Source organism: Cavia porcellus, unplaced genomic scaffold (genome assembly GCF_034190915.1).
Source record: "Cavia porcellus strain 051 isolate PalLab524CR breed Dunkin Hartley unplaced genomic scaffold, mCavPor4.1 scaffold_1, whole genome shotgun sequence".
Lineage (NCBI taxonomy): Eukaryota > Metazoa > Chordata > Mammalia > Rodentia > Caviidae > Cavia > Cavia porcellus.
The window spans coordinates 202,041,141-202,111,162 of NW_026947484.1; the positions used below are offsets into that span (position 1 = coordinate 202,041,141).

The following is a 70,022-nucleotide window of genomic DNA, read 5'->3' on the forward strand; positions in this document are numbered from 1 at the left end:
GCAGCTGCTCATCTCCCTCATTCATCAAACCAGATGGCCACTCACATTCATTCAACAATCTCCAAGTGAGAACCTATCACAGGCAACCTGCTGCACTTATATGTGTTTCGGATTCCATGGGGAATAAGAGCCACCTGTCTGTCCTCCACTCAGGTACCCGATTCCCCTACCCAACTTCCCACTACCCACCATCACTGAGTCATCTGATCGTCGATTCTCCAAGCACCAACTCGGCTGCGACACTCAGTATTGCAGCCGAGTTGGTGCTAAGGACACAGTCATGATGAAGACACAACACCCATCCCTAGGAACCCACAAGCCATGAAGAAGCCAAGGAACTAAGTAGGGATGATGAGAGGGTGTGAAGTGACTGAGGTGTAAGCAGTGATGATGGGTTAGGGGGCAGGATAAAGGGACACATGCCATCAGAGTTCGAGAGCCTGAGGCATCCAGAGACAAGAGAGGCTGCAGACGTGCAGCCTTCTTTGCATGGGGAACAGGGAAATCTCAGGGTGAGCTGGAGGGACGGCGTCTCGAGCAGATGACCAGCTGTTGGCCGAGTGTGGAACCAGGCCGCGGCAGGCTGGGAGAGTGTGGTGACCTACCGACAAACAAAAGCAGCAGCAGGCCCACAGCCAAGGGGATGGCGACGGCGTAGGCTCGGGGCAGGAAGTACTTGTGGATGATGTGTTCGCTGTCGATGAACGGCTGAGACAGAGGGCAGAGCTCTGGTAAACACTCTTGCGAGCTCCCAGGCCCAAACGTCGCGCCCCCTCTGTCTAAGGCACCGACACCATCAGCGCCAATGTTTGCTTTGCTTTTTTTGAGGCAGGTCTCGCCAGGTGGTTCAAGCTAGCCTTGAACTGATTAAGGTAGCCTAGGCTGCGTGCGCCACCACACGGTAACTGTTTACACAGTGTTGCGGGTCGGCTTCAAGATCCAGAGCTGGGGGAAAGGCGAGGCTTGGGAGGAGACACATACCAAGAGAATCACCCAGACGGTGTAGTAGGTGAAGATGATCAGGCTAACGGCCAGGAGACCGAGTCCCACCACCTGGTCTGTCCCTGTGGCCTAGAGAAAAGGGAGGGCTCGGCTGACGAAGTGCCTACATTTCGTGCACCAAAGGAAGGGGCATCGCTGGCAGTTTACGCCCTCAATTTCCCATTCATTCACAGCTACACAGCCGGCACCAATGCGTAGGCTGGGAGAGTGCGGGCCTTGGCGTTTTTATCCGTATATGGGCCGGCAGGAGAGCAATCTCAGCTCGGATTGCCCAAGCCCCAGCTCCTGAGCAGAGCCCCCAGCCCCCACCCCCGTGAATCCCTAACTCCGGCTGCAACCCGCGCCAGCCTCACCATTTCCCCAGCACCAGCTACCCAAGCAGTAAGCCACACTCGCTTCCGGATCCGGGCCCCTCTGACTCCAGACCGCGAGGCACACCGGGAGTCGTAGTGCGCAGGCTAGCCAAGGTTACGTCTTCCGAGACCCGCAGGCGCCGCGTCGCTTTGTATGCCGGGAAATGTAGTTTCTCAAGGGCACCGTGAGGTCAGTTCCAAAAATTTCTCTAGGAGATGGAACTTAGCTAGAACCCAGACTTGCCTGGATTTCTTGGTCACAGTCCTAGCTCTCCCTCCCCGCAAAAGGTGTGTCTTTAAACATAGTTCCAAAGCAAGGGCAAGGTTTGGGGGTTAGAAGTCCCATTTTTCCAACAGGACAAGTGAGGCTCAGAAATCACAGAGCCAGTGGTAAAAAACGACCTTGGAACCTGCTGTCTTAGTTTTTGGTCCCGAGGCCCCAGTTGATCTGTTGGAGGAACTGTTCATTGCCTGGCTTGATGTGGCAGAAGAGGCTGGCCTTAGTCAGTAGGGATGGGGTGGATGTCTACTGGCAGAGAGGGGGCACCTCTTTACCATCACCTAGCTTTCCTGGAGACTTGGTGTCCCCTGCCTCGCCTCATCGCCTGCCTCTGGGGTGTCACAAGTTTCCCCGCTGTCGGCATGGGAAGCCCCTTCAGGCCCTTTCCTCTGCAAACAAGGGAAGGTTGTGCCATGTGATCCTTGATGCCTGGTACTCTCACATCAAGTGGGGCTAGCTGCTTCTCATATTGTGAGCGCTCACCGGTGCCGCTCTCTTCCCCAAGACCTGCTTTCCAGCCGGAGGCAGAAGCTCCCAGTTCTGGGCTCTACTATCCCTTGTCTCCATTGAGGTATTTTAGTGATCAATTGCTGAATGGGAATTGAACTTTTAGACTGAATTACGACCCCAGCCTTTTAAAATTTTGAGACAGAGCCTTGCTAGGTTGATGTAATCCTTTTGTCTCAACCTACCAGAGCACTAGGATCAAGGTGTCCCACTACCATGAATTTTAATTAGTTGACTTTGGTGACCAGGCCCATTTGACTGGAGTTCACTGAGGGCAGGCTCTGTGGTCTCTACTGCAATCTCAGCACCCAGAATGAGGTTGACATAGTAGTTTTGAATCAAACTAAGATTTGTAGACTTTTAAGATCCTGCAGTGCTAGCATCCAGTGTTTTGGAAACTCCAGACCTCTGGAGGCCATGTGGTGGCCCTGGGCCTGGACTCTACCTGGGGGTTAGGGAGAGATGAGGTGTGAGTGTGGCAACACTCCTCTCAGGTCTTCCAAGCCCCTGGTGACTGTGGAGGCTGCCACTTAAAGCTGGCAGGACCAATCCTTGTGGTCTACAGCTCAATTCTTCCTCTACCCCCCATCCCACCTTCCCCAGGGCGGCACAGAGGAAAATACTGGTGACCAGCCCCTGGGGTTAACAGGGCTACAGCTGGGGGTGAGCCCTGCAAGAAGTGGGAATGCTGCTTCTTCCTGATTCTTTCCAGTCTGGCCCTAACCACTGATGCTTCCAGACACCCATCTCTGAGCTCACTAAAGGCCTGGGATGACTCTCTTTAGGCTTGGGCCTCAGCTCCTGAAGGGACCATGCTGAGCCTGGAGGTAAGACCTGCGATGAGTGTTAGGGAGACAGGGTTTCAGCTGGGCACCCCTGTGGGTCAGGCTGCACACCGATCTCAAGCCAACTGCAGACTCACTGCAACTAAGGTCATCGGGCCATCACAGTTACTCATCCTTGGGGGTCAGAGCTGCCACTTAGGAGGCGTGAGACCGGCAAAGAACTGCCCTCCTGGGCCTCAGTTTCCCTCCAGGAATCTGGAGGAATAAAGGTGGTGGTGTTCGTGACCACACCCTGTACTTGGAGACGCCTGGCCACCTCCATCTTCCCTGCTCTGTAATGACACGTTGCACAGTGGGATTTGGTGTTGACTCAAGGAAGGTCAATGCGATAAAGCAATGACATAAAAAAAAAATGGCACAAATAAACAAAAATTGCAACATTTAATTTCTCCCCACACCAAGACACTGACATGAGGCTGATTTCCCCTTACAATGTTATTCTTAGGAGAAGCCGGGACAGATACAAATACAGCCCATGGGACGGGGTGTGATGGCAACGTTCCGTTAGAAAGGGAGTGATTAAAAGAAAAACAATGACCCTCCGCCATCATCTCCCTGTGGACAGGAAAACAGGGGTATTTGCCATCCTGGCAGATTATGCCACGTGATCTGTTATGGGGTAACCAGGAAAAACAAATCTAAAAATACTGTATACCTCTATTTTAAATCTAGTAAAAACGTTAAAACTGTCTTTCAAGGAGATTCCAAACTGGCATTGCATAGACCAATTCCTTTCCAAAAATATCTCTAATATATCCTCTCTATATATAGAATTTGAAGTTCAGGTGTGGGGGCACCTGGGAGAAATTCACTGAGCTCAAGGGAATTCCCAAGTTGAAAACTGGGTTCCCACAGGGGGTCAAGGCCACCGCTTCAGGCCCTGGTTCCTGCCAGCAGTCATCTGGTGACGGCCAGATTCTCGGCCTGGCTACCCTGGCCCAGGGCCTGGCGTGGGAGGATGTGGCAGGCTGCTATCTTCTGGGTCAAGCCCAGACTTGGACTGGTGGACTAGGGCTCCTGGTTTGGGGGGTCTGCCTAGCAACGCCAAAGTCAAATGCTTTGTGCCTAAACCCCCAGAACTTCAATTTATGCCCCAGTTACACTCCAACCACACCTTCCACTGGGGAGGTGGTGAGGTCACAGTCCCAGTAAGCAAAGCCAGTGCTCCCCATCTTCTAGAGGTCGCCTCATCTGGAGAGAGAACGGCCAGCTTCCCCCTAAAGTGCCAGGATTCTGCCAGGCAGGAAGGGATGCTCTGAGCTGACCAGAACCAGTCCAGCCAGAGCCCACATGCTGTCCTGCCTCACAGGCACTTTCCAACATTCATTTCTAAAAGTTATTAGGTGATTAAAAGGATGACAACAACAAAAGCCCCACAAATGCTCTGGTCCCAACACCAGGGACTTCTGAAACCCAGAAGCCCACTCTTGGCGGCTGGGGCAGGGCAAAATCGGGAACTCTCCCGACTTGGGGAGGGCACCCACACCAGCGTCCCAGCCCACCCGGGTCCCCAGCACTGCTGGGGCACAGCTGACAGAGAACAGAGGTGCCTCCTCCTCACCCAGGAGGAGGAAATATTGAACTGTGAACTAAAAAAAAAAAAAAAAGGCAAAAAGAAAGAACCTAGAAAGCTAAGTAAACACCAGCCCGCTGGGTTTATACAACATGGGGGCAACTTAAAAGGGTTGGGGGTTTTGTTTGGGCCTGGCTGCAGCCAGACCCTCCTTCAAGCAAGTTCCGAAGACTGGGGCCAAAGTGCAGAGAGCAGAGGCTTTGGGGGGAGCAGGGCCAAAATGCTCCCTGCTTGGAAAACATCTTAGGGACCCCCCCTCTGCACAGCAGTGGGGGTGCTTCTCGCCAGAGGAGGGCTGAGGCTTGTCTGGCAGGAAGCCAGCTTCAGGCCAGTTCAGCCACAGCATGCCAGCCTCACCAGCCTTGGCCTTGGCAGGGGCACAAATCTGAGGGCATGGAGAGGGCTTCGCCTTCTTCCTGTGGAGAGCCAGCTGCTCAGGGGCCAGCCCTGGCAGCGGGCATGGCAACGCTAGGCGCTCTCCCAGCACGGTGAGGCCTGAGCTGGGTGAGGCAGGGGGGCAGAGGCAGCCGAGTCCCGAGTCAGTCCCAAGTCCCAGAGGGCTGCAGACCTGGGTCTGCGTCTGCACAGCAGGCAGCGCCCAGGAGGCTTGGAGGGATTAGGAGTGGGGTTGTGCTGGGGACAACATGTGCAAAGTGCAGGCTGCCAGGGCAGCAGGACATTCGTCGGGGGATGCAGGGAGGCTCAATCTGGAGTGAGTTGGGTCTGAGGTCTGACTCCCAGGAGGAGCCCGCCTGCGGGTCCCCTAGGACACAAGAAGGGACGGCTGGAACACTAAGCAGGGTCACAGGTGGAGGCTTCTGAGGGTGGTCTGGCCCCCAAAGGGCCAGGGGCGATGGAGCAAGGCCCTGTCGGTGCCAGGCTGAAGCTGGTTCGACCGAGGTGCATGGTCACAGGACAAGAGTGACAGCCCTGCAGGCACAGGCGGCCCACACACTGAGCCACCTCTTGAGTCCTTGGTGAGGGGGAGGGGCTGTCTCACAGGACCCTCCTTCCCTCTTGCTCTCAGCATGGGCCCGCCCACCCAGCACATTAGTGGTTCAGAATATTCACAGTGGTGGGGCCCTGGCAGCCGGAGGATCCCGGGAGGATGGGGACCATGGAATGATGCTCTGGGAACAGGTGGCTAGTGTGTGGAGCAGGTGCAGACGAGACGCAGTGCAGACCAGAGGGAGCTGGTTCCTTGCAGAAGGGCGCAGGTCTGGTGCCCCAGAGGACAGGCCCCATTCTAGCCTGATACTCGCTCTTCAATGGCTTTCAATCACGACGGGCTCATAGACCCCGGAGGAGACCCTGTGGAGGGGAGAGACAGGGACAGTCACCCTTGATGCACACTCGGCCAGGCCCTCAGGCCCCTGGGACTATTGCACAGGCAGGCACTTGCAACAGCCTCTTTAGTCTGGGAGCTAAAACTAAGGCTCTGAGATCTTAAGTCATTGCCTGGAGTGACAGAGATGTTTAAGTGACAGAGCCTGTGGGGTCCAGAGAGCTGGCACAGGCAGTGCCTATGTCCTGCAGAGGGCAACAGCTTACACACCTGGGTGTGCTGTTGACACCTCACAATAACCCTGGCAGGGAAGGACTGTGCCCGGCCTCCACTGATGGATGAAGTAACTGAGGCCCAGTGGGACTGTGAGCTTCCCAAGAGGGCAGCGGAGAGCCAAGGAGCCCACTCAGTTCTTCTTCTGCTGAGGCCCAGCCCTCCTCTGGAAGCAGTGGAGGCAATTCATGCTTTGTGAGCTATGCTGCCATGGTCTTGCTGCCAACCAGACTGGCTTCCTGTCCACGCAGCTGCCCCAGTTTCCTTAGCTTTTTGGGGATCAGGGAGGGTTTTTTGTTTTACAGACTTCAGTAAGCCCCATTTGCCCATTGCCTGGGAGATGACAGCTGTAATTTCACGCCTGGGCCAGGAGAGGGCAGCAGAGCAGCACAGGAGGGCAGGTCCTGGGCACAATGCTGCCCAGCAGTGTCCCCTCTGCCTGGGCCTTTTTCCCACAATGGCATGGGGAAAACCCTTCGCTGGCCATGCACCGGCAGCTCCTCCACTCGCCCATTTCATTAACCCAGGCCTGAAGCTTCTGAGGGGACTCTGCACACATGGGCCTCCTCCGCGTACTGTTCACAGCTGTGTCCTGGCATAGGCTCAGCATCCAGGGTGTAGGAGGTTCTCTCTAAATACTTATTTGGTCCCCAGTTTAGGGGCTTGCAGATCCAAGAGGGAGAAAGAAAGTGGGGCCCACAACAAACAGCATTAAGTCCCTGTGCTATGCTGAGCTCTGGGTCGGGTACCTCCCATGGGGACCCTGGGAAGCCACCCAAATGGGCAGACAGGACTCAGAGGCGTGACTGGCCCAGGGTCAGGCAGTGCAGATGAGCCAGCTCAGCTCTCACTGCCCGTCCCAAGGTGCCTGGCCCCTACCTGTTGGCCAGCTGGATGCCGCTCAGCGTAGTGGAGCCATCTCGGCTCACGAACAGCCGAAGGTTGCTGTCTGTGGGGATAGAGAGGACGAAGGTGGGCGATGGGGGAACAGCCCTGGAACAGGCGGGCATGGCTCCAGGAGTCACAGGGTGGGGGGATGGCTTACCCTCAGTGTTGCTGCCATCCGTGAAGTCCTGGCTCTGCACAATCTTCTCCACAATGTCATCCGCGTCGATCCGAGTGTCATCTACCCAGGTCGGGTGGCTCTCCACAGAGTCCTTCTTCCGTCTGCATGGGGCAGAGTCAGTCACCATGGTCACAAAGGCAACAAGACAGTAACAACCCAAACCTACAGCACTTGGAATATTCTGAGCACGGATGCAGGTGCTGTTTACCCGGTGGACAGAGCAGGGCACAGGGACCCGGGAGGTTAAGGAAGCTGCTCAGGGCCGCACAGCCACACACAGGGACCTAAGGCTCAAATCACATGTTTACAGACACAAAACTAGAACATCAGGCTTGGGGCTGTGGCCTGTACGATGGCCCTAACCCACATGCGTACCTACTGTCACTGTCCGGACCGAGGGACCCGCTGGGAGACAGGGACTCACCGAAAAGAGCGGTCGGACAGGTGCAGAGGCCGAGGGGGTCTCGGTGGCTTCTCAGGGGGCCGGTGCTCACGCTCGCCAATCTCAGGGCCCTCTACTGCTGGGCCCAGGCCACCGGAGGCGCTGCTGCTGGTGGATGTGTTTCGACGGTGTGTGAGGTCGGACAGGCTGGAGGAGCATGAGTGCTCCGTGCTGTAGCCTGAGGGGCAGGCAGTGGCAGGCAGCGTCAGATTTGGGCATCTCGGGCTGCGGGGGGGCTACAGGTGCAGGGCCAGGCCACTCACCAGAGACCTTGGACTGCTGGCTGGCATAGCTGGAGCTGCGGGAGTGGCCAGAGTGTGGCACTTCCTCGGGGCTGGACAGGTTCTGGTCGGGCTCCTCCAGCAGCCCTGGGGAAGGGGACACAGGTTACCAGTGGGCCCACCCTCCTGCCAGCTTCCTGCAGAGTGCTCTGTGTCCCCATTTGACAGATTAGAAAACTAACTGAGCAGCAGCCAACGGTTCCCAGCCACAGATCACCCTGAGGCCGAGTCAGTCATTCTGGACACCGATGGGGACCTCCTGATAGAGCACCTGTCACCGGCCAGAGAAGAGGAAGAGCACTCCATGGAACACGAGCTACATTCACTCAAGATAGTGAGGGGCATAGGGAGGGACACTGGGGCTGGGCCCCTCTAGGGATGGAAAAAACCTGCCAGTGGTGGTGGCGCACGGCTATAATCTCAGCAAGCAGGAGGTAGAAGCAGGAGGCTCGCTGTTGAGTCTGAGGTCAGCCTATACTAGAAAGCTAGATACTGCCTCAAAAACGAAACAAAAACAAAAATAAAAACAAACACCAAATCTTAGACTCTCAGAATGTGGGAGGCAGACAGCGAGCCCCACTTAAGGCAGCAGGGACAGGGCCTTCGGGATAGAAGAGCACAGGCAAAAGCCCTAAGGGTGTACTGAGCTGAGTCTGTGGAGGGGGAGTGAACAGGAAGGAGAATGGGGTGCAGGAGGGGAGCAGGCCCGCTTCCCAGGGCTGGGATAGCAGCCTCCAGGCACTCTGAGTAGGGGACACTGGGGAAGCAGGTGGGACCCTGGCTCCTCTCAGCCAGGAAGGAAGGACTCGGCAAGCTCGTCTCCAGCAAGCACTGGACACTTTGAGTCTCCAACAGGTCCTCTGCAGGGCAAATGGGCACTCAGCTCCCATCCTACCCGGGAGAGGCACTGCAAGGGTAGCTGCTGCACTGGGGTGGCCTCTTCCCCAGATCTCCCTTTCCTGCAGCTGGACAGCAGCAGTGCTGGGCTTCTGCCCCTGCCTGCAGCCTCCAGCACAATAGGCAAAACCCCAAGCTTCTGCCTGGCTGGCTCTGCAGGACAGGCAGGCCCAGAGTTGGGCCCCGAGGTCACAAGTCCTTCACAGCTCTCAGGCCCGAGGGCCAGAATGCCCAGCAAGCATCTGTTGAGTTGCCCCAGACTTGTGTCCTCTTTAATTGCTTGTTTTTTCTTTTATAACAGGGTCTTGCTATGTAGTCCACACTGGTGTAGGACTTTTGGTGATCCTCCTGCCTCAACCTCCCAAGTGTTAGGATGCACAGATCAGCTCTGCTCCTCTGCTCACAGGTCAGCTTGGGGCCTTCTGCCTCCCAGCTGAGCCCACATGTGGGTGGGTGGGGCCGAGACTCACACCTCTGGAGCCCAGCTGCAACCCTGCAAGTGACAGATCTCACCTGAGGGCCAGGGAACACTTGGGGGTGGGCCAGGGTATCCTCTATGGGCAGCACCACCCAATGCCTCACTGCTGCCTCTGGGGATTTGAGCTCCTTCTGGATCTCCATCACATTAGCACTAACAAGAATGTACTAATAGCCAGGCCTCAGGGAGGAGGATCTCCCGAGTTCAGGCCAGCATGAATTACATAGTGGGGTGAACTACATAGAGACTGTAAGTGGTAAGAGGTAACTGCCAGCCAGATAGGCATATAGTCCCAGTGGGCTGTGACCTTAGCTCAGGTAGCATCTGAAGGAAACCAGGGATTACCAGTTAGCTATTACCAGCAATCCCCTTTTCCAGAGGACACTGAGACTGTAGAGATGCAATGGCCACTCCAGGTCACTGCAATTGGGTGGGCAAGACCCCACGCTACAGCTGGGAGCAGGTTCCTCTCCAGGCCTGTGGTCACCTACAGTTCCCTAACCCTAACCCTAACCCTAACACCAGCTTTTCTCGTCAGGCTAGTCTGTGACCCTGGGGCAATGGAGGCGAGGCCAGAAGCATTCAATGCCAGCCACCAGCTCCCCTCCTAAGCACCTGTCCAGGACATTGCTGCGGTGACAGTATGGGCCTTGGCAGGGATAGGCAGGCAGGTGGGCAGTGGTACCTGAGCCCAGTATGGTGGGCCGGGCCTTGGGGGGCCGGGACCCTGTGAGGGAGTTGGTGCTGCCACCACCACCACTGCTGGTCCCGCCGCCTTTACAAGTCAGCTGCAGAGAAGTGTCCTGGCCGGGGATGGAGATGGACTTGGCAGTGGATGGTGGCCTGTGGGGGAAAGAGGTGTGACTGGAGTGTCCCATGTTAGATAGGGAGCCCCATAGCTTGGAAGAAAGAAGAGGCCCTGTCCCCCCACCATGGTGCCAAGGACCAAACTCCCAACCCCCCAGGTGGGTGGCACTCACGTCTTGAAGCAGGGGTCTCCGGAGAGCAGGAACATCCCAATGGTGATCTGGGGAAGAGGGGGGACTCAGCGCCTCCTGGCTCCTGTCTCAGAGGGGCCAGGACCTCAGGGGCCCCCCACCACCCATTCTTGGCTACGAGTGCAGCTGCCTGACTCTAGGAGTCATTCCCTCAAAGAGAGGAAAGGGAGCTCCAGGCCTGCCTGCTGCAGCACTGAGGAATCATGGTGGGATGCAGGCTGGCCAGGGAGGGTGAGCCATTATCGCCTGCTACTTCGCATCCTGACTGAGCACCTCTGTAACGCTGCCCAGGGGGCACAGTGCCAACCCCGGTGGGAATGGGAGCTCATGGAGCCCTACATGGGGTGGGGACACACAGGGACCTCTGCAGGGAAGCTTTGAGGACTAAAGCGAATCATGGAGCCAACCTGGAATTCAGTGGCCACTTGGGCAGATTGTGGCAACAGCCAAAACCGGTGAAGTCTGGGCCCCCAAACCTAGGATGAGCTGGTGTGATACTAGGAAAGGGGCACTCTGAGGAGCCCTGACCCAAGTGGGGACCACTAAGCTGAGAGTTTCATGGATTATCACAGCAGCCTCCTGAGTAGGAGTAGATGACTCCCCAGGTTACAGATGAGGGAGCCAAGACTCAAGAAGGGGACCTGACCGACCATCTACTGCATCCCTGTGGGCAGGCTGTGGGTCAGAACCTGAACACAGGGCCTCCTGAGCTCCAATCCCATGCTCTGCAACCATGAGGGAAGCTAAAAAGTCTGGCTGCTGCCTGGACCCTGGACCTTTCTGGGGGCCTCTGGAAGCTGAGCCCACCACTTCATGCCTAGGCTCCACACTGAGTCAGCTGACTACCCCTGGGTCAGCGCTTGGCAGTGACATTAACACACACGCATTTGTTGGAAAGATGACGCTGAACTGGAGGACCATGCCCAGACATCTCTGTTCCTAAGAGGCCAAAGAGAAACTGTCTGAGGCGGGAAGCAGCACCAGCCATCAGCAACCTGTGTGCAGCCGACGGGGTGGGGGTGGAGGGCCCTAGGCCCTCAGCCACAGTGATCATGAGTCCAGGACATCAGTTCTCCCAGCAATACCCACCAGGAGCCAGGAGGTCCCTGGGCACACAGGGCAATGTGTCGGAGCCGAGCTGTGGAGCCCAATGGCAGTGGGGTCGTGTGTCAGCCTACCCACCTCCAGGGCAAATAACTGAACTTTTATGTGCTCCCCCACGAGACCTGGGCACACCTGGGCAACTGCCATGGTTGTGAGACAGGCCACAAAAGCACTCAGCACAGGCTGATCTCGCTGGGGGGCTTGCCAAACCCCTGCACACTGCTGGAGCCCACCTTCCCTCACTCGTGGGCCCACATCTTCCAGTACTTCCGGCTGCTTGGCCAGGTGGGAAGTGGTATTTTTTAGCAACACCCTGAGGGATTCGGATGAGAATTCCGAGGTAGACGTGGGGTGGGGAGGCCGCGAGTTGCCCAGTACCTTGAGGATGGAGTTGTCCTGTCGAGTATTCTTTGTGTCATACCCCTCAAGCAGGCAGCAGCGCACCGTGGAGCCTGAGCCTGCAAACTCAGCCAGGTTCAGGTCGGCAAAGCCCAGCTGTGAGGGGAAGAGGCTTGTTGGGAGCTGCAGGAGTGTGGGTGAGAGCCAGGAGATGCCAAAGGGTTAACTGGGCTGGGGTGGTGAATGGAGGGCAGGCAGAGCCCCTGGGCCCGCCCTATGGCCCTGACTGGCTGTTGCATAACTGGTCCCAAGGATAAGACTCTGGGTCGGTGGCACCAAAGTGGCAAAGATACAGCTTGCAACCCTGAGGGGCACAAAGCACCTTTTGTGCTGCGTCCCAGTGTGCACCAGGGCCATGCTCCAGAGATGAAAGGGCATTGTTGTCTGTGACACAGTCGCATTGTTTCCTGGGAAACAAGGCTGTGCTGTGGGGAGCTGCCAGAACATTGGGGAGGGGAGGAGGGAAGGCCCGTGAGAACCTGGTAGCAGGGTGGGCTGATGGGACATGGAGGGCCCAGAAGGGAGGAGCCCTGCAGAGTAAGCGGGATCCCCAGCGGAGTCCCCTGGTAGGGCCTGGGGTGAGAGGCAGAGCCCAGAGTCTGACTGAAGCTTGGGGACTCAGGCTGCTCCTCGGCTGCCTGGGCAGGGAGTGGGCTGGAAGGAGGCCAGGCCTGCCTGACTGGAGAGAAAAGTCAGGGTGAGGCGAGGGAGATGGACTTGGAGACACCAGGGACAATCATGGGTATTTACCGAGCACCAGCTGCATACAAGTAGGGTTAAGGGGCACAGGCTCCAGATTCTGGGAGCTGGGTGTGGGTCCCAGCCGGCATAGCCCAGGATGAGATGAATGGGGCCGGGGGCACCATTCACAGACCAGGGGGAGCTGAGTGGGGCCTGGGAAAGTCTTGCCGGCAATTCTTCTGCATTTTACAGATGAGGATACAGAGTTTGGGGAGGAAAGTGACCTGATCAAGCACATACAGCTTGACCTGCAGACAGGGTGCGAACTGGCACTGACCAGAACCAGGACCTGACACCTCCCTGGGCCTCAGTCTCCTCCCCTGTGTGACAGGGTGAAGAGCCTGTGGCAGAGGCGTGGTCACAGAGGACGGCACCTGCCGGACAGTCCAGGCAGCACGCTGGAGGTTTCTCCCTGCTGGGGTGGCTGTCCTCACCCACATGAACCAATACACATCTCTGCTCTGACAGGCGCCCCTCCCCAGCTGGCTTTAGCCACTCTGCCCTCTGCTTCTGTCTGGTGTTTTTGGGCGGGTGGGAGAGCTGTGCTGTGGAGCCCAAGGCCTCGTGCATGCCAGGCAAGCTTCTCACATAGAGCTCCGGGCCAGGGCATGCTCTGTAGGATTTGCTCTGGTCAGCTGAGTGGCCACAGCACTTTCCTCAGGCCTTCCAGACTGGGACACTGCTGGGCGCCTCCAGGAGCCTGGGGGGGGAGGTCAAGAGTCGCCCAGAGAAAGGGGCTCAGAGAGGGGGCAGGGCCTCTTCTCCCCAATCTTCCCCACACAAAGGCCTCCTCACTGGTCAGGGCTGAAACCTGGCACCAGCACGATGTCCAACAGCAGGGACTGGGGAAGTCAGCTGTCACCAGCCATGCAAGGGGATGCTGCTGCCACAGGAAAGCACACAGAAATCTGCAGTGACGCTCATGACAGCCCAGGCAAGTAAAAGGCCCAGCTGCCCAAGGTGCGCCTTCGGAAACCACAGCGCTTGCAGCACCTTTGATCACGGCTGCCCACGGAGAAGACTTTTTCCCTTAAAGGGTCTAGGGTTGGGAGTGCAGCTCAGTGACAGAGCCTAGTATGTGAGGGGTCCTGGGTGTAAGCCCTAGCGCCACCCAAAAAAGTCTGCAATGATCCTAACCAGCAGCAACAGTGCAGCCTAGAGAAGGGAGGAGAGGGACAGTGACAGCCTGATCATTATCAACTGTCACAGGGCACTGCACAGAGGAAACGAGGAAACGCTGCAGGCAGACCAAGAGCTGACTGCTGATAAGGACATTCCACAAACGACCCATCTGAGGGAAGGCTCTGTGTTCCCGTCTAGGCCGAGAGGGGCTGGATGTCCTGTGCCACCCAGTCCCCTGCTGCCCTTCACGCAGCTCCTTACCTTAGAATAAGCCTTTCCACCTTTCAGCTCCTGCACAGGGAGGGAAACACAAGCAGCAGAGTCACTAGGAAGCTCCACACCCCTGTGGATCTCCCCAGCTCTCCCTAACTCTGAGCAGGGGGACAGCAAAAAGAGCAGAGCAACTCCTCACATTTTCCCCTGGAGGTCCTAAAACCCCCCAGGCCACCAGCACCACACCCACCCTCCAGCCTTCCCCCTCACAGCACCCTGGCCCAGGTCCAGGAACTGGCCTCACCTTGCGCACAGACACACGGAAAACACAGGGGTCCAGCAGGCCCGTGGCTGGGTTGGCGCTCATCTTACACACAAAGGTGAACCTCTTCCGCCAGCGGACACAGTTCTCCTGCACCTCCTCCCTGCAGAGGGATGGGCGTGAGTCGGGGGGCAAATGGGGAGCAGACACAGGGCCAATCCCTAGTGGCCCTGCTGCCAGTGGGAGGGAGGCAGCTCTCATTTTTCACTCTGCCTCACAAAGGGGCTGTGTTTTCACAAGGTGCTAGTGTAACTGTTGTGGAAACATAAAAAAACCACTGCTAGGTAGTAATGCAGCGTAACGCAGGTCCTCAAGCCAGCTCTGCCATGCCAGAGACCCTTCGCCACCACTAACAGTGGCAGTGACCACTGTGACCCTAATAGCTGCTGCTGCACGATGCTTCCCATGTGCCAGGCAGTGTTCAAAGAGCTGAAAAGCCAGTGGCCACGGGACCCCACGTGAAGGACCAAAGATAGGTGGTTGCATCCATGCCAAAGCCCTCCAGCCACTGTCCAGGCAGCCTTTTTTGTCACCCACTCCCGAAACAGCAGGAGCTCTGGGGGCTGTGTCACTTTCCTGAGGCCAACACCTGGCAGGGGCTGAACAAGGCCTGAACCAGCTCTAGGCCCTGAGCACACAACCATGAACCCAGCCTACTAACCAGGTAACACCTTGTGCCAGGATGGACTGGGAGCCCCTCCTGACTGCCGTGGGGGCTTAGCAGGACTTGGGGACAGAGATGGTGCATGGTGAGAGCTCTGCACTCTGTAGCAGCCCCCTATGCTCCCAGCCCCTGGCACAGCTGGTGCTCAGGAAGGGTGGGGCGATGAGAGACAGTACCTCAGCTCATCCCACCTAACTGGATGACCAAGCGGACAGAAGGCTAAGGAAGTGACCCCTCTACACCCTGGGTTACCCACAGGACACGGGACAACTGCCAGACTGATTCTGAGTCAGGCAGCTCCTGAATAGAGAGCCCAGGAGAGCCTGTTGGGGGAACCCATGGGAGCATGGGGCCAGCAGTACCTTCCTCTGTCCCTGAGAACCGCACTACAAAGGTTAAACAGTTACCACACATGACTCAGCTCTTCCACCCCGAGCTTTACACTCAACGGAAAGGAAATCTTTCTGTCCACACAAAACTGGAGTGTAAATGCACAGCTGAGTTATCTACAACTGCCAAACAGTGAAAGCCAAGCTGGACATTGGTGCCTGTAATTCCATCACCGAAGGCTGAGACAGGAGGGTCACAAGTTCAAGTTTCACCAGGACAATGCTTTGAGACTGTCTCACATTTGCAGGGGGGACCACAAAAAAAACAGGGTTGGGGATGTAGCTTAGTGATGGTGCTCTTCTGAGTTCAATCTCCAGCATTTAAAACATACACACACACACACACACACACACACACACACACACACACACGCACGCACACACACACGCGCACACACACACACACCAACAACAGCAACCCAAATGTCAACCAACTGGAAAATGCACACCACGTGGTCTCTTCCTATGATGGAATAAAGGGGAAAATGCATACCATACTATCATGTGGGTTAACCCTAAAAACATTAATGCTAAGGGAAGGAGGGCAGAGGACTACATGGCACCTGGTTTCATTTACAGGGAAATCTGCAGAGGCAAAGTGCACTAGAGGCTGCCTGGGAAGGGGACTGGTAGGTATGAGTTTCTTAGTGGGATAAGGGAAATGCTCTGCAAATGACTTTTGTTATGGCCCACAGGCTGGGCAGGCAGGGGTGTAATTCAGCACAGAGCACTTACCTAGCGCATGTGAGGCCCCAGATCTATCCCAGCACCATTAAAACAAAATATTAAAAATTAGAAACAATCTTTGTATTACATATTTTAAATTTGTGAATCACGTGGTCTATGAATTACACCTCAATAAATGTCTCCCCCTAGTAATGTCACGGTAGGGCAGATAAATGGAAACAGAGAACACAGGGCAGAGCAGGTGGACACCGAGGAGAGATGGGCAGGTAGGGGCTGCTGTTTCAGGTGCAATGGCTCTTAAGGCAGTGACACCTGAGTGAGGCTTGGAGTGAAGCGAGGATGGAGTGAACACCAAATGCCAAGATGCTCATGTGGTGAAAATATGGCAAATGGCCAAAAAGCATGGGGTCCAGGGGCTGAAAAGGCCAGCAGATGAAGCCATGGTCCATGTGGGGAAGGGGCTGGGTTCTGCTCCCATCAAGTCTTATTCAGGCTGTTTTGAGACAGGGTCTCACTCTGCAGTGCAGGCAGGCTCTAAACTCACTATGTGGCCCAGGTTGGCCTCCAAAGTGCTTTGATCCTACTGCCTCAGCCTCCCGAGTGCTGACAGTACAGGTGTGCGCCACCACACCTAGTCTCAGGTCTCATTCTGAGAACAGTGGTCTGGTCCCCGTAGACTGTGGCTTAGGCAGCAACAGAGCACAAACATGCAGCAGCCAGCTGCAAAGCCAGAGAAGAGAGGCCTCTCAGCAGGCAGAGGCCAAGCTTGCAAGCGGAGGCTGGGGAGCAGTGCACTCCACCTCTCCCCAACCTGGTCTGGGGTCTAGCACCTGCTGGGGATAGGGAATGGGGCCTGGGAAGGTTGGGGTGCCCAGATACTCCCCTAAGGAATGTGCCTGGGAACAAAAGCTGTTAGTGAACCCGATCACAGGCTCTTCCGTTGCCTCTGAGAGCCTGCTGCCTGTGTGGGAACAACCCCCCAGGAAGCCAGAGGCCCATCGGTAGTTCCTGTGGTCCTGCCACGCCAGCATGCAGAGAGCCACATGCGGCTCTCCCACACTCAGGTGACAGGCGTGTTCCTCCTCCTGCAGGAAGGTGAGCAGGGCAAGACCAGGGATCACGGGATCTGCTCGGGGCCTCCCTCCTGTTTGCACAGCAGTCTATCAGATGTCACCACTCCCACAGGAAAAGGCTTCGAGGGTAAAACCAACACCACACAGTGCCACTACCATGCCTGGACCTACAACACTGGCAGATGGCTGTATTCTTGGCTCTCTTTATGGATGACGAAAGTCAGCCAGCTTGGAAATGCTGCACAGTTCACCCAAGTGTCAGAGCTGTGGGCAGCAGAGCTGTATTGGCCCCGGGCCCTTCGGTGTCCAGGGTCCTGGGTCACCTCCAGGACTGCAGGGCTCCCTCATTGGATCCAGGGCCCATCAGTACACACCCTCAGATGGCTAGATGGGGCCCCAAGCACAAGGTGGGGCAATGAGGTAGGGTGAGGGGTGCTCATAAACAAAAGCAGGAGAGGGAGGCCAAGGCAGGAGGATCGCCCTGAGTTTGAGGCCAGTCTGAAACACAAAGTGAGATTCTTTCAAAAACCAAATACAACAATAAAGAGTAAGGAAGGCAAGTGCCAAGCAGAGAGCTGTGGGCCCTGGAGCAGGTAAGGCCAGGTCATGTTTGAGGAAATCTCGGCCTTGATTCATTCAAAATCTTTGATGTCAGACACAATTGATGGCCCTACACACTAAGCAGTAAACCAAGGAAGAAGGGCTGGGGATACAGCTTAGCAGCACAGCGCCTGCCTGGCAAGCGTGAGGTCCTGAGTTCGATTCCCAGTTCCCCCTTGGAAACTGTAAAAAAGGAAAGTCCAGGCGTGGAGAGGCTACTGGCTAGCAGTTGGTAGGAGACAGAAGTAAGCAAGGTGAGTCTAGAGGAGATAAGTGCTATGAGTAAAATGAACTGAGTGAGGAAGTAAGCGCTGTGTGGACAAGGGGGACATGCAGGAAAGATGACCAAGGAAGGTCTTCATGGCAAGGTGACAATTGAAACAAAGAGCTGAAGGGGGTGACTAGGAGCCACATAAGATACCTGGAGAAGTGCAATCCAGGTATAAGGAGCAGCAAGTGCAAAGACCTGCACCAGGAATGCACCTGACCTGGGTGCAGAGGAGTGAAGTGGTCAGTGTGGCTGGAGCAGGGACAGTGAGGAGCAGAGTGGGCAGAAAAGGGACCACAAAGCCTTAACCTCAAGCTTACAAGGGAGCCAGGTGGAAAAGCTGGGAACTGTGAGCATCTGCATATGTGTAAGGGGCCCCAGGGCAGCTGGGCAAAACCAGGAACCAATCAAATGTGCTACAGAGAAATAACTGTCCAATAGCATGGAGCAGACAACTGCTAGAAGGAAGGGGATGGAGGCAGGGAGATCTGTGCTCCCCAGCAGGGAATGACAACCCCCTTACCTGTGGGACAAGCAAGACGCAAAAGGAACTTATTCTTTCTTCTTCCCAGTACTGGAAATTGAACTCAGGACCCTGCATTTGTTGAGCACACACTTGGCCACCGAGCTACATCCCGGGCCCAGAAAGGGCTTTATTCACTTTTTTTTGGGGGGGGGGGAGAATTGAACTCACAACCTCGAGCTTGGCAGGCAGGTGCTTATGCCACTGAGCTAAATCCCCGGGGCTTCATTCTTATAAAAATTTTAAAAAAGGTTTTTTTTTTTTTTTTTTTTTTGACACAGGTCTCATTACATAGCCCAGGATGGCCTCAAACTCATGGCAATCCTATTGCCTCAGCCTCTCCAGTGCTGGGATTTCAGGCACACACCACACACTGGGCCTTATTTACTTTCTTAAACTGGCAAATGCAGCTGTCCATGTACAGAGGAAAGGGGAGATGCTCATGTCACACTGTGCAGACTGGGCCTGCCAGGGGCCAAGGGCCCACATGTAGCAGCAACATCAATCTCTCCAGTGACCCCTGACATAGTGAGCAGCTTTCCTTTCCTGAATTAGCGAAAACTAAACGGAAGAAAAGGCATCAATTAAACATTTATTAGGAAAATAGGACCACTCGCTCTGCAGGACAGGCAGAATGGCACGAGTGAAGTGCTGGCTTTAATCCTTAGCACCAAGAAGAAAAAGTCCAATAACAAAGCCAAGGCCACTGTTTTAACCTAGGGACGTGCTGGTTCCCTGGATAAGTGGCTCATTCGCACTGGAAGAAGGGGACACTAGCCAGAGGGAAGGGGACAGGGGATAGCTGCAGGTCCGACCATGGTGCAGATGTGGGGTGCCAGGGCCACTTTCTTGGTTCTTGTCTAAGAGTTATCCCCATAAAATTTAAATTGAAAAAGAAAAATTTGGGATGACAATGCGCGATGTACCACTGTTGACTGATGTGTTCTGAAATTCTTTTCTCTTTGAAATAAAATGGATTTGAGACAAAAAAGAAAAGAACTGTTTATGAACAGAGGGAAGCTGCACCACAGCTGCCTAACCTGGGCCTGGCCCACACCTACCCGCCAAAGCACGTCCTGTTGGGTGCCCATGATCTGCTGGCAGGGCAGGGTGCCTGCCTGCATGGCGTGGCTGGGCGGCCCTCCCAGCCCAGTTTCAGGGTGTGCTTTCAGCTCCCCACTGCCTGCCAGGGACAGGTAATTACAGAGACGGGTTTCGTTTTTAGCTTTAAGATGTACAATTAGACGTGCAAATCCCAGCAAGGCAGGGCAAGCCCTCCACCCACTGCAGCCACTGTGGTTATCACAGAGGCCCGATTCAGCTATTTCTGAGTTGTCCTAAAATAGAGCTGAGCACCCCACCAGACTAGTGTCCTCAGAATTCCCCAGAGCTCTTCTGGGCCCCGGGCGACTAGCCTAGCCACCCTACCTGACCCGCCGGCCCCTTCCCAGGCCTCCAGGCCAGGCAGTGTAGAGACCAGGACCTGAATACTGAGCTGGGCCTCCACAATGCACCAGCAGATGTAGGGTCCCTGTCAGCTTGGAGTGGGGCACCGAGTGAGTTCACCTTCTGGAGGAGTTCCCAGCCTTCTGGGGGAGGCAGGCATTACCCAGGACATGACTGTCAGCTGCTGGGGTCTCAGGGGAGAAGGGCTACAAGGGTCCTGAAGTGGAGCATGGACAGTGAGTCTTAGGCAGTGGTGTCAGAGCCAGACCCCAAATCTGAAGCTGGGGTGAAGATTCATTCTGGAGAATGATGCCCTGGGCAGCGGGAAGACCCAGAAGAAGGGCGTGGCACTCTCTCAGGGCAGCAGAAAGAAGGCTGGGGGTGGGGTGAGACTGCCAAGCAACAGGGAGGTGAGCCTCAGCTGGCCCTGAAAAGGGGCTCTATTGCCTGCCCACAGGCTGTAGGAGCACCCCACGGTGCAGAGGCGGTGATTCTATGGTTTCCTTTCTTCACTGCTCACCCCAAGGGGATGCAACGCCTTCTGCCAACAAGGTCTGTGTGGCTGCCTCTTCCTAGCATTCACCTCACCATGCCTCAGGACACCAGGCCCAGCAGCTGGCTATCATCAGGAACCCATGCAGACAGGGACATCTCTGTCACCTCTCTCTCCTAGGCCAGGATGGAGCTGGCAGAGGGCTGTGCTCTGTGTTCTCGCTTTGGAACATGATCCTCTTAGGTACACCTTTAATCAGTACCAAAATGATTCTAGGGCTTAAACTTGCTCAGCCAGACAGCTGCTCTGCCCACAGCCTGGCTACAGGCCTGTGAGGTGTGTAGCACTCATCTTTGTTTTCCAGACAAGGAAACTGAGGCACACTGAGGGTGGACCAGACCCAAAGTGATGCACACCACCATGGATCACAGCCTGATATCACAGCCATCACAGCCACCTCTTCATCCTGATCTTCAGTTAGCTGCCCTCAAAAGCAGGAAGCTAAGTAGTGCTCCCTCTCCCAGCAAGGAAGGTTCCTAAAGAGACCTGGATGCTGTGAAGGTGACCGGCCAGGCTGAAGTGAGATGCTAACCCCAGCTTCTCAGACCTTGACATTTGAGGCTCACAGCAGGAGATGCCCAGAGTCTGCCCTCCACCATTCCTGGAGGTCAGCTTCTTGCCTAGCACTGACCAGGCCTCACAGTGTCACTCTCTGGCAAGCAACGAGATCCCAGAGCTATGGCAGCCCCAGGTTCCTGCCAAGAGACCAGTGGGCCTGTGGGCATCTTCTCCCCAGAGCTAGGCTAAGGTGCACACAGGTGGCAGTCATCACAGAAGCAGAGGGCCAGGCAAAGGGAACCCTGGGGATCCTTGGGGTGACCTAGCTCGTGGTAAAGGCTCCAAGGGGACCCCACAGCCACTCTCAGACCTCACATTCCAGCTGAGGGCACCCACTGGTGCCTCTGCTTAGCACCCTGTGCTCAGCACAGGGTCTGGTCCTGGAAGGAACAGGTGCTGAACTCACAAAGTGGGGGTACAAGGCCTGGCAGAACAGGGGTTCCCAGACTTGAGTGAACACAGATGCAGCCACCAGCTTGTCACACATGAGGATGCCCAGGATGCCCTGCCAGAAGTATGACTGTCAGACAGAGCTCCTGCACTTGCGCTGCCCACACACTGTGGGATATTTAGCAGTACCCTGCCAAGGACAAGCTCAGGGATGACAGCCTAAAAACCCGTCCAGACTTTGCTCAATCACCATAGGTGACTAATTGCTGCAGACCCTGCAAGTACTGTGAAACCCAGGTGACCTGGAACAGGGAGCAGGGTACCCGACAGAGCTGTATCTCCCTGGGGGACTCAGGACTTGCCAGCCCAGTCGCACTCAAGGTTCTTGAGAGGGCTGGTCCCTGAGCAGCCCCTGTAAGAAGAGGTCTCCAGAGCAAGCTCGATCACACAAGTCTCTGCCCACTGCCTAGCCCTACTCACGGGGTCATGCCCGTGCCTAGCCGGGTCCCAGGAGCCAATTCCTGGAGGAGCAAGAGGCTGTAGTGATGCAATCTAGGTTCCTGGCTGATGAAAGCCAGCCCAGGCTGGGAGAGCGAGAGTCTAATAAGGAAACAATTTAAATCCACAACATCTGCCAGGGTTTCCCTGAAGAGACGTGAGTGTAGCTGCCTGGGGAGGGGCCCACCCCGCCCACCCCGCCCACCCGAGGACCAGCCAAGGCATCTAGCCAGGGGCTGTGGGGTGGAAGAGCCAACGTGGCAGCCCAGCAGCACAGGACACTGCCAGGAGTTCAGGGCCACATGCAGGGAAGCAACTCTTCCAGTGCTGGCAAGCCAACCCCTCCTCCCGCTCTGAGCCGAGAAGTTCCTAGAAGCCAAAGCACTTGCTGGTGCCTGACAACAGAGTGCTGGAGGAGCACCCTCGAGTCCCCAGCTGCTGCACCTGCTCTCTTGCCAGTGAGCCTGAGGATGGCTCAGGAGCACAGGTGGGCTGGAAGCACAGCTAACATGAGCAGGGGATCCAAGCCAGCACAAGAGATGGCCACATGGGATTCAGAAATTGAGCACAAAGGATCAGAGGGTGGTGGGCTGCTCAGGCCTCCTAGGGAAGCAGCGGAGTTAGGAGGAAGGGTTCAGACACACCTGACTTCTGAATGCTGCGGACCTTCAAAAAACCCAGCCCAGACAGGTGCCAGCTGCTACCCTGCTCTGCCTTGTCTCCTGAGCCCTGGATTCTCAACTGACCCAGGGATCACTCCTGCTGGCTCTTACAGCCCATTGGACAGCAGGTTTAAGAATCCAAAGTAAACTGCTGGTCTGACCAAGTGCTGGTCCAACCTTTCATACCTGGGCAAAAGTGCCCGCACTTCCTTGTGTAGCCCAGCCTGGCTGTTTCCTGAGTGCCCTCCCGTGTGCGCTAGCGTGCTTCCTGGGCACCAACTTTCTGCTTCTACTCCTCAGATCAGGACACTGACACCCAAGGAATCCAAGTCATTGTATACCACATAAACGGCAGTGCTGAGACGTGGTCTGCATCCTGGGCTCCATTCTGCAGGATTCCTGGGAAGCTTCCAAAGCAGGGGAGCCACTCTCGGGACCCTGACAGCACAAGTATCCATCAGGCCTGGCTCAGGGCCCTGTGTTTTGTGGGCTGACCCTTCACTGTGAATATTCGTGCTAAGGAAAGATGGGTTTGGGGGCCAGGTCATGCACGTGTGACTTGAGCCAATTCCATCAAGAGCTGCAGGTGATGGGAACAAGGTGGGCCAATCCAGGTTAGAGAAGAAAGTGGTAGCCGCTTCCCAGCAGGGAGGCCCTGAACAACTGCCTGAGATCAGCCTCCGCCCTCCTGGGCCCCTCCTTCATGTCAGCAAGCGTCAGGCATTGGTCCAAGAGCTGTCCCTGGCTGACATTCTGGAACCCATAGCCCAGGCAGGGAAGTCACCTGACCAAAATCTCTTGGCTGGGAGTACTCTATGATCTGAACTCAAGACTGCCCCAGAGTGCCAGGCTGGACCCCCTTGCCAAGTCTGGGGTAAGCCAGAGGCTCCAAAAATTCAAAGAGCATGTCACGCTAAGTTTCAGTAGCAACTTCCCCTCCCAGGCAGGACTCATGATGATAGCAAATGGAGCTGCAGGGCTAGCTGTGCTCAGGGACTTCCGTTCCTGCACCTGTCAGACTCAGCAGGCCGTTCAGAGTCATGGGGACACAGAGACTGGGGCCCAGGGCCTCCGTCACACCCTGCCTCTGTCTTGTCCTGCTGCTCCAGGGCCTGGTACAACCAGGGCAGGCACCTGTGCTGAACAGGGGAAGGGTCTGCAGCCTTTCAGAAGTAACTGCAGAGAGGCACCTCAAGCTCCTCTCAGAAGCATATAGTCCAGGAAGCAGGCCCAGTCCCTTGACTGAGTCCCTTCCCCTTCCTGCCTGAGGACCATGCAGTGTCATTTCCCTAGAGCCTGAACTGAGCTGGGACATCAGAGAGGTGGGCTGGCAGGTGGCCCAGGCACATGTGGCCACTCCTGGTGGATTCACATCTAGAGGGTGTTTAATTCACCAGAAGAAGCACAGGAGGGGTGGGGAGGGAGCCCCATTCCCAGGGCCAATTCCTCCAATGACTGGACTCAGGTTACAGGGATACCTTTCATCCAAGCTCATTCAGGGGCACCCTAGCACGAGCGGGCTTCCTCTTCCTGGTCTTGCTTTCTGAGACAGGCCTCTGCTGTTTCTCGCTGCTTCCCCTCCCCGAGGATGGTGCCTAGTACACGGTGGGTGCTCAGAGGGATCTTATGACCAAATGAGAGCCCCTCATACCCCTGAGTCCTCAGGGCTCCTGCTAAGTCTTCCTAAGCTACCTCCAGGTAGGGACTTCCCTGGCTGGCTGAGCCTTGTTCTCCACAGAGCCCAAAGGTCAGGGTCAGGGATCACTATCTTCCCTGGATCTGCCGCCTAGGTGTGCCCACTGATCCACGCAGTACTTCCCTTGACTTCCTGGCCTTCCAAGGTGACCCCAAGATAATCAGAGATTGCTCAGCCAGAGTCACTTTTCCTCCAGTCCAGCACTGACCTAGACCTGTTTTTCCAGCTCTCAAGAGATTCCAACCGCAGGACAAACGGCTCAGGGTCATACAGGACACGAGGCCCTGATTCATTGGTCTCCACCTCTTCCCTGGCCACCTGATTCTCTGCAGACTCATGGACAATGCAGAGCCAGCCTCCAATTCCACGCACACTTAGCACTTCCTCCTATGGGGTTGGCTGAGCGGGATGCTGTGATGCATCCCAATGGGCCTGCCTGGTCCTCCTCCTCCACAATGAGGAGGGCTGGTTTAACAAGAGGGCCCAGCTCTAACAAGAGATCATCCTCATCCTTTTGATCGAACTCATGACCTAGCGCTTGCCAGGCAGGTGCTTATGCCACTGAGCTAAACCCCCAGCAACAAGCGATCATCTTTAGCTTTAGCTGACACAGACCTCTTTAGATCTGCTGCGGCCCAGAGCAGCCTTCTTCAGCACTCAGGGAGAGCACATCCCAGGCCAATCCCCAGCCCGGCTCGGGACCAGTGCGGAGGAATGGCAACTCGCCTGCCTACTCTGCTCATTCTAGGACAGGGATGTGGCTGAGGGTCTCCCCCTATGCATGAGAGTGACCCAACTCTAATCATAAAGTTCCAATGGGTGAACTACAGGAAGAGAGAAGAGGAACAACTTCAGGATGGCAGGAGAACAGAGACCTTTCCTTTCTGTCCCTACTTCTGGTCCCTTCCAATCATTACCCTCAACTGATACCAACTACGCCAGCCTTTACTGGGCATGTACCCTGTGCAGGACTATGATGGCTACAATCAGCATTTCTGTGCATCACAGAAGCACTCACTGCCCCATCCACAGCTAAGGAGAGCAAGGTTTGGGGATCCAGCAGGCTGGCAGCCCCATGAAGCCCCTAAGCCTTGGACCTGCCAAGTTCCACAGCCCGATGGGCTCTGCTGGGGTTTGCAAGAGGCAGGAGGAAAATCCCCAGCCCGAGGAGGCTGTCAGCAGCTGCCAAGATGAGCTTATTGCCTCACACACATCAGGTCAAACAGCTCAGGTCAGCCTGGCAGAAAAACCCAGGAAAGCCCCGAGGATCCCCTCCAGGGTGACTTGTGTCCAGATGGTTTTGGTGCCCACCAGGCTCCACCGGAGGTGGCAGCTCAAGGCTCACTTCTAGCAGAGCTGTGCCACTCATGGGCCATCACAGGCCAGAGCCCCTTTCCAGAGGCCAATGACCCGACTCGCACCTAAATGCTGAAAACTCTACACGCATGGCAGTGTGCGCTCCTGCTTAGCGCTGTCAGGGCCATGGTTCCTCTGGCACCAGAGCGGTAGCTTGCTCATCCTCCACTGCAGAGGATGCTGGGAGTTTTCCTTTCAGTCATCCTGGATGAGAAGCCACCTTTCGAAGCAGATTCTCACTCTGCCACTACTCTTTGTGGTTCTATGATACAAAGTGGACTCTGACCCGAACCCTGAAGGGTGGTTGGGCCCTTGCCTCCTCTCATAAGCTCCCTCCCAGGCTACTATCTGACCCTGGCCATCCCGGAGACCCTAGCCCAGTACCACGTCCCAGGGCCCAGGCAGACATGGATAGTGCCCAGAAAATCGTCACAGAGTGAGGTGGGGGAGTGCATGCCACAGGTGTGCAAAGACCAGCCAGAGACAGGAAGTGGTTGGTATGAGGTGAGGCCACTTTGCCATACTTCCGCCTTCCCTGGCACTAGTGGGTGGAGCTCCTGTCTTGGCAGGTTAGTCTTTCAGCTGCCGTGTGCCTCGAGTCCCAAGCAGGGAGCCACGATCAGCACTTGACAGGAGGAAGCGGAGGCTGCAAAGGTAGTGCCACTGGCCAGTCAGAGGCATTCAGCAGCTGCCAAGGTCCAAATGCAGGGCCTGTTGGGCCACAGCTTCTTCTCCTCCTCCCTAGCTGCTTATGAGACCACTGCCCCTGCAAGGAGCCCACAGAACTCCACCATCAGGCCCGCAGCAGCCTCTCAGTTACAGCCGTAGACCCCATGGTGGCACCCAGCTGCCTGGTATGCGGGAGAGACCTGTTCCTGACACCAGCTGGTACCTAGGGCACAGGGAGGGGAGGGCCTAGACTAAGCAGCTGGCTGTGGCTGCCACGGTCCAGCAGCCACACTGGTTCTGAGCCACGGGAGAAAAGCTTCAGCCTGGGACAGGGCCAACGCTCAGCAAGAGGCCCAGGCCTACGATGCAATGGAGGCCACTCCTGTCCATGAAGGGTCCACGGTCTGGGGAAGGAACTAGACACAGGGGTGCGGAGGGGGGAAGTAGAACCCTGAAATGAGAACTCACAGAAGTGACAAGGCTAAGGTGGCCAGGAATAGCTTTCCAAAGGAGGTGCTGTCGGGGCAGGAGTTCAGTAAATGGGGAGGTGGGGGACTGAGGAAGAGACAGTTGCAGGGCACAGAAGGAGCACCCCGAGGACCAAGGACGAGATAAGAGCCAAAGGGCTGCACAGTCTCATCTGCCACCAGCAGGCTAACGGCCAGAGCCCTGAGCCTCCCAAGGTAGCTGCCCTCTGCCTGTCAAAGCGGTCCCTGATCTGGTATAGCTGAGGGTGCTCCAGGGGGACAGGACCAAGCCAATGAGGTCTGGAAAGCAGGCCAACCCTGAGGCCCTGAGCCCAGACCCCAGGTGTGCTCCTTGTTGCTACGCCCTGGGACTTGTGAGTGAACCTGATTGGGAGCCACCCTCTCTGCGACACTGCATCAGTGCTGGCCCCCAGAGGAGTGGCAGTTGCCACGGGAGCAAGTGAGGTACACCATCTGGCCCACCATGGTGACTCAGGCTGGGGCCAGGAGCCAAGCTGGATGTCTGACAGGTATTATCTCACCACGTCCTCTGGAGAACACTGTGAGGCAGACAGCTCAGCCCTACCTCTGGGGAAGTCTCAGAGGAGGCTGGAGCTGAGCCCCTTGCCCAACGTCATAGGCAAAGGCAGGCAGACTGGATAGAGGGACAGGCAGTAACCAAACAGGCCAAGTTCCCTATCAGAGCTTATCCTGCCAAACACCAAAATAAGCTGGCAGTGGGACTGGGGGCTGTCCCCCGCCAGTCAGTCTGGGCCTGCACTGGAGAGCTCTTCCAAGCCCAGGGTCAAGAGAGGCTTAGAGTAAAGCCCAAAGGTTTGCAATGCAGCCCTGTCAAAGCACCACAGACAGGCTACACAGGCTTTCAGAGCCCAGGGCCAGGTCTGGCATCCCTCAATCCCGAGCAGAGGTGGATGAGGAGTCACACATCCCCTCTGCACTCACCTTAGCTTCACGTCTTTTTTAAACTAACCCGTCTCTGCTGCTCAATCCTTTCTGAGGCTCCCTGGCAGGTAAGGACAGATGTACAGGCTGCAGATGTAAATCCCTGCCTGGTCTTTGACTCTGCCTGCCCACACACCTAGTCCTAGGCTTCTGAGGCCCATGAGTGGTTTCACCAGTGGCCACCCAAGGGCACAAGTAGGGTCCCTCGAAAGCAAATTAGGACTTCCAGGTACAAACAAGCAGGGTTCAAAGTCATCCAAGGCCTCAGAGCCATCCCTGGGCAAGGAGAGCCAACAGGCGAGATGTATGACTGCTCTAAGAACCTTTGGCTAGCATGGCTTGGAGATGGAGATCAACGCTAGGAACAGGCCTCAGGGAATAGCCTTGACCCCACTAAGCCAGATCACCTCAGGTTAGGACTGCTGGCAGGCAGGCAGGTAGCAGGGGCTGCCAGGTAGTACCTGTCAACAGTATGGCCAGCTGGCAGCAAAGGCCAGGTCCCTGGAGCAGACACTAAGGCCAGGCACAGGCAGGGCAGCCTCAGGCCTTACCAAGGCCATCAACAGCATTACCTGCCCTGGTTCCATAGCTCTGTTGCCCAAACTGGCCTGAAGCCTCCTGATCTCCTGGTCAGAGGACTTCTCTTCATGAGCCCCTCATGCAAGGTCTTCCACAGGGTCCACAATGGGCACTGAGGATGTGCCCTGGGCTCACGAGGAGTCCAGAAAGACAGCCCACATTGACGCAGCTGCAAATGAGCCAAACACTGCCACGCAGCACTGTTGTCCTATCTTCCAACTTAAAAGAAACTGAAAGTCCAGATTTTTATGTGGGTCAACAACTAGGAGCACTGCATGAGTTGACAAAATCTTGGCTACATCTGGCCTTTTTGTACCCTCTGAATGTCTATCTTCCAGTAACTCTAGGCAACAAGCCCAGGATTAGGCCTTCAAGACAAGGACCCTATCTGGCTACTCAGCCTGCCACCACCCTGGCAGAGGGGTCTGCCAGGCCTGCCAGCCTGCAAGCCACCTCCTACTGGATCTCACCAGGTGTGGATCAGGCCTCAGTGCACCTTCTCTACCTGTCCCCCCACTCAACCCCGGGCTCCCAAGTCCAGGGAACAGTCTGGGACATCAACTCCCATCCTGCTTTCTCCAGGATCAAGTAAGTGCTCCCAGCCAGGGATCTCTACGCCAAAGGCTCAGGCACACTTCTAGCCTAGCCCCTCTACCCTCAAGGCTTCCACAGAGTGCCCCTTCCTCAGGGAAGCCCTCTTTGCCTATGTCTCATCAAGAGACAGTGAGCCCCACAAAGGCAAGGCCTGGGCCCTAATGTCAAGAGGCCAGGGCCCTGAGCAGAGAAATGCCTCCCTGCTGGTCTGCCAGGGTCTAGTGGGATCCACAATGACCCACCCTATATCCAGCTGGCTCCAAAGTTCCTCTGAGGCACACCACAGTGCAGGGCGGTCTGGTCCCACTCACCTGTGGAAGCCTAGCACCAGTAAGTGCTCAGTCAAGAGTGGCATGGGGACCCATTCTTGCCCCTTCATCCTCCCTGATGCATTCAGCTTCCAAGCCCTGCACTGAGCAGGAAAGTGGATGCCCCGCCCATCTCAAAGGTTCCCCGCACCTCCACACTCCTGCTCCCCTCATCCTCCGGGACAGGACTGGGTACCTCTCTCCACCTTGCCTTCCTATAGCTCCATTCCAGGATATTCCTGAGAGCAAGCCATGCATGGTAGTGGACCTGAGTGGCATTCCACAGCCTCTTCCAAGGAGGGCAGGCAAGGGACAGCCCTGTCAAGTGTGTGTGAGGAAAGACCAGTCAGTCTGAGCTCCCCTGATCACACGGCCTCCAGCTGCATAGCTGACCTGCCTAAGATGATGGACCTCTGCAGCCTCCCATCTGGGTGGGCACCAGTCCATGCCACAGAAAGAGGGCAGTGCCTGTGAGGTGAGCACCCAGGCGCTCCTTCAGAAGTCTGGCCAAATAAACCCCACCAAAGGCCAACAGAGTGCTCCAAGCTGCTAGGGAAGAAAAGGACAGGGAAGCAGGCTCTCGAGTCTCGGGCTGCTTCTTGGACAGCCTGGAACACAAGTTCAGAGCTGGAGACGTTCCTGTGGCAACCTCTCTTTCCCACCCAGCCCACCTTCTCAGTGCAGAGTTGGGTACAGAGGTATAGGGGCAGAGATCAGGGCCACACTAGAGTCCAACTGGCTGTGCCATTTGCTTCTTCTGTGAGTGACCATACCAAGTCATTCTTTGTCCCAGGCTTCAATCTCTGCATCTGTCAGCTGAAAGGATGCTCTCTCCTTTATCTCCTCTTGGGGATGACATAAATCAGAACTTCACTTGCATTCCATCTCCTGGTACCACCAGCCAATGCATGGGACAAGCTAAAGGACCAGTACCAGCTGGGAACAGAGCCCCTGGGATACTGGGGATTATTCCTGCCCTAAAACTGCTTGCATAAGTTGGCTACTTCCCAACACACCAGACTGCACTAAGTTTCTGTATCCCTCCTGGGATGCCCTCTCCCCTGAAAACCTCCAGATGCCATTTGGATTCATCTGTCTGGGAAGCCTCTCTAAGGACCCTGGTGGATGCCACTGCACTTCAGTGCTAGCCCATCTACAGCAGTGACTTCAGCCCTGCTCCCACCTTATGATCCTGGGACTCTATCTTGGGTCTCCAAACTATTCAGCTCTGTCTCCTGTGCCACCCAACTCACTGAAAGGAGCTTTTTTCAAAGACCTATGGTGCCATGTGGAAGTGCTATAGCTACTTCTGAGGCATTCAAATTCAGGTTTTCTCCCTGCTGTTCTGCAACACCTGGTCCAACCACTTCAACCCTTTCTGAACCTAGAGTGGCCACCTGTCAATGGAGACAACAGCTTCAGCTCACAAGAGGTTGTGGGACTCAATAAAGCATGTGTCAGAGGCACTCAATCAGTCCCTACCATACAACAAACGCACACTCAAAGCTAGTTTGAACCAAATGACAGAAAAATTATTTTCCCAATTGGCATTTACCACCTAGAGACTAGTGTGTGCTTCACCTCTTTGCCTTAGGTGTCTCTCCAAAAGCGCCCGACAGGGTTCTGGAGATACCATTTGCAAAACACTCATAGGAGTGCCTGGGCGCTCACAACATATCGGCTGCGAGCATCATGCCTGTAAGGAGATGTTGGAAAGATGAGGTTGAGGAACAGTCCAATGCATCACCTGCTCTACCTGCTTAAATTGGGTCAGGCAGAGCTGTGTACCCAGCTGTTGCCATGGCACCCAACACAGGGAAACATACTCCAGCTAGGAGGGCGGATGCTGCAGGGGTGGGGCTTCGGCTGCTTCACTCAGAGTTGCCAGCACCAAGTCTGAGCCATCTCAGAGGTCCCTTGGGTTTGGGAAAATCACTGCTGGATCTGGGCCAAGGACCTAAACAGGTTCAGTCACTCCAGCCCCGTCCCCAACTTATAAACAATGCCCCCCTCCCCAGGTAGGGATCCTGGGCTACAGACCAGTGTGGGTAGAGGGAGCAAGAATCCAGGAACCTCAACTCCTGGACACAAGCCAAGGCAGCTCTGAACCGGCTTGAAGTCCTCTGCAGCCACACCTGCCAGCACCAAACCGGTAGCCCGCACCCACTAAGTGCCCAACCACGGGAGCCCTGTGTCAGTTCCTTTCTTCATGGCCCCACTCAGGTTTCATGCAGGCTTGGGCCTGGGAAAGGCTGTCTGGGCTCAGCTGGGTTTGGGAAATCAGAGGCCCCTTGCCAGAGGGGAAAAAGAGAAAACAGACATGGAATTCAGATCATGCGGGCTAAGACCTAGAACTTTCCAGACTTTCCTGGATGAGGGGGCAGGTTTAGAGCCACGGAGAGGCTGATAGGTAGGGTGACAGTGGTCACAGAGACTGGGAGGCTGGGGAGACCTCAGCCTGTGGCTCAATGTCAATTGCTTGATGGGATTCTTGGGGAGGGGAGTGCTGCCGATCTATGGGAGACCGAGAAGGGCTGGAGCCTAGGCGTCTCTGTTCACAGCAACCACAAATACTGCAGCATTTTGTCTGGGTGGGATATGGTACACAAATTACCCATGCCCCTCACAATCTAAAGAGTACGTCTCACTTCTCTGTTCTCCAAGAGGAAACTGAGGCTCAGAAGCACAAGAGGGTAGTGATCAAAAGTGCATCCTAAGCTGGAAACCAGGTTCTGCTGTATTAATGCAGGAAAACGACCCTGTGCCTCAGTTCTCACCCCTCTGTGGGTACCCCATCTCTACCTGGCTCCATGTCACAGTCAAGGGGTTGAGAGCAACAACTCCTGGCTCTTGACATCAGAGAGGTTAAGTAACTACAAAAAGCCCCCAGCCAGTGACTCGCCAACTCCAGGCCCCAGCTCTGAGCACAGTGGGCCACTGTGTGGGGTGACTGTAGGAGTCCAGGCAACTCGGGATCCCCTAAGCCCCTCCAAGAGGTAGTCTTTAGATGAAGTGCTCCTAGCAGACCAGGGAGCCAGGGCATGGAAAAGGTATCCACCACCAAAGTGCTGTGCAGCTCCCGGTAGAGTATTCAGTCTCCAAATTCATCCAACAGGTCTCCCAACAGGCCAAGTTCAGCTGATCACCACCTCTTTTGAGGTCTCTAGCAAGCCACTCACTCTCTTCCTTTTCATGGGCCTCAGTTTCTCTTATCTCTGAACTGTGGCAGCCCCTGCTCACTGGCCCCTCAAGGCCTGAGGAACAAAGGGCAGGCTAGGTGAGGTGGGGCAGCACATGCCAGGCCCTATCATGCATTGTCTACTGGAAATGCTCTGCAAGACTGACAGAAGAACTCTACCAGGCCCAGTTTCCAGAAGCAGAAACAAGAACCCAGAAGGAGCCAGGATCCAAGTGCCTAGCTGTCTGATTCCAAGGATCACTCCCGGCAAGCCAGGGCTGTGACTCCAGGTGGGCCAGTGAAGGATGGGCACCCTAGGAGCTCAGGCACCTTCAGCAATAAGTGGGCAGCTGGACCTGCCAGGATGGGGATCAACACAAAACCAAACTCAATCCGTAGAGAGGGCAGCAGCCTTCCTGACAAGGGCATTTGCAATGCAAAGCAGTCCAGCTTGGCCAGAGGACAGTGGCTCAGAGGGGGCTGGGCAGGTCAAAATTCAGCCACCATCTCCAGCCAGACCCCAGTGTGTCTGGGAGTGCCTGGGACGGGTTCTCTGCAATCACCAGCCAGAAAACCTGCACAGGCACAAGCATTACATCACGACAGTTCCAGGTGTAGCGGGGTGCAAGGTGGCCAGGAACACCCCTTCCCTGCTCTCCGGAAGCACAAATCCCCTGGTTCTCTATACTCGAGTCCACAGGGCAGACTTATCGTGGGCCACACGCAGAGCTCCAAAGGGTAGCTGCAAAAACAGACTCCCAGATAGCTAGCTGGTCACCTGCAAACAGGTGCCTGGCACTCTGCCAGCTTGTTCAGGCCCTGTCCAATTTTATCCTTGACACACGGATCCCCTGGGACCCCCTCATCCTAAGGAAAAACTACACACTGCCAAGCAGTTAGATCTCATCAGCCCCTTACCCTGCAGGCAGTAAATGTCCCGGCTCCTACCTTGAAGACAAACTGACAAAATCTCCACCATCTAGCAGCCGGACCTTGCAGAAAAGGACCCCATTCACGAAGGGGACCGCAGTCAGCTCCTCCAGGGTAAAAGTGGTTTGGAATTTGAATTTCTTTTTCTTCATCAAGAAAGCCATGAGCGAGTTCCCTGAGTCTGAAGCCCCAAAGGCAAAAAAAAAAAAAAAAAAAAAGCCGGGGGGGGGGGTTGCCAGAAATCCCCAGGATTCCTTTCTTTCCACCTCACCCCCTCCCCAAAAACGCCAGAGCCGTCTCCTGCCCAGATGGTGGCGGAGGCAGCAGCGGAGCGGGCGGAGATCGAAGTCTGGAGCTTCGGGTCTGAGGAACCAGTCCAGTGTCCACCGGCCAGCTGGCTTCACCCTCTGGGAGCCGGGTCTCCGAGAAGCTCGAAGCGGCTGGGGGCTTTGCCGGCCCGTAAACGGTGAGGCATGGCCCGGGAGGCCAGGGCAGGGGCGGCCGGCGGCGCACTAGCGGGTAGCATCCCGAGGGGCCCGGGAAGCTCACGCCGCGCGTCCCCGAGGACCGATGAGACTGCGAGGCCCGCGCAGCGCCGGTGCGATCGAGGTGCGCGCGGCCCCGCCTCCGCCCCCGCCCCCGCCCCGCTGGCGGCCGGGGGCGGTGCCTTCGCCGTGCTCGCCCCGCACCTGGGCCCTACGCCCTGCGCAGGTGAGGCAGAGACGGAGGCGGGTGGGGGCAGGGCACTCCCGCAGTGGCCCGGACTCTGGCGGCCTCGGGGAGGCGCGGCGGGCTGTCTGCGGGCCGGGAAGTCCGGCCTCCTCCGGGCGGGCACCGGGCCGGCTGCGGGCAGCGGGGGCGCCGCCTCCTCCTCGGTACTGGGACCCGCACCGCGGGCCCCGGCGGAACTAAGAAGCTCTACGGCTCGGCCGGTGGCTTCCGCCTCGCCCGCTGCCTCTGCCCAGCACCCCGCGAGCAGCAGTGCCGCCGCCTGCGCCCCCAATTGCAGCTGCCTGAGTCCGATGCTGCGCGCCGCCGCTCGGAGAATGCAGAGGCCCTGAGCGGCCGCCCGCCGAGCCGCGGGCGAGCGGGGCTGGGGCGGGTGCTGGCCGCTCATTCCGCCCGTGATTGGACGGCCCTTGGGGGCGAATGCAGAGCGTCATTGGTGGACAGTGGCGTGGGGCGGGACTCGTGGGAGCAGAGGGGGCTCGAAGCGCTTGGATTGGCGCACTGTGAGACTAGGCCCTCCTCCCCGGGAACGGCTGGGCTGGACCCGAGGGACTGGGAGAGGGGCCCGGGCTAGGCGAGAGGGTGGGAGGTTGCGGGGCGGGGAGGAGGGAGCGCGCGGACAGAAGAAAAAAAGAAACAATGACGGGGAGAAATTGGAAACTGGCAGAAACTGCCTTCCAAGGTCCTGCTGGCCTTGAGCGTTGAGCTCTAAAGTGGGCTTGGAAGATGAATGAATCCCATTTCTGTGAAGACGGCCACCCAGAGAGACGGATGGCCCGGGACCACGCGGGTCTGAGTCAGGGCAGAAATGTGCGAAAGCTCGGCGGCCGCGAGGTGATTTGGAGCAGTTTATCTCGTAGCCTTGTGACCCAGCTTGCTTTGTTGCAGGCTGTTGTCTAAGCCTCTTGCTGCCCTTTCATTTCTTGGATAGTTATAGCTGGTCTCTGGCTAGATGAACTCAGGAACAGTGAACATCTCGGGAGCCCCATATGTACCCCCCAGGTCCTCAGTATCATTCAGGTCCCTTAATGATTAGGGTCACTGCTCTGAGCCCGGTGGGGACCCAGTGAGAGGCCTAATAGGGTTGCTGTCTCTGACCCCTCCAAGCTTAAGGGTAGGTGGACATAAGGCAGCCCTTGGGAAGAAAAGTGAGGGAGGTTAGGAGGGGCATTGGGAATCCAGAATCCCCTGGATACAAGCCTGAATTGTGTCTGCACCTGTAAACAAGGACCCTCCTTTCTGATTTCTTCTGGTTGGTACATGCATGAGTGTCTCATGGGATGGTTTGTACCACCCCATGAGACTGTCTTAGGGCGCCTGATGGGACAAGTCATGCATGTACCACCCACTGGTGCTTCAGAGCTGCCCAGCAGCAACCCATGAATTATGGCCCTGTGGTGAACAAATTAAATCCCTCCACACAGGTTTTAACTTTGCTGGGACTCCAGGGCAGTGTTCTTGTCTCTCATCAGGCTTCCCTGCTCCCAGAGGGGAGAGCCTGTGGCTACCTGAGCCCAGGAAGGGATTTTAAAGGAAGGAGTCAGACAAGGATATCCCTCCCTCTGCTGTGACCGTAAGTAACCTCAGGCCACTCCAACAGGAAGTAGGGTGGGCCTCCCTGCCCCAGTTTGGCTCCATTTGTGTTGCAGCCTTCAGGATAGGAACCTAGGAAATTTACCTTCTCTCATTTCCCACATCGTGCCTGGGGAAGGAGTGAGAAAATAGAGGACAGGATGCTAGATTTGGGGTGAAACGTGCCCTACTTAGAATCCTGGCTCTGCTGTGCTTTGGCAATGTGAGATTCGCTTGTTTCACTGATGGGGGGTGTATTATGACGGAGCAAAGGCCCAGCTGACAGGCTGATGATCAGACAGGTCACACAAACTTTGGTTATAGTTTTTCATGCATACAAAGGAATCTTGCATGTTTATAATCCTAGCACTCTGGAGGCTGAGGCAGGAAGATCACCCTGAGTTTGAAGGCAGCCTGGAGTGCATAGCGAGTTCCAGACCAGCCTAAAATACCTAGTGAGACCATATCTCACAAGAATAAAAAGCAAAGAATCCCAGTCTTTCTAGAATGCTGTGAGGGCTTCATGGGACTGTGCCTGCCAAAGGCTTAGGCCTGGAAGGACAAGAGGATCTGAGTAGGTGGTCAGTGGAGAGCTCCAGCCTGCCAATTGTCAAGTGTGGTCTGTCCTACCTCCTTGAGGGTCCAGCCAGGCATAGAGGGAGCTCAGCACCAAATAAGACTGTTTCAGACAAGTGTGGAGAATGAGTTCAAGGCCAGTCTGAACTACACAGTGAGACCATGTCTCAAAAACTCTTGAGAGGCATGATGGTACATGCCTGTCATCCTAGCACTTGGGAGGCTGAGGCTGGAGGATTACCGAGAGTTCGAGGCCAGCCTATGCTGCACAGTGAGTTCAGAATCAGCCTGAACTGCATAGCAAGACCGTATCCTTTTTCCTTTTAAAAAAAAAAAAAACACTTTTTATTTTTTTAATTAGTGCATGTTTGTAGGGGGTTGGTACATGTACATGACACATTTTAATTCCCTCCTTTCTCCCCTAGTCTCTATCTCAAAAAACCTAAATAAATAATTAAAAGTAACCTTTGGAATAGGTATGGTGGTGAACACCTAAAATCCCAGTACTCTGGAGGCTGAAGCAGGAGTGTTGACATGAATTTGAGGGCAACCTATGAATTCAAGGCCAGCCTCAACTAGATAGTGGGACCTTGTTTCAAAAAACAAACAAAAAAAATAAATAAATAAAATAGCACCCTCTGAGCCATAGCACATACCTCTAATCTCAGCACTCTGGAAGACTGAGGCAGAAAGATTGTAAATTAGACCAAAGTCTGGGCAATTTAATGACTTAGATCCTGTCTCAAAAAAAAAAAAAAGAAAGAAAGAAAGAAAAGAAAGGATATAGCACAGTGCAAAGGCCCAGTTCAATCCACACAGTAACAACAACAAAACAAAAACCTATGTTGTGGCTGCCCTGTGGAACTGGCTTTATCATCTGGGGGCGGGAAGAAAAGCCAGCAGTGAGAGGAGGCTGCAGGAGCTGGGGTGGCCCTGACCATGACAGAGACGTAGCGATGGGAACAGAACGGGCCAGCGTCGTGTCGCATACAAGAAGGCACTGGCAGTGCTGGCTGAGGAGTCACAGTTACTCAGGGCAGTGCTAACTCCGCCTTTTGAACATCCCCGGGGTTTAAATTGATCGTTGCTGCAAGGTCCTTGATGTTGGGAGGTGGAGAGCATAAGCCCCCCCAGAGAATATCGGGACAGCTGGCATTTAGTGTGGCCACAGATTCCAGAATGTGATGCAGGTGGGAAAGTTAGGACCCCTTAGGAGACCCTTGTCCTTGTCTGATCCTGGACAAACTGTGCTGCCCTCAAATTAGCACTGCTGTATGAACGGTGCCACGGAAACGTGTGTAGTTGCGTGAATGGCCTCACTGATGTATAATTGAGAAACAGTGACTGTTTACATTTTTAAAAATGTAAAAGACACATTTCCTTTGATCCCCATCAGAATACTGCCCCCCCACGTAAGCTGGGCATGGTGGCCCACACCCAGAATCCCAGCACCTAGGAGGCTGAGGCACCAGGGTTACACATTCAAGCCCAGTTTGGGCACCTGAGAGACTTTGTGAGACCTTGTTTTTTAAAAAAAAATTTTTGGTACATTTTAGACATACATAGTGGTAACATTCATTGTGGGAACTTTGTACCTGTTCATGGTGTAGCTTTTTGTTGTTGTGTTTGAGACAGGGTCTTGCTCTATACCATAGGCTGGCTTTGAACTTGCTTGTATAGCCCAGGCTGTCCTTGAATTCATAGCAAAGCTCCCGCCTCAGCCGCCCAAATTTTGGGATTGTAAATGTGTGCCACCACACTCAGCTGTATTCAGTATATTTTGCTTCTTTTTTTTCCCCATTGCCCTCCTCTCCCATCAGCCCTGCTTCCCTTCTTTATTTACAAAATTTTGTTTCCATTTTTCCTTCTTTTTTTTTTTTTTTTGTACCAGGGATCAAACTCACGACTTCAAACTTGCCAGGCAGGTGCTTATGCCACTGAGCTAAATTCCCAGCCCCTCTATTTTTTTTCTTGTCCCTGTTTTAATACTAAAATAAATAAAAGGATGAGGATGTAGCTCCTTGCAAAAGTCCTAGGTTTAATCCTCAGGACTGCAAAGTAAATAACTGAAATTTTAAAAGAGAGTAGAAACTGAGGTAAGCCCGGGATATGTCACTTGCCCACTTCACCTGAGGGCAGCTACCCAGCTGGCCTGCACCAACGCCAGCTCAGAGGCTGCTGTGCGGTCAGTCATGCCACACCACGTCGCCTCCCAACCTGCCGGCCAAGGGCAGTGGGCGCTGAGTCACTGGTGACTGGACTCTGGGTGTTTACGGAGCCAGAGCGGCCACTGAGCCAGCCAGGCAGCTGACCAGGCAGATCGATGCCATGTCCAGCTCCTTGCTGCTGTCAGCCAGTCCCACCAGACGATAAAGGAGCCAAAGAACTCATCCCCAGCACTGCGTCCTGCTTGAGCCTCCCACGGCCAAGTGTACAAGGCTGCTGTTGATCAGCCAGCCCGCTCTCTTCTGCCCAGCTGACCATGGCTCATGGAGGGGAGTCACAGTTCACTGTGGCTCTGGGTCCTAGCCCAGGGTTTACTGAGTCAAAGGAAATTTGCATATTTGCCACTGAGGAAGAGGGGCTGCCAAGCTGCCTTCCAAAAAGGCTGGACAAGTTCTGTTCTGTTTTTTGTTTTGTTTTGAGGCAGGGTCTCACTATGTGTTTCAGGCTGGTCCTGAACTCACTGTGTAACCCAGACTGATCTTAAAACTCACAGTGTGCCTCCTGCCTCAGCCTCCTGAATACTGGGATTACAAATGTGTGCCACCACACCTGGATGTTTTGCTGCTATTTATTTGTAGTAGTTTATTAACATATTGTGCTTTCAGCTGCTGTGATGTACGTTGAAGTCTTCCTTTAGTTCTTTCTAGGCTTGGGTGTGTGGTAGTGGTGTTTGGTCTCCCAGCAGCCCTAGTAACCAAGCCCTGGCTGAGATAGGAGCTGATTGATCTACTTTAATGGGGGGAACACTGGGTTGGGAGTCAGGAGTCCGGGCTTGATACCTGCCTTTGCCTGTGACTCACTGTGTGACTGAATCAGTCCTTGGCCCTTCTTCCCTTTAAACAGTCTGAGGGCCTGTCTGCTTCCACGGTCTAGACCAGCACTGTATGATGGGATTTTTGTATGACTGAAATGTCCATCTCTGCACTGCTCAGAACGCTAACTGGCCGCACGGCTGATGTGACTGAGGACTGACTTTCCGTTTTCATTCAATTCAGATTTAACTGGGTGTGGTGGCACATACCTGTCATCCAGGCCCCCCAGAGGCTGAGGCAGGAAGGTCACAAGTTCAAGAACAGCCTGGACTACATAGGGAAACCCTGTCTCACTAAATAAATAATCGTCAAGTTTTTTTTATTATTTTTTTAATAATAATCTTAAAATTTAAAATTTAGATAGCCAGACATGGCTAATGAGGACCATACTACACAGGGCTGGGAGAGGAGGCCTACACCCAGAGGGGACCACATACAGACTTGTCATCAGGCAGGAGCTAGAGAGGCCCTTGTAACTTCATTTCACCAAGCCTCAGTTTCCTTGTTTGTTCAGTGCAGCAGCCCATGGGGTTTTTGGATAGATCTCATTCCCAAGTGTGTGTAAAGGCATAGGTCTTATGTTGCAAAATAAGACCAGGTGCCCAGGCCAGAACACAAGAGCGCATGCCCTATTTACCTACAGCTACAGATAAGAGATGAGAGGGAGGGAGACTCGCCTGGCTCCCCCTTCACTTCCAATGCCAGCTTTATCTTCCTTTCTTGTTTTGTGGGGCTTTTTATTTGTTTGTTTACTTGGTTTGAGGCGGGGTCTTGCTATGGAGTTTAGGCTGGCCTTGTACTCACTATGTAGCCCATGCTGACTTCAAATTTGTGGTCCTCCTGCCTCAGCCTCCTGAGGGCTGGAATGACAGGCATGTGCCACTATGCCCAGTTTAGCCCTCCCTTCCTAAATCAAGGCTTCTGTTCCGGGCCTCTCCCCAGGCCTGCAAACACCTACAGGGCAAAGGCCCAGCTCTCCCACGTATGTCTTGGGCAGTAGGAGCTGGCCGTGCCCTTTGTTCCTGCCCTTTGTATACCTGCAGATCCACCCAGCAACCTCCCTGTTCTCACCTGTGTCTGCCTCCCACACCCACCTCCCAAGTCTGCCAGGCCCTTCATTCATTCACTTCATTCATTCATTTTTTCACACACGGGTGTTTATCCACCATCTGCTGGGTGTTGCGCTACTGCTGTGGCCCCGTGATAACAGCTGTGAGGGGTGGGGGCCACGCTAGTGTGGGCAATCTGGGCGGGCTTCCCTGAGGATTTGGCGTGCACGCTGACCCTGAGAAATGGGTAGAAGTCAGCCAGGAGAGAGGGAAGTTGGTGGGGAAGACCCTGAGCTGGTCCATGGCAGGAGAAAGGTGCCAGAGACTTGGGTGAGGCTGGAAAGGCAGGCAGGCCCAGTCCCACAAGAGGGCTTTGCAGGCCTTATTAATGAGGTTGTACTTTATCTTAAAGGTAATAGGGAGCCATGGGAGGTATTAGGGAGAGAATGATGTGAGTCCAGGACAGCACCCCACAGGGCCTTTGCCTCCCCATGGGAATCAGTAATGTTGCTTCCTTACCTTTCTCTGGCTGCCTGCTTTCAAAATACTTCATGAAGCTGGGCAGGTGGCACATGCCTGTGATCCCAGAACTTGGGAGGGAGTCAGGAGGATCACCATAAGGTCAAGGCCACCCTGGGCTAAAGTGAGTTCAAGGCCACCTGAACCATCTCAGAAAAAACGACAATCCAAACTTCCCCAGCACAGTTGCAGGGCCTGCCTTTTGCCAAGAGGTGAGTGGGGTTTAGATCCCAGCCCTGTGATTCCTTGGCCCTGTTGTTTCAAGAAAGTCATTCACCTTTCATGTCCTCACCTGTGACAGGGAGATATGACACTTGCCTCATACAGTTATATAAGTCACCAAGCCCGTGGCCTGGAGCCGCCAAGGGGTCCTGCTGAAGTTTGTCTGCAGGGGGTCCGACCAGAGCTGTGAAGGAGGCTGCAGGGGCTTCCCAGAGCTTGAGCAGGAGTCACATCCGGGAAGTGTCCCCAGGCTCAGTGGCCAGGCCCGGAAGCTGCTCTGGGCCACCTGGCAGGGACCTCCTGAGGCTGCACTTGGGCGCCTGGTGGCGACGTTTACATAACTTGGCAGGGGCCCAGCACCTCTGCCCCAGTGATCAGGGCCATGCTTACCCAGCAGAGGTGTGCCCAGGTTGCTGCCCGGTCCTCAGGACTCCTGCACACGCAGCCCAGTGCGGCTCTGCTTGTTGGCTGAACCCGTGGTCACAGTTCTAGTCTTAACTGTCAGCACAGGCCTTGTTTTTTGTTTTGTTTTGTTGAGACAGAGCTTTTCTATGTCATCGAGGCTGGCCCTGAACTCAGGTGATCCTCCTGCCCCAGCCTCCCAAAGGCTGGGGTTACAGGTGTGCGATATCACACCTGATCTCTTTTCTACTCCTTGTGGCACTCTTTCCAGCACCAGCAGGGAATCTGCACTGCCGAGGTTACCCCAGTGCATCTCCATTTCGCAGGGTCAGGAGGCTGGGAGCCAGGAACCCTGAGTTTCAATCTCAATCTCCCACGTAGTCTTGGGGTCCTTTCCCAGACCTCAGTCCCCATTTATATGAGGAAAGGGAGGTGTGAACACAGCGCTGGCTAAGGGGTCCTGCTCTGATTCCCTGTCCCAGGACTGGGGCCCCAAGACCATGTGCCTGACCATTTCCTTCCTTCCACAAACACTGATGGCCCTGGAGTCCAGCTTTGCCCCTGTCGCTCGGCTGTGTGACTTTCAGAAGTCACTCGACCTCTCTGTGCCTCTGATCTCTAAAAAGGAACCACCTGCTTTCCTGGGTATCATTCAGAAGTGAGTGAGTGGGTGTCTGGAAAATGCTCCATGGCTAAATCCAAACTGCAGTGCCACTGCGTCTCAGGTACTGTGGCAGTGGCCAGGAGGGAGGGTGAGCAGTAGATCCTGCGGCCTTTGTGGCAATAGGGCAGAAATCAACACTGCAGCCTGGAGGTACAGTGGCACTGATCACTCAGCCTGGGGTTGGCTGTAAAGGTCCTGGGGGCGCGGAGCATGATGGCACATGACTGTGTTCCCAGCACACTGGAGGCTGAGGCAGGAAGACGTTGAGTTTAAGGCCAGCCTGGACTACACAGCAAGAACAAAGTCTTTATCTCCCTCTCTCTACACAGCATGAGCTTTGGCCATTGGAGCCAGACTGGCTGTGTTCTCAAGAACTCCAAAACACCAACAGCTGCCTTCCTAGGTACCCTTATTGTCTTCACAGATCAGAAAGTAAAGGCACAGTGAGGTTTTCTGGTTTGTTTTGAGACACAGTCTTGCTATGTAGCCCAGACTGGCCTGGAACTTGTAGTGATCCTTCTGCCTCAGCCTCCAAGTGCTGGGATGCAGGCACCACGCCTGGCTAACAGCAAGGTTTTGTTTGCTGAAACCCAAGCCTGCCTGTGACCAGGACCAGCAAGTGACTGTTGAATGACTAAGCAAACAAATGTGCAACCCAACCTTGTTAACCCAGGAGGACACATAAGCTGGGATGTGGGGGAGGGCAGAGAACTCGGGCTTCACAACCGTCCTCTGAGTTAGGTCCCATTTCACCAGTGAGGAAACTGAGGCGCACATAGGAGTCATCATGCCCACGGTCACCTGGAGCATAACTGAGGAAGCTGACTTCAAATCCTGACTGTTTGGATCCTAAACCTGAACTCAGCCACTCGCTGAGTGTGTTCGAGCTCGCTCTCCTCTTTCCCCTCTCCTCAAGTCCCCTCTCTTCCCCTCTCCTCTCTGTTGGGTTTTTTGAGACAGGGTCTCAGTATCTAGTCCTGGCTGGCCTTGAACTCAAGCTGCTCCTCCTGCCTCAGCCTCCCGAGGACTGAGATTACAGACGTGTGCCACAACATCCGGTTTAAACAATGAACTCTCAGTGGGTCCAAGAAGAAAACTCAAGGGAAATTAGGAAATTATCTTGAGACAAGGGAAAATAAAAACGCGATCTACGGAAAGTTACAGCTGAAGGAATCCTGCAAGGCAAGTCTGTAGCAGTCACGTTAAAAAGAAAGCTCTCAGCTCAGTAGCGCTCTCTCCTCACTGGCAACTTCACACATTACCTGGTCCTGTGTTACAGAGAGCAAAGCCTGAAAAGTGATTGCCCAGCCCTCCTAGGGTCCCTAGACTGTAAAAAACAGGAGAAAATCTCCTGTCCTTTGTCATGCTAGGCACCCCCACTCCAGAGATAAACTCTTTTTTGTTGTTTTTTTTTTTTTTAGACAGCAAGTCAGGCAGTGGATGTTGTTGTTTTTAATTGTTATTTTAAAATTATTATTTAAAGAGAAAGAAACAAAAATAGTGAAAAAAAGGGTAGAAATAATACAGAATTACAGAAAAATAAACAGTAAGCCAGGCGTGGTGGCTCCTGTAATGGGAGCCCTGAGTGCTAGGGCACTCAGGAGCCTGAAGTGGGAAGATCGTTGCGAGTTCGAGAACAGCCTGGGTTACAAAGTGAGCTCAAGGCCAGCCTGAACTGCATATTGAGACCCCGTCTCAAAAAAAGACAAAAAAAAAAAAAAAGTAAATCACTAGTTGATAAGTTACATATTGTCATCTTAGAAATAGTTGTTCAGGTCACAAAATTAAAGCATACAAAGTGACATTCAAATAGTGACACTGCCAACAGTTCTGCTCAATGATCCAACAAAAACTTAGTAATATGGTTATCAGTCGGGGCTGGGGATTTAGCTCAGTGGCATAAGCGCCTGCCTTGCAAGCAGGCAGTCGTGAGTTCGATCCCTGGTACCCATAAAAATGAAAAAAGACAAAAAAAATATGGTTATTAGTCCTACACACTTGTTTTTTATCTTAAAGCGGGTAAGATTAAACATATCAAAACAGTTCATAAAGAAACAATTTAAAGAAATATGGATTTCAAAGCAAGTCCACTGGAGATCTTCACTGTTTATCTTATTGTCTCTGGTTTTCTTCCAAATAGTTGTCCCCATCTTTGCACACATTGAATACATACTGCATATTATAGAACTAATCACATCATTACAGGATGATGGAGGCTTTCTAGGTCTTCAAGATCTGACATCGGGGAAGTCAATGATGACTACCGTAATGTCTCTCATTTTCTTTGTAGTAACTGTCCTTATCTTTACGTATGCTGAAATTGAACTTGAGACTAGACTAATATCACTCTGAACAGTGAATAATAGTATTGCTAGATTTTATATCATAATGCTACAGAATTAGTATTGGGTTTCTTAGTGTCTCTTCTTCAGAGTATCTGTTAATTATATAATCTGTTCCTGTAAATAGTTTAAAAAATTCTTCCCATGTGTGAATTTATACATGTATATCTATCCTTTCTGTATTAAAGGGAAAAACATCATAACAAGACAAAAAAGCAAAGAGATAAACTCTTTTAGCAGTTTGGTGTAGACACTTTCAGATGGTTTTCTTTTTTCTTTTTTTTGGTCTTTTTCCTTTTTATCAGTACCAGGGATTGAACTCACGACTGCCTGCTTGCAAGGCAGGTGCTTATGCTGCTGAGCTAAATCCCCAGCCCAGATGGTTTTTTAAAGTCTATCGTCATATTCCTCCAATTTTTTGTTTGTTTGTTTGGTGCCAGTGATCGAACTCATGACCATGTGTTTGCCAGGCAGGTGCTTACACCACTGAGCTAAATTCCTGGCCTGATTTATTTATTTTTGAGAACTATGAGTTCAGGCTGTCCTTGAAATCACTATATTCCCCAGGCTGGCCTGGGATTCCCGGCAATCCTACCTCGGCCTCCTGAGTGCTGGGATTACAGGCTTGTACCACTTTGCCCCCAAAGTGTAATTCACTTAGGGAATTTTTCCACATAAGCCCTTGATGAGAAGCTGGAGGGGCTGCCAGCCTCCCATGAGTATCTGCCCAGGGCTGTGGGGCAGGGACTGTGACCAGTGAGGAACATCCTCTGGGATGACTCTGGGCCAATCCATGGTTTTGCCTTGCAGCCATGGGCTCAGAGAGGGCACAGGCCCTGGGTTGTAATTGCTGGCGGGGGCAGAATCACCGAGAGCAGCTAGTCACCTAGAGTCTGGGGGCAGGGTCTGCATGCTGCCAGGTCATTGTTCACCCAGGCGACCTTTGCTTAGGTAATCTAGGAGCACTGTACAGGCTGTTCCCTCTCACCCAGACTCCTCCTGCTGGCCGGTCCCTGCACACCGGGAGCACTGACTTCATTTCTAGGCAGAAATCTTCCCCTGGCCGCTCCAGTAGGGCCTTTCTTTTCTTTTTTGATACAGTATCTCTCTGTGTAGTTCAGGCCTGCCATGAATTCTTGATCCTCCTGCCACAGCCTTCTGAGTGCAGGGAATCCAGGTGTGTGCCACTCCATCCAGTGAGATGGTCCCTTCCTAAACACCCTTTGAGGCACTAACTTGTAGCACTTAAAACTGGGGGGCAGGGGGGAGGGCCTGGGGATTTAGCTCAGCGGCATAAGCACCTGCCTGGCAAGTGTGAGGTCATGAATTTGATCTGGATACAAGAACAAAACAAAACAAAAAACCTTGTGGGTGGGGTATGTAGCTCAGTGCAAAGGCCCTGGGTTCAATCGCCAGTACTACCACAAAAAAAAACAAACAAAAAAAAAACTGCTTTTCACACACTAAGCAATTCCCAGTTGCAGACCGAGCCTGGACTAGCTGCAGGTGATGCCCACACTGGCACTACACGTCACCCTCCTAACACCCTTAATGATTCTTCCACCATATTTTCCTCCTGGAAAATTAAGGCACGAAGAAGTTCAATAGCTCACACTAGTTAACAGAGGTCAGTGTCTTGCTAGTCCAGTCCCCCCCGTGACCCGTCATGGTCAGTTTGTTCGCTTGTTTTTTTGAGGCAGGGTCTTGTTGTGGTAGCCTAGGCTGGCCTCAAACTCGGAGATCCTCCCATCTGTGTGCTTGGATTATAGGCGTCCACCACCATGCTCAGCCCCGTGACTCAAAATTTTAAAAATCTTCAGCACCAGCAAAGGTAGGGAAGGGCAGAAGGAAGTGAAGGGGGAGCAGCGGCTGAGCGCGAGGCCCCCACACCCTCCTCCACATCCCTTCCTCCCTGGCCCCGAAGCCTGGGTGGAGGAAACTCAGCGGCAGATTTCCGCCGCTGACCTGGGCTTTCCGGGAAGCATCTGCACTACGCTCCCGTCACTGCCCTGGGCTCTGTGTGCAGGAAGCCCCGTGTCTGTGTCACCTCCTTCCCTGGCAGCAGGGGACCGCTGTGACAGAAGGCCCTCGGTGAGGTCAGCCCGCCTGTGCTACGCAGGGCGCTCGTGTTGTTTTCCCCTTCCAAAATGGAAATTGCTTTTCTTGTTAGAAGTGCAGACGTGTGGGTTTTCAGAAGCGTTAGACAAATGCAGGAAGGCCACAAGAAAAAGTCACTTCACCTCTGATCCCACCACCCATGAAACACAGATGCAAGCTTTTTTTTTTTTCCAGAAAGGAAATCAAACCTGGCCTTGTGGTGCACGCCTGTAATCTCAGTGCTGGGACGCTGAGGCAGGAAGATTGCTGCAAGTTTGAGGTCACCTGGACTACCCTATCTCAAAATACCCAAAAATACACATTTTTAAAAAGAAAAGAAACCAAAACATATAGGCTGTTGGAATCAGATTTATTTATTTTTAGAAAGAGATTTGCTGTGTAACCTAGGCTAGCCTTAAACTCTCAGGGATTCTCCTGTTTCAGCATCCTGAATGCTGAGATTACAGGTGAGCACCACCATGCCCAGCTGCTTTGGGTCATTCTAATTAGTTTCTATTTCCTAGAATTTTATGTAAATGGGGTCAGATGCAGTTTTGGTCGGCTTCTTTCATTTAGCACAGTTAATTTCATTTCGCTCCTGTACGCATCCTCCAGTCTGAGGGTGAACTCTCAGTGCTGGTCTACATCCAGGTGCTATGAACGTTTATGCACAGGTTTCTGTGTTTTATTTCTTCAGGTTCCACATTGCAGAACTCGATGGCTGAGTCATAAGGGAAGTGTTTTCAGCTTTTAAAGAAACTACCAAACTTTTCGAAAGTGGTTTTACTCGCTTACACCTCCACTGGCAGCCTTTTGCCCGCATTTGGTATGCTCAGTCTATTTATTTATTTACAGCAGTAGGTACTGAGCCCAAAGCCTTCACAATGAGCTATAGCCCCAGCCCCTTTTTATTTTAAGACAAGTTCTTATTAAGTTGCTAAGTTGCCCAGCCTTTGGTCGAGTTTGGGGTCCTTCTGCCTCAGGGTCCTGAATTCCGGCATCATTGGCATACACCCCCACACCCAGCTAAGCATGGTCATTTTAATGCCTGCATAGTACTCCAACACTTGTGGCCTCATTTTGTTTCACCAAGACCCCACCAATGTAAGTCTTGGGTAACTTCCACACATTTCTGACCCATATGATGTGTGATCCAAAACCTTATATATGTATATCTGCATACTTATCTCTTTCCTTCCTGAGGCACCAATGAGTGAAAAGTACACTCATTTTAAGGCTCTTGAAACCCCTTGACAAAGCTTTCCTGGAGACTGACTCTGTCTTCACTGCCCCTTTAGCAATATCTAGTGCAGTCATCCCAGCATTTAGGAGGCTGAGGCAGAAAGATCACTGTGAATTTGAGTCCAGCCTGGGCTCCACATATGAGACCCTGTCTCAAAGAAAAAAAAAGAGAAATAAAAGACACGTCCTGTTTCTAATTCAGGCCGCCATCTCCAAAGCTTCAGCTTGCAGGGTTTGAGGAAGTCTTTCAAGTGTGACCCCATGACCTTTGGCAGGAAGCCAGGGATAAGGGTAAAAACTGACCACACGGCTCACTGGGAACTGCTTCGCAGGTTCCTTAGGATGGGCTTGGGGAGGTGGGGCTGTTTCAGGGTTTGGGACAAAAGCAACATGGGGTCAGGCGTGTGAGGGGTGAGGGTGCTGCTTCAGTCCTCCCCCTGCAACCCTGGCTTGGAGCCCCCACCTCTCTGACCTTGGTTTCTCCAGGTGTAGCACCAGCCCCCAGCGAAGGGAAAACTGAACACTTCCCGGAGGGGTGCTGTGGGGAACTTTTATTTCTTTCTCGAGTGTAGCCAGCACAGCTTCCTCCTGGTTACCCTGGCAGGCAGGTGCCTGGGGGGAGGGTGCTGAGGAGGCTGCACCCCAAACGTGTCCACACCCAGTCCCGTGACCTGGCGGGCACCACCCAGTTACACAGTGCGTCAGCAGCAGCTGCTTTATAAAGGGAAAAGTTTTCTTTTGCTCACACTTCTGGAGGTTCAAAGGCCTGGCACTTGCATCAAGTCCATTCTTGTTTTGTTGCATTTATTTTGTTTCAAACAGGATCTCCTGATGTAGCTCAGGCTGGCCTGCAGCCTGCAGTGATCCTCCTGCCTCCACCTCCCCAAAATCATCTGGAGTGATCATTGTGCTCACGAGATGCTACAGTGTGGAAGAGGGAAAACAGGAGAAAGAGCAGAGAGATGACAGCATGAGAAGACTCAGCCTTGTGTGGCTGGCTTTGAAAAATGGAGGAGGGGCCCTACACCAAGGGCTACAGGCCAACTGGAGAGAAGGACAGGAAAGAAAAGGGTGCTGCTGGGGCTTCAGGAGGGACATGGCCCTGCCACCCTCTGGTTTTAGCCCTGGGAGAGCCATTTCAGGCTTCCAGCTTCCACACTGTAAGATACACATTTTTGGTGTGTGTGCGCGCGCGTGCTTGCATTCCTGGGATAGGAGATAGAACCCAGGGCCTCGAATACACTAAGCAAGTCCTGTACCACTGAGCCACAGGCCAGACTCTTTTAAAACTGTATTTTGACACAGGATCTTGCTAAATTGTCCAGGCCAGCCTCAAGTTTGTGATCCTCCTGTCTCAGCCCCCCAAGTACCTGGGATGGTAGGCATGTTCAACCATGCCCAGTACATTTACAATGGTTTTGCTTGTTTGTTTGTTGGTAGTACTGGGAGCTGAACCCAGGACCTTCACACTGAGCTACATCTCCAGCCTTTTTTATTTTTTATTTTGAGACAAATTCTCACTGAACCATAAACTGCCCTGGCTGGAATGGAATTCCTAATCCTCCTGCGTCAGCCTCTCAGAGTACTAGGAGTACAGACAAGCTCCACCACGCCCAGGAAGAATTTGATTTTTGCACTGAGGACATGGGTAAGGTAGCGCTGGGCCTGTCGTCAGACCAGACCCTGGTTCAAGTATCAGCCCTGCCCCTCTGCGTGGCCTTCAGAGCAAGGTGCAGACCATGGCTGGTTTGCTTTCCACGGCCTGGAAACCTGAGATGCTGTGGGGTCTTCCCCAGCAAGGGCCAGCCAGCCAGGACACCTAGAAAGTACCAATAGTAACAACAGCCACAGTCAGTGAGGGTGACCACAGCACTGGGCTGTACACACTGCTTCTCTTTTAATTAAGCACCTCATCCTCCTGAGTCCGGCTCCCCACGACTCTTGGTTTAAGGTCCCCGTCAGCTGGGCATGAGGGCACGAACCTGTGATTTCAGCAGGTGGGGAGAGCAGGGCAGATTCTGAGGCACCTGCCCCTGTGCTTGCTGACAGAGCCCTCTATGCACACAAGTACATGTGAGTACACACGTGCACACCCACCTGTGTGGCCTTTGGGGGCCAGGATGGTAAATTTTGTTTTTGAGACAGGGTCTCACAGTGATTCTCTTGCCGCAGTTTCCTGAATGCTGGGATTACAGGCATGTACCACTATGCAGGATTTTTTAATGTAAATATTTGCAGAAGGAATGAATGAGGAAATAAATGTATCCTCATACAGAGCCTGAGAGTTGGGATTGGTCACACCTATTTTTTTTTCCAACATCAGAAACAGGACCAGCATCTGTGCCCAGTCCCTGGTGCACCTGGAAGGCTCCCTCTGTGGGGGGCGGGGCTGGTGGGGCTGGGGTCACAGAGCCGGCTCAGGGCTGGAGGAACTTGGAGCACTTCGGAGAGCATGTGCTGAGCGCAGCGCCTGGGGCGGAAGAGGAAGGAACCCAAGACAGTGCAGAATACAGACCCTGTGCTGTAGCCCCTGCCCTACTGAGAGTCACCCTCTGTAATGCTTTCACAAGCCACTCTGGCCAGGCAGCTTGTTATTGTTTTATTTGTCTATCTGTTTATGTTTTGAGACAGGGTATTGCTAAGTAGTTCAGGGTGGACTTGAACTCACTTTGATCCTCCTGCCTCAGCCTCCCAAGTGCACCAGGCTTAGCAGGAGCACAAATCTCTCTTTCTCTATCTTTCTCTCTCTCTCTCTTTCAGGTCTCACTATGTAGTTCAGACTGACTTAGACTCACTATATCACCCACGCTGTCCTCAAACTTGTGCCAGTCCTCCTGCCTCAGCCTCCTGAGTGCTGGAATTACAGGCGTGTGGCACCACCCCTAGAACACAGGAGCATGAGTCTCGGGCGTGCAAGTCTTGGGCCTCAGTGGCCTCATGCTTGCTAATGCCCCATGGTCAAGGCAGGTCACATGGCTAGGCCTCGGTGTGATGTGGCTGCTGGAAGGCAGGATGCTCAGCTCACAGCAGCAGCCTAGCACAGAACATGTGTGGAGATCACACCGTCACCAGGTGCAGGGCTGCACATCCACCTACTGCCCACTTGCGGTAGATCTGACATCAGGTCATGGCATGGGAAGCCAGTCCCCACTTCACAGGGTGGCAACCAAGACCCAGAATGAGACCCACCACACCGAGCAGACATTCGGGCACCACTGCCTGTACCCCAGCCCTGTGCCCCTTCTGCAAAGTGTGGTCATCTCCTCATGGTGACGAGGGTCTGGGCCCTGCTGCCTGCCTGTCCCCTCCCTTGTCACCTCCTGAGATCTTCCTCTGACTCCCACCTGGATTCTGTTTCCGCCCTCCCCTTGTGAGCAGCCCTGTGGTCACCACACATCTCTGGGCTGCCCCAGTCTGGCACTGCCCATGCTTTCCACATGGGGAAGGATCTGCCTCTTTGCTGTTCACTGTCACTGGGGTCTGCCTGTCCTATGTCAGTGCAGGTGAGCACTGCTGCTTCTCCTTCTTTTCAAAATTTCTTTGGTGGTGGTGGGAATTGAACCCAGACCCTCGTGTATGTTAGCTGAGTGCTGTGCTACTGAGCTCCATCCTCGCCCTGAATGCTGCTTCTGCCCCTCACAATTCGGCTTAAGTCACTGGGAATAAGTGGCCTCCCAAAGATGGGCACCTTGGCATAGGATCGTAGTCTCAGTACTCTAGGAGGCTGAGGCAGGAAGATCACAAGTTCAAACCCAGCCTGGGCAACTTAGAAATTTAGTGAGACCCTGTCTCAAAAAATACTTTTTTTAAGAAAAGGGTGGAGATGTAGCTCAATGTAAATGCCCTGTGTTCAATCTGTAGTACTGTACGTGTGTGTGTGTGTGTGTGTATGTGAGAGAGAGAGAGACAGAGACAGAGGAATCTTGTCTTTATGTAATCCTTTCACCTCTAAAATGAGCTCGCCTGGTGGCTGTCTTCCAATGACTAGACCATGATGCAAGTTGTGAGATGGCTGAGGTGACACCATGGTGACAATAAAGAGACCCAGCTCTTACCAGGTTTTTTGGTTCTGCAGTTTAGGCTGGCCTTCAACTCACTGTGGAGCCCAGGCTGGCCTCCAATTCCAGTGATTCTCCTGCTTCAGCCTCCTGAGTGCTGAGATTAGAGGTGTTCGGCACTTTTCCCAGCTCAGAGTTTGTTTTCTGAACACCATTTGCTATGAAAGTGCTGGAAGATCTGAGAAAGAAGGATGGTTCATCGTAAGTGCTTGTTTAGCATGCATGAGGCGTTGGGCTCCATACCCAGAAGAAAGAGAGAGAGAGAGAGAGAGAAAGAGAGACAGAGACAGTGACAAACACAGAGACAGAATAAAGTAAAAGTGCATGGGTCCACATCCATATAAGTCAGTGACTCCATAAACAAGTAAATGGGAAAGAAGACAAATAGCTTACTAGAGAGTTCCAAATAATTTAGGATTCTATCACCAGGAAATGGAGTTTCATTCCTACCCTTTGAGCAAAGATTTGATTTAGTGACTCACTTCTGGAGAATAGTGTAAGATGCCAGGATTGGCGTACATGCCTGTGATCCCAGCACACTGGAAGCATGGAGCAGAAAGAGCTCAAGTTCAAGCCCAGCTTGGAGAGTTTAGATGCTTGGTACGAGCTTGTCTAAAAATTTAAAAAGCATTTATGCCATGTGTGGTGGCCCACACCTGTGATCTGAGTACCTGGAAGCCCCAGGCAGGAAGATAATTGAAAATTCAAGGCTAGCCTGGGCTAAGTAGTGAGTTGAAGGCCAACCTAAATAGCAGAGTGAGACCCTGCCTCAAAAAACAAAATGAAGCAAAATTTTTAAAAAAATTTTTAAAGGGGTGGAGATGTAGCTTAATGCCAAGGCCCTAAATTCAATCTCCAGAATTGAAGAAGAGGAGGAGGAAGAGGAGGAGGTGGAGGAGGAAAGAATAGAATATATTACTATTATTATTATTGCTATTTGTGGTAGGTTAACTAATGGTCAGTTTGAACCACCCAGCTGAGCATGGTTCTGGGTGTGGAGGGCCCACCTGAGGATCATCGCCAGCAGCATAAAGAGACCTGCAGGGGCAGGTGGTGCCGTGGATTCTCCTGGAGAAGCTTGTCGTGCTGGTTTTCCTGATCTGAACTCCACTGTTCTCATCATTGGAGGAGCTCGGATCCTGGCTGTCACTGAGGATGGCCATGGTTCTTTTCAGAGAAGCCCTGGTCCCTACCTGAGAGTCGCTTCCTGGCTTCAGTGCAGATCCCTCATCCTGCTAGAAATCCCCATCCAGGGTCTGAGGGGCAAGCTGCAGGGCTTGCCCACTGCATGGCACCTGGTGACCTTGGTGACACTGGCACCGGGCTTTTGGGCATGCACAGAGGCACACAGCAAACCCTCCCTGGGCCCTGAAGTGGAGCCTTCTCCATCAGCGCTGCCCTGGCTGGCATCGAGGCCGGAGCGCCAGGTCAGGTCAGAAGGCTATGTGTCCCACTGACCTCTGTCCCGAAGAGAGACTGCACTCCTCCCTCTGGGTGGTGGAGCCGGGTTCTGGGGCAGCAGGAGGCCTTGGCCAACTCTCCACAATTCCCACAGAGTGACAGTGACAGTGGACACAAAGTGAGTCACTCTGGGGTCTGAGGAGGATGGTCCCAGGATCGTGGCTGGAAGGCAATGGGGTTCTGGCCCATGTCGCCCTGCACCTTCCCTCCTGTGCCATCTGCCCAGGACTGCCCAGGGAAGCTATCTTCGAGGACAGCCACACCCCCATCAGCCTGGAGCCATGGCCTCATGGAGGAAGCCCTCCTACCCACCCTCCTTCTCCAGCTTTAGAGTGAGAGATGGGGCTGCTGGGCGGCTCAGGGCTGAGGGCCGGCCTAGCATGGAGGAGGCCCCGGGTTCACACCGGTGACGCAAGCAGACACACATGACACACACACAGACTCACTCACTCACAGAGGAAAATGAGACATGAACTCAGCCACGCATGGAAACAGGCTCCTGTAATCTCAGCATTCAGGAGCTGAGGCAAGAGGGTCTTTGCAAGTTCAAGGCCAGCCTACAGTACACAGTGAGTTCAAGGCCAGCTGAACTACATCGTGAGAACCTGTCTCAAAACAAACACAAAATTTAGTATGGAGATTTCACAGACGACTAGGATTGGAAGTTCCATTCAATCCAGCTATTTACTTCCTGAGTATTTTCCCAGAAAGACTGAAAAGGTCATGCCACAGTGATATATGTGCACCCATGTTCATAGCAGCACAATTTGTAATAGCTAAATCTTGGAAGCAATCAAAATGCCCATCAACCGCTGAATGGATAAAAAAGATGTGGTATTTTTATACATTGTAATATTACTCAGCTATATAAAAGGATGACCTTGAGGCCTTCATATGTAAATGAAGACAACTTGAGGCTATCCTCATTAGTGAAATAAATAAGAATCATATTTATAAATATCACATTGTGTCTCTAGTGTAAAAACTAATAAAAACTGTAGGAGTAATAAAACCCAAAATGTGTAATTGCTATTGTAAAAAAAGAGAGGAAAAGAAAGTACTCTAAAGAATATAACGGGGCTGGGAATCTAGCTCAGTGGCATAAGCGCCTGCCTTGCAAGCAGGCAGTCATGAGTTCGATCCCTGGTACCGATAAAAAAATTTAAAAAAAGAATATAACTGCATGTGTGTTTAAGTGTGTAGGATTGATAACCATATTTACTAAGTTTTTGTTGAACAGAACTGTTTGCAGTCTTGTTGTTTGAATGTTCACTTTGTATGCTTTAGTTTTGTAACTTGAACAACTATTTCTAAGAAGACAATATGTAATTTATCAACTAGTGATTTCTTACTGTTTTTTAAAAAATTCTGTATTATTTCTACCCTTTTTTCTGTTTTGCTTTTTTTTCTCTTTAAATAAAATTTTAGAAAAAATGAAAAAAACAAAAAAATTACCAAATTTCTGGCAAGGGGTGTAGCTCAGTGGTAGAACACTTGCCTAGCACATGTGAGGTTCTGAGTTCAATCCCCCGTTACAGAAACAAATAAAAATTAGTTTTCCAGACAAAGACACATACACTTTTAAAGACACATGCAGTATACAAACTGCAAACATTATGGGAATGAAGGGCCTGGGATCTTCCCCGAGGTGGGGATAACCACTATTCATGTTTGGATACATTCTTCTGGACTTTTTTCCTATGAATGCACATCATGTTTTTGTACAAACCATGATACTGTGTATATTATTCTGCAGTGTTTCTTGTTTGTTTGTTTGACCTTGAATTTACTGTGTGACCCAGGTGGGCCTTGAATTTGCAGTGATCCTCCTGCCTCAGCCTCCCAAGGGCTGGGACTATAGATGTGTGCTACCATGTCTGGCTTCCTTTCTTTTTCAAATTTTCCAATATTTTAGTGTAAAGACCATTTTAAAAGACTTCTAAAAATTTCTGTTAGCCCATGTTTGTAGTGATTATATTCACCACAGGGAGTTCTTACATGCAAGTAACACAGTTTAATTCTTTGTACCTCCCCTTCCCTCTCTCACCACAAAACAACCAATTTTATGATGAATGTTCACCTTCCCACTGCCTAGATTCTAACCCTAGTATTGTATCCACCTATAACATACATCTATTAGTTGTCTCTGTTTTATTCTCAAATCCATCTTTATTTTTAAATATTTTTCCCATTTTTATTTTTGGCACATGCCAAAGTAAACTGGTCTGGGAGTGGTGATGCAAGCCTGTAATCCCTCTACTCTGGGAGACTGAGGCAGGAGGATTATAAATTAATGTCCCATCTGTACAATTTACCAACTCAGGGAGACTCTATCTCAAAAAAATAAATAAAAATTAAAAAAAAGAAGAAGAACTGGGAGCACAGCTCAGTGTAAAGGCCCTGGGTCCAATCCCTAGTACACACACACACACACACACACACACACACACACACACAGTGTGCTGCAGACATCAGTACTGTACACTTCCTCCCAAAGAGTGTTCACTGTTTGTTTACAGTAACCTTATTTCCTCCGGAAATACTGCAGTGTTCAGTGTGGACAGCGGATAGAACAAGCCCCTATTCCATCTCCTCTTTCCAAAATTCCATTTGCTGTGCTGTCCTTGGGTGAGGATACAGCAGCTCTGAAAGTGATAATTACGCCCTCTACACTTGATCTGAGAGGAAAGCTGAGAAGTGATAATTACAGTCATTTACATACAAAGACATGCATCACTGCAAATGTTTACTGTTTTTTGTTTGCTTGTCCTGCTATATATAGTCCACCTTGGCCTGGAACTCAGCGATCTTCCTGCCTCAGCCTCCAGAGTGCTGGGATCGCAGGCGTGCACCACCACGCCTGGAAATTGTTCAGGTTTTGCAAACCTCTATGCAGAGCAAAGCAAACCCCTCTCCATGTAAGGAATGTGATTGTCACTTGGGAGACCACCTGACCTCCCAGGCCATCATGCTCACCTTCCTGTGCCAGGGTTTCACAGACTGGGCTCCGTGTGCTGCTCTGACTGAAGCACATTGCTGCTTGGCTCAGCAGTCACCCGTTTACTGCTGAGTAGCGCTGCACTGTGTGAATCTCCTGGTCTGTTCACCCATTTCCTACTGATGGATCGCTGGGCTGCGTCCAGCTTGGGGTGCTATAAATAAAACTGCTAGGAAGATGCATGTCAAGGCCCTGGGAACACAGGCTTGGTTCCTCTTGGGTGGAAAGCAGGAGTAGGATGGGGCTGAGAGTTCTGTCTGCACCACGTTGTGCCATGCTTGGGGTCATCAGTCTTTTTTCCTTTTTTTCTCTTTTCTTTCTCTCTTCCTTTCTTCCTTCTTTACTTCCTTCCTTTCTTTCTTTTCTCTTTCTTTCTTTCTTTCTTTCTTTCTTTCTTTCTTTCTTTCTTTCTTTCTTTCTTTCTTTCTTTCTTTCTTTCGAGACACAGTCTCACTATATAACCCAGGCAGGCTTGAAATTTTTGGCGATCCTCCTGCCTCAGCTTCCTAGTGCTGGGGTTACAGGTGTGTGCCCTGAGGGCCAGCTTCTATGTCAACTTTTTTTTTTATGTCAGTTTTTTCATTTGCATACTTGGGCGGTTGTGCAGAGTACCCTATTCAGATTTGATTTGTATTTCTGATAGGAATGTTCACACTTTTCCAGTCACTTGCATTGTGTCTCCTTTGAAGTGCCTATGGAAACATTACCCCTCTTTTGGGGGGTGACCTCTCTTTGATTTTGCAGGACTAGAACTGGAGCCTAGGGCCTGGCTCCTGCTAGGCAAGTGCTTTACCACTGAGCTATAGCCACTGCCACCATCACCCTGCTTTGTTTGTTTCGAGATGAAATTTTTGTAAGTGGCCCAGGCTGGTTTCAAACTTGGGATCCTCCTCCTTCAGCCTCTTGAGTAGCTGGTAGTACAAGGGTTTCTCCTTTTTATCTTTGAGTTTTAGGAATTATTTACATGTCTTGTACATCAATATTGTGTCAAATAAAATATCATTTTCAAATACTTTCTCCTGGACTGTGGTTTATGATTTAAAAAATGTACACATTAGATAAGAAAGGTTTTTTAAAAGTTCAGTTCCTATGAAGGTGCAAAAATGTGATTTGTGAGATAATGTTGAATGAGCGGGTGGAGAAAATCGGGCCCGAGAACAGAGGGCAAATTTCACAGGGTTCCAGCCCGTGATCCCAATGCTCAGGGAACTAAGGCAGGAAGATTGCCATGATTTCCAGGCCAGCCTGGAACACACAGTGAGTTCAAGGCCAGCCTGTACTACGTAGTGAGAACCTGTCTCCAAAAAAAAAAAAAAAAAAAAAAAAAAGTTTTTAGAGGATTTTCTATGAATCTCATGATATCATCACTGTTCCTGAGCCAGGGGTACAGAGCGGCCTCCAGGCTGGTGCAGCTTTGCGGTCTCAGGAGGTGGCATGTGGCTGAGGCCTGTGGAGGTGGGCACTGTAGGCCCACTCCCTCATTCCTCCAGGCCTCTGTCCCTTGCTGTCTGCCTGTCCCCATGGTGTGGCAGTTGCTTCCCCCAACGTACTGACAGAGTGGAAGCTGCAGTCCTTTACAGCCTAATCTCAGTGTGTAATTTCAACATTCTGGGAGGCTGAGGCAGGAAGATCACAAGTTCAAGTCTTGTCTGGGCAACTGAGCAATTTAGCTGTCAGAAAAAAAAGGTTTGGGATACAGCTCAGTGCAAAGGCCGTGAGTTCATCTCCAGTTACTGAGAAAAAAAGCAGTCACAGCCATAGCACTGCTCCAGCCTGGAAAGGGCTTCTAGGGCCCAGGGCCCAGGGTGCAGGAGCTCAAGGCAGGAATGTTAGGGGAGGGAGCCTGGAACACGCGGCTTCTCTCCCCCTCCCCAGTCTCGATGTGAATTTTCTTTTTTGTTTTTGAGTCAGGGTCTTGCTATGCATTTCAGGCTGGCCTTGAGCTCACTTTGTAGCCCAGGCTGGTCTAAGCTTGACAACCATCCTCCTGCCTCAGCCTTCCTGAGTACTGGGATTACAAGCATGCGCCACCACATCCGGCTCCTTTTTTTCCTTTCAATTTTCTTTGTTTTGGTTTTTTTAAGACAGAGTCTCACTATGTCGCTCAAACTAGCCTCCTGCCTGAGTCTTCTGAGTATTGTGGTTACAGGTGTGCACCACCATGCCCAGCTGGTGTGAGTTTTCCAGATGGGCTGTTTCCACGGGAGAAGAAACTGAGGAGCTGAGGAGTGAAGATGCCTGGGAGAACCAGGCCACTCGCAGGCAGAGGCAGGAGGACTGCCAGTTCAGCCCAGCCTGGACAACTTAGTGAGATGCTGTCTCAAAATTTAAAATAAAAAAGAACCAGGATGTAGCTCAGCATAAAGGCCCTGGGCTCAAAACAAAAAAGATGACCACGACTCACAGGGACCCAAGATGCAAACTTGTAGCTTCTTCAGCAAAATGGAAGCTGGGCCACACATGGGCATGGGGAAACTGAGGCTCTGAGGAGTGGAGATTCTTCCCAGTGACAGAACTAGGCATCTCAGCCATATTCCCGACTTCTGGGCCCTCTCCAGGTTGCCACCAACACGCCTCAGGCTTCAGGTCCCCACAAGAGCCCCAGGTCAGGCTCTTTTGACAGCGGAGGGAGGAGCAGGTGGCGTGGAAACTGCAGATGCCACAAGGGACTGAGTGTCCTGGCTGCACTGGGCCAAGGCTGCCAGGGTCTGTGACATAGACTGTGACCAGGCAGAGCAACAGGCAGGACAGAGGAGGCCTCCTTGAGAGATCAGCTCCCAGGGTCCCCGCTCTATCTGGAATCCATATCTTAGTGGTGGCACTGGACCCAGGATGTGGGCAACACCCCAACTGCTGTGTTCCCTGAGGCTCCCCGGGCCAATGTCAGAGGCGAACAGCACAGGAGAGGCGATGGGGCTCCCCAGTTAGCGTGCAGGCTCTGCACTCACAGGGGCTCTCGTTGTGCAACCATGAAGGCTGGGCTGGATCTTTTCGGTCTCTCAGTAGATTCTACTGCACAGGTGGTTAGGGCTGGAGAGACCGGTCCCGTACATTGGGACAGGGCTCTTGCAAGTTTGGAGATAGGCACAATGCTTTGCTAAAGAAGTAGCAGAGCCTAATGTGTGCACGCCTATAATCCTAGCGCTCTGGGAGACTGAGACAGGAGGATCTCAAATTCAAAGCCAGCCTGAGTAATTTAGACTTAGCGAGACTCTGTCTCAAAATAAATAAAACAGGGCTGGGGAGGGGGTAGCTCAGTGGAGAAGAACAAGTTTCAATTCCCAGGACTGGAAACAAAACAAAACAAAACAAAGGAGACTGAGTGGACACAGGTGCAGAGAACAAGCTCCGAGCCAGGCCCTGGCCCAAAGCCCCCTCCAGTCTGGTGGCCCCAGGCTCCTCTGCCCTGTTCTTTTTTTTTTCTGTCTTTTTCATTTTTATCGGTACCAGGGATCGGACTCACGACTGCCTGCTTGCAAGGCAGGTGCTTATGCCGCTGAGCTAAATCCCCAGCCCCCTCTGCCCTGTTCTCTTGGCCCCACCCTGCCCCTGCACACACACAGCCTGGGCCGTGTCACCTGCAGTCAGGACCCCATTTAAACTCTCAGGGTGGCCTCGGATGACCTCAGGAGTCTGGGTACAAGAGAAGGAAACGGGGTGGGGGCGAGGGCCTGTGTTGGTCTTGCTGTACAGTGTGGAGCAAGCACCTGCTTCTCAGAGAGAAAAGAGACTATCTCGAAATCTGAACCAGTCCAAGCAGCCCTGTGCTCAGCAGCCAGACAAACCCTGGGTTCTGAGTCTATCACTTGCTGGCTGGGTGACATCCAGGAAGTTACTTAACCTCTCTGAGCCCATTTCCTCAAATCAAAACTTTGACTAATAATCAAAGTTGCTCACAATACTAAAGGAGAAACCAGGTGTGGTGATGAACATCTGTAATCCCAGCTCTCTGGAGGCTGAGGCAGGAAGATGATTGTGAGTTTGAAGCCAGCTTGGACTATGTCCTGAGTTCAAGTTCAGCCTGAATTATATAGCGAGACCCTGTCTCAAAAACAAAAACAAAAAACAAATCAACAAATTCTAAATGAGAACACTTACGATGTTTGACCCAATGCACAGCAGCTCTTACAGTGAGCTCGGTGTTTCCATTAAAATAGTTTTTACTTTATCAAAATAATGCCACTCTACAGTGACTAAGACATCAGCCATTCAGGCACAGTGGCACATGTATCTTTAATCCTAGCACTCTGGGGGGCTGAAGCAGGAGGATCGAGGTTTAGGCAACTTAGAAGACCCTATCTCAATCAAGACAGATGTGCAGATAAAAGTTCCCTGTGATTGTTAGAAGTAGTCACAAAAAAGGCTTGATCTCAAGATGAGAAACTAGAAAGAGGGCTGCGGATGTAGCTCAGCACAACCGCCACAGCACTAGAGAAAGACCGCTACCTCGCCGGGTACACTGCTCCTTGTGCCCCGTTCACAGATTGCACCACAGCTTTCAGGAGCATTTGAAAGAAGAAAGATGCTCGCCCCAGGGTTTCAGCGTCAGCTGGGGCGGAAGTGGGGCTCAGCACTGAGAGGTCTCTTGGGGAACCACACTGATGGCAGCAGCAGCAGATAGCGGCGGTGGTTTCCTGTCAGCCTGTCTGTCTCCCAGCAGAGACTGCTTTCCGTGTTCTGAGACTTTTCTTCCTTGCACTTGCACGTCTCGTATTTCCAAGCAATGAGCTCCTGCTGCTGTGCGTTTTAATTTTTATGTGCGAGCTCCGTAAATCACCCCTGGGTGGTCTTGAATTTGTGATCCTCCTGCTTCAGCCTCCCAAGTAGCTACAAGTGTAGGCTGGGGGTGCACACTGTACCTTAGTAGGTATTGCTGCCTTTGGGTAGAGTTTTTTTTTATCTTTTTATTGGTACCAGGGATCGAACTCACGACCACCTGCTTGCAAGGCAGGTGCTTATGCCGCTGAGCTAAATCCCCAGCCCCCCTTTGGGTAGAGTTTTGATAGATTGGTTTCAGCCACTATCTACCACCTGTTCTGTGTATCTGTCTGCCCCACACTGTCCACCAAACATGAGGAGTTAACTTTCCCACGTCTCCACGCCACCCCCTCTTCTCCCTCATTTTCTCTGGAAGTAATGACGTAATCTGGGGCAAAATCACTCATCTCATTTCAGATTTGTAATGTCCTCTACTTCCTTCTCTTCCATTTTTAAAAAATTTTTATTTTTTGAGACAAGGTCTCGATTTGTAGCCCAGGCTGCCCTTGAACTCCCAGTGATCCTCCTGCCTCAGCCTCCTGAATGCTGGGATTATAGGCATGCACCACCATACTTGGTTTATATGCTTCTTTATGTATTTTATACCTCTTTTTTTTTTCTAGTGCTAGTGCTGGAAACCAGAGCTACACACATGGGGTAACCACCCCCCAGCCTGCACATCTTATATTTTGATAAAATCTACTGGTTTCTTCTTGTTGCTTCTTCTAGGAAATCATACTTTCTTAAAAAAACAACGCTTTACTGTAATTTTAGACAGACAAATCAAGCATGCAGGCCTAAACCATCATCTTAACAAGCAACTTCTCTAGTGAGGAATGATTCCAGGGCCTTCTCACTGAGCTCCAGGCCTTTTTATTTCTTGTTTTGACGCAGAAGCTCACTATATTACCAAGACTCAAACTTGGGATCCTCCTGCCCCAGCCTTCCAGAGGGATTTCAAGCAGGCTTCCCCGCTGGCCTCCTTCTTAGCCGGCTCCGGTGGGGCAGAGCCCTTTCCTGCCCTGTTTTGCCTCTACTTCTGGGCACAGACGCAGGCGTCTGGAGCCCCGGCTTCACTACGGGCTATAACTGTTCAGCCTTGGGAAAGAAACTTGATCTTTTGGGGCCTCAGTTTCCCCATTCAGGAGTGGGAAAATATCAGGACCATACGGGTGGTGAGCAAGGTTGGCCAGGAGGTAGGTGCTCACAGGGCTCCTGCCTGTCTTGGGCTACTCGGCCACCTGAGTTGTCATTGTCAGGGATCTCAGGTTGGGCAGACAGGAGAGGAAATTGTGGCACACAAAGAGAGGGACACCACAATCTGCCTGGCGGCTCCACTCACAGCATACCTCCCCCACATCTTTTTTTCATTTTATTGAGACATTGTCTTGTTAGCTTTGTATCCCGGCCTGACCTGAAACTAACAGTGACCCTCTGGCCTCAGCCTCCCGGGTGCTGGGTAGCGTGCACCCAGCCCAGCTGCAGCCCTGATTTCTCCACTAGAATCAGCCCGGAGCTGGAGGGGCTGGAAGAACCGGAGGGGCCTGGGCGAGAGCTGGACACTCCCGCTGTCTCTCAGGCTGGAACTCGGGACTGTGACAAAACAGCACCACCTGCCGCGCACACAGAGAACCACAGGCCACAAAGCCCCTTCTGTGTGCCAGGCCGGTACCCTGCGCGCTTCTTGGGTCACGCCCCAGAGCCCCACAACAACCCTAAAGGTAGGAGCGACGCTGCAGTGTTGAATCAAAGCTAACACGCCTGTATCGATGCATCGTTCATTTTCATGCCATTAAAGGGATGAAAAGGCGGGGGCAGCGGGGGCTGCAGCTTAGTGGGAGAGTGCTGGCCGTGTGCAGGCCAAGCACTGCAAGGCCCTGGATTCCACCTCCAGCCCTGCAGAAAGAAAAAAAAAAAAAAAAAAAGGAAGAGACCCGGAGCTGGTGGTGCGGTCCTGTCCTATTATCCCAGCTCTCTGGGAGGCTGAGGCAGGAGAATTGCAAGTTTGAGCCTACCCTGGGCAATTTAGTGCTTTAACAAGACCCTTCTTAAAATCAAAGGGCTGGGGATGTGGCTGTGTGAAGGCCTTGGGTTCATAGCCAATATAGAAACAAGCAAGCAAACAAACAAAAGAACAAAATGATAACAACAATGAAAATCACTGCCATTTAAAATATGACACCATCCTTCTTAATCTCTCTCTCCCTCCTTTTTTTTTTTTGTACTGAGGATCAAACTCATGACCTTGTGCCTACCAGTCAGGCACTTTGCTACTGGGTTAATTCCCTGGCCACCATCCTTCTTTATCAACTAGAATTTTTGGCAGATGTGGTGGTATATACCAGAACTCAGGAGGCTGAGGCAGGAGGATTCCTGGAGTTCAAAGCCTGGTTGGGCTATATAGTTAGTTCACGGCCAACTTGGACTACAACACACACACACACACACACAAACAAATATCAATTAGATATTTTATTTTATATTTATTGAAAGTGATTTATTTATTTATATTTATTAACGGATGTTTGCAGCACTGTAGAGTAAACCCTCAGCCTTTGTACTGAACTACATCTTCAGCTTTTAAGACTTTATTTTTGAGACAGGGGCTCATTAAGTCTCTGTGTTACCCAAGCTAGGCTCAAATTTCTGATCCTCCTGCCTCTGCCTCTCAGAGTGCCGATGTTCCAGGAATTTACCACCATACCTGGCAGAAGATTCTCCATTACAATTATTTGGATGAATTTTTTAAAGTCATGTCTCCCAATGGTGCTTATGTCAAAGGAAACTGTGATCAAAACAATGTAATGATCGTGTTCCTGAAACTGTGCACATGCAATCTGACCTCCGGATCCCTTCACCCTAAACTTGGGGGTCTGCGGTTTCCCACTCAGACTGCGCTGCAGTTCATCCAGAGCGCCTGGGGGCAGCGCTGTCCTTCAGAGCGCTGCAGCGTCACTCTCCTGTCCTTGGAAGTGTCAGGCTGGGATGCGTGTGTGCAGGCATTGAGGAATAGGTCACTCCCGCCAGCTGGTGGCTGGCGTCTCATGCTCTCTGCACTTTTCAGAGATGTTAACGTGGGGGAGGGGGCGCGTGGAGGAACCTGAACTTGTCTAAGAATGGATGTAGCTGAGTGTGGTGGTGCACGCCTATACTTTTAGCCCTTAGGAAGCTGAGGCAGGAAGATCCAGACCAGCCAGAGTTGCAGTTTCTTTTCTTTCTTTCTTCATCTTCTCCTACTTATTTACTTATTTGTTTGGTACAAATAAATATTTGTACCAAATATTTATATATATGTCCTTATTTATTTATATGTTATGTGTTTATATGTTATGGTACCGGGGATTGAACTCATGACTGTGCGCTTGCAAAGCAGGCGCTTATGTCGCTGAGCCCTTCTTATTTTTTGGGGGAGGGGGACAAGGTGTCACTAAATTGCCCATGCTGGGCTTGATTTTGTGATCCTCCTGCCTCAGTCTCTCAAGTAGCTGGGTTTATAGGTGTGCTCCATCACGCCGGGTTTGAAAATTAAGTTTTCAACATAGGAGCTTCGAGGGGAAGTTTCAAACCCTAGCATTGCCCCCGAGAAAGTGTAACAGGAGCCAGGATGAGTGAAGAGGGGTTGGCTGGGGACAGAGATACAAGACCTGCTTGGCAGCAGCAGGAGCACATGTAAAGGGCCTGTTGCCGGTGGGAGGAAGTTAGGAGCGCCCCCTGGTGGAAAGGTAACTCGTGTGCTGGAGAGATAAAAGAAACTGGTACAAAAATAACATGCCCAGTCACCGAACACCATGGGACTAGAAATGGGACTCAGGTCTGACCAGTTCCAGCGCCCTCACTTTCAAATTCCCGCCTTGGGGGGGCTGGGCAGGGAATTAGCTCTGGTTCACCTGCTACATGGTCCCACGGAGAAACAGGGGCCTGGCCAGGAAGGGACACAGCCCAGCCAGGCACGGTAATCTGGAAGCCAGATCTCCATGTTCCCAGTTTTCCCTGCACACCCAACTCTAGTTCGCAACTTTCGGAGACCCAGGGAAACCACTTCACTCTCCAGAGCAAAGGGCTGTCCCTTCTTTGGTTCCAGGAAGCGGTGCCAGCCTGTGGCCCTGGCTCCTAGGCTGGTTAGCGCCCAAATCCTGGGCCCTCCCTCTGCTGGGGAGGGGCAGGGTGGCGGCCAGTGAGGCCTGGACCCTATGGCTCCACCCACCCTGCAGGGGACCAGGTGAATTCCAGCCCCTCTGACCTCCCAGCCCCAATCCTGCTGCACCTCCTGACCAAGTTTGGCAGCAAAAAGGCCCCAGGCCACATCAGGACAGAGGGCCAGGGTCCTGAGGTCAGCCAGCCATGCGTGCCTGTGGCTCCCCAGCCCAGTGCAAAGAACGAGGACAGAGAGCTCATTGCCTCCTTTTGCTTTCTCAGAACTAGGGATTGGACCCAGGGGCTTTGCTCTGAGCTCCACCCCCAGCTTTATATTATAATTTTTACTCTGAGGGTTTTGGTAAATCACTAAGTGTCCCAGATTAGATTCCAGTCTACCATCCTCCTGCCTCAGCCTCTCAAGGGTTGGGATTTCAGGTACGCACCACCATGCTCAGTTAGTTCATTGCTCAAATTGCTTGTTTATTTATTTTCTAGAATTGAACTTGCTGAGTCAAAAGAAGCAGAATGTTAAAAAATGCACCATCAGCTCATTTCTCTTGCGATTTTTTTTCTCCTGTGATTTTATACAAACTTCTGCTCCTCCTCCTGGTCTGAGGGGAGCACACCCACTCCCACCCCCTCGAATTGCTGGAGGGCCATTTTCATTCATGCCAAGGTGACAGGCAAGCTCTCCTTGCTGCTGGTTTATTATTTTAACTTTTAACATATTTACTTATTCATTTTGAATAAGGTTTGGCTAAATTAGGCTGGCCTTGAACTCAGCCTTCCTGCCTCAGCCTCCTGAGTGCTGGCATTATAGGTATACACCACCCTGCTTGCTCTCGGTTTTAATGAGTGATTCCTGTGACGAGGGGTCTTCCTAGTCAGTGAGGGTTGACGTGCAGGGCTGTTAGGAAACGGGAAAGGGGAGCACACATTGGGAGTAAATTTGCAAAAAAGATATGAGAGAGGGGCGGCTCCTATCTAGACGTGAAAAGTGTGCTGGACTCTGAATCCAAAGACAACTTAGGCAGAACAGACACTTTATCCAAGACGGTGGCAGGTGGCACATAAGCACAAGTAAAAAATGCTCTGGCCATTTGTCTTAAGAAAAATGCCAAAGAGGCTGGGCGTGGCAGTTATGGCTGCCGAGGCAGGAGAGTCACCATGAGTTTGAGACCAGTCTGGGCTACACAGGGAGACTCTGTGTGTGTGTGTGTGTGTGTGTGTGTGTAGAGAGACAGAGACAGAGACAGAGAACTAGTTGTAGTAGTGAATCCTACTGGGCAACAGAGGGCTGAGGGATGGATGAAGGGTTAGTACCCACACAACACGAATGTGTCTCAAAATAATTAGACACATTCTAAGGGAGCCAGATAGAGTACACACCGCATGACTTCCCTAAAAAACACAGTTGAATGTACAGGGACAGAAAGCAGAGCAGGAGACCCTGGGGCCGACTAGAGAGGCAGCGAGGGGGAGAGGTGAAGGTGGAGGGGGTCTTTGCTTCTTTGTTTTGTTTTGGTTTTATTGAGCCAGGGTCTCACTCTGTTGTTTGGGCTGGCCTCAAACTTGCAGTCATCTTCTGGCCTCAGCCTCCCAAGCGCTAGAATGACAGGCTTGTGCTACCATGCTCCGTTTAATTACCATTAAAGGCTAAAGGGTTAGAAAAATATGGGGATCTCTCAGGCATTGGGAAGGGGACCTGAGAAGTGTAAGGGGTCAAGGTCGCCTGTAGGACTGCCCCAGCCCATTCGACCCATACCTTTCTGCTCCCCCCACTTCCCCCCTTCTTCCCTACAGCAGCCTGGTCTGTGTCCAGGTGTGTGAAGGGCGGGGCTCCCATCTGCTGCAAAGACTGAGCCGGACCCTGGATCCAGTTTCACACTCCAGAGGAAGAACCACTGACCTAGTTCGCACCAGGGGCCACCTTTGATACACAGTGGCCAGTGGGGCAGAATCCCAAGGCTCAGGCTTGGGGGCAGGGTGCAGTATTGCACCAGAGCTTCGGGGAGCTTGGTTAATCTTCAGCCCTCACCTCCAGTCCACTTTCAGTTCCAAAATGAGGGCCACGATGGGGTATCCTGTGTTCACCTGCAATCTTAGTACTGGGGAGGCTGAGGCGGGTGGACCACTGTGAGATTGAGGCCAACCTCGGCAACATAAGGAAACTCCATCTCAAAAAACAAACACAAACAAATAAACAATAACAACAACAAAAAAAGAGCGGTGGAGGCCAGGAATGTGCAGCCCCCGCCTGGTCAGTCTCTAAAGCAAGCATTCCTCGTGAGAGATAACAAATCTAGGTAACTACCCAGCGATAGTTTGTGCTAAAATCTGAGTCACAGACCCTTATAGTGGCAGAAGGCAGCAGGACTCTCAGCGGCTGTTTGTTTTGACTGAGTTCAAGACAATAGAGGCACATTTACTGTACCGGCCACCTGGGGCCCGGTACCCCGTGTGCTGATCGCTTTGAGCTGAGTTTTGCAGGAGAATTTGTTTCCAAGGCAGCTGGCCATGAGGAGGGAGGGCCCTGGGACTCAAGGCACGGGTTGAGGTACTAGTCGGGGAAAGAGTGATAAAAATGTGGGGGGAGGACCGGTGGTGGCTGAAAAGATAAGAAGTATGAAATATAAATGACCTTTATTTTGAGAATTTGGGGAAAGACGCCCCCGATCCCTTGGGGCGCGCCATCTCCACCCCGGGGTCAGCGATCTCTCCGTGGAACACGTGGAGTGAGGCACATAAGTAGCCTTGGCTTGGGGTGGAACCTAAGGGGGACATTAGGGATGCACAGGTAGCCCATTGGTCTTAGTTTGGCGCCAGAGGTAGATTCCTAAAGGAGGGGGAGATAGGAGCTCCTTGGCTTTACCCCCTACAGTATCCAGCCTGGGCCAAAACCCTTTCAAAAAGAATGGGTACTCTGTGGTGTAGAGAGAGGTGACGAGGAGGGAGGGGGTGCGTGGGTGTTGTGCACATGCGTAGTCAGAGCCCATGGCTCTACCTGTTCAGAAATGGGAGGGCGCACCAGTGCGTTCAGAGGTTGGAGTTTGGGACCTCTGACATCAGCTACGCAAGTCCAGGTAAATGGAGGGACCTTTCAACCAGCTTGAGATAAACGAAAACAAACTCACGGTTAATTTTCCTTAAAAATTCCTTAAAGCCCAATTCCTGCTGGGTGTGGGAATGTATACCTTGGTCCTAAAGTAGCACTCGGGAGACAGAGGCAGGAGGATCACTGGTAGTTCAAAGCCAGCCTGAGCCACATCGTTGAGTTCAAGGCCAGCCTAAAGGATATAGTAAAACCTGTCCAAAATAACAAAATAAATAGATAAACAAAACAACAACAACAACCGCTTCCCGGCTGCTCCAGTATTCCTTGCAGCAGTGTTTACCTTGAGATAATTCCTGGATTATAACCCTCTACTTGCCTCAAAGATTGCTACCAAACACCTCATGCTGATGGTTATTTTCCTGGCGTTGTAACATTCGGGTGGTCTTTGGAAGCCAAAGGCCTCATTCAGTAGGTGGCATCCTGGTCTTACTTGTGGTGAAAACACAGTGATTCTCTTTAGCTGGAAAGTGACTGCATGTTGGCAGCGAGCAGGAAACGGGTTAAACACCGTTTCTATGGAGACTGTGCAGCTTGGAGTTAGCGCCAAGGCAGAGCCAGTGGAGAATATTGCCCGTGACTTCTAAGATTACAGATAAAAGTGAATACCTAAAAGCAGGTAAAAGCCGGGCGTGGCACACACACCTGTGGCCGCAGCGCTGGCAGGATCTCCTGGAGGTCAAGGCCACCCTGGACTGCATGGGGAGATCCGTGCTCAAAACACCAAAATAAATAAATAAAAGCAAGCGAAGCTAGAGGGCTGCTGCAGGGCTTCCCTCGGTTCTGTGTGTTGCTCTTAGAGACCAGTCCTTGTGTCACACCCTTGCCTCTGAGGGACAAGTGGGCTCCCTCCTCCTGCACGTGACCAGCACAGAGACTGCAGGAGGCTGGGCTCCAAAATCCAGCAGAATCTCTGTTTGCTGAGCAGGCAGCACTGACAGCCAGAAGGTGGCGCTCGTTTGTAATCCCGGCACTCAGGGGCAAGCGGAGGGATCACAGGTTTGAGACCAGCCTCAGCATTAGAAGAGCTGGTTGTGGTGCGCACCTGGCATTCCAGCACTCAAGAAGGCTGAGGCAGGAAGATCGATGGTTAGAGCCCTGCCCGTGTAATTTAACAACTTAGCAACACCTTGTCTCAAAATAAAACAAAATAAAAAAAGGGTTGTAGCTACAGCTCAGTGAGTTCAGTCTCAGCACTGAACAAGAGAAGGGGAGTCAGGAAGGAAAGAAAAGAGAGAACAAAGAAAAACAAGAGGTCTGGGATGTCTTTGACCTATGTCCCACTAGAACAGTACTCTGCTAGAGGCCCCTGTGTCTGTAGCCCCAGGGTGCCCCTGCAGTGGCCAGGACCCTTAGCACTGATTGCTGATGGGTGGGTGAATGTGAGTGGTAATTTTAACATGGGTCACACTGACTCAGCCGAGGACAGAGCCAAGAGCCCCGCCTAGTCCTCCCCATGAGTCACACCAGCCAGGGCCAAGGAAGGAGCATTCAACAGCCAGGCATGGTGGTGACACCTGGGAAGCCAGTGCTTGGGAGGCTGAGGCAGGAGGATCACTGTGAATTCGAAGCCAGCCTGAACTGCATAGCAGGGTCCTGTGTCCTACAATAACAACGTAAGGCAAGGCAAAGCAAAGCACAACAAAACCTCAAAAGAAGGGGCCTTTTTCTGGGACCATCACGGGCAGGACGGCCAATGCGTTGAGCAGGAAGAGGGAGGTGCAGAGGAAAGAGGTCTGCCGTCTTGGCTGTCTGCCTCTGGCCCCCAGCAGGTTAAGTGTGGAACTCCCAAGCCACTTCCATGATTGAACCTA

General features: G+C 52.7%; 2 protein-coding genes across 2 annotated transcripts in view; both read right to left on the reverse strand.

Moving 5' to 3' along the window:
• The window catches only part of Dpm2 (dolichyl-phosphate mannosyltransferase subunit 2, regulatory), a 2,133-nt gene extending 625 nt beyond the window's left edge, over nucleotides 1–1,508 (reverse strand). The window contains exons 1-3 of the mRNA XM_003470622.5: nucleotides 1,356–1,508; nucleotides 982–1,071; nucleotides 606–708 (exon numbers count right to left, since the gene is read on the reverse strand). Of these exons, the coding sequence (XP_003470670.2) occupies nucleotides 606–708; nucleotides 982–1,071; nucleotides 1,356–1,358 (196 nt within the window). The 5' untranslated portion in view covers nucleotides 1,359–1,508. The remainder of the gene's footprint in view (nucleotides 1–605; nucleotides 709–981; nucleotides 1,072–1,355) is intronic.
• A 1,841-nt stretch (nucleotides 1,509–3,349) lies between these two features.
• Nucleotides 3,350–33,804, reverse strand: Eeig1 (estrogen-induced osteoclastogenesis regulator 1). The gene is made up of 11 exons (XM_003470745.5): nucleotides 33,251–33,804; nucleotides 14,164–14,284; nucleotides 13,908–13,937; nucleotides 11,763–11,879; nucleotides 10,263–10,309; nucleotides 9,968–10,125; nucleotides 7,890–7,994; nucleotides 7,609–7,804; nucleotides 7,164–7,285; nucleotides 6,998–7,067; nucleotides 3,350–5,871 (listed from the first exon to the last, which is right to left on the reverse strand). Exons 1-11 carry the CDS (start codon nucleotides 33,394–33,396, stop codon nucleotides 5,826–5,828), a joined length of 1,158 nt encoding a protein of 385 aa, XP_003470793.1. The 5' UTR covers nucleotides 33,397–33,804; the 3' UTR covers nucleotides 3,350–5,825.
• Between the last annotated feature and the right edge of the window lie 36,218 nt (nucleotides 33,805–70,022).

What these genes read in the sequence shown, in the direction of transcription:
- Eeig1 (XM_003470745.5), bottom strand. Translation starts at nt 33,396, where the DNA reads ATGGCTTTCTTGATGAAGAAAAAGAAATTCAAATTCCAAACCACTTTT. An exon ending in GTGGAAAGGCTTATTCTAAG is followed by an intron (nt 11,880 to 13,907) that starts GTAAGGAGCTGC and finishes TTCCCCTCACAG; the next exon opens with CTGGGCTTTGCCGACCTGAA. An exon ending in AGGACAACTCCATCCTCAAG is followed by an intron (nt 10,310 to 11,762) that starts GTACTGGGCAAC and finishes CCTCTTCCCCAG; the next exon opens with ATCACCATTGGGATGTTCCT.